This window comes from Castanea sativa, chromosome 6 (assembly GCF_040712315.1).
Source record: "Castanea sativa cultivar Marrone di Chiusa Pesio chromosome 6, ASM4071231v1".
NCBI lineage: Eukaryota > Viridiplantae > Streptophyta > Magnoliopsida > Fagales > Fagaceae > Castanea > Castanea sativa.
The window spans coordinates 47,352,370-47,424,458 of NC_134018.1; the positions used below are offsets into that span (position 1 = coordinate 47,352,370).

Here is a 72,089-nt window from a genome sequence, read left to right on the forward strand (position 1 = left end):
TTCTGATGTTGTGGGTGAGATTCATTCGTGAAAAAGATTCATAAGAAGAATTTCGAAGGTAGTGCAAATGTTGGGTTTATGAGTAGTTTACTTCCTTTTTTTTTTTTTTTTTTTTTGAGGTGGATTTTCTAATGGGATTGGATCTCCCTAATTGATTTTTCCGTTAAAATGGGTTTTTATTGGTTTTTCGCTTCGTTATCAATGTGTGTGCCTATTTATTGCTTTATGATTATTATCAAATTTGGTAGTTGATAACCATGGTTTTTTTTATTATTATTTTTATATATACAAGATAAAATTCTACTCTAGAATAATCTAAGTGTATATGTGTATGAAGTTCTCCACACCCCACAAGCACTTATATTTGTGAAGTGACCATCGCACCAAAGGTCCAAAGGTGTGCAATGGTAGTTGATAACCATGGTTGAAATAATGTTTTGTGCTACTTATTTGAAATATAACATAACTTGATTGATTGACCTAACAATGAAAAGTGCAATAAAACAACGGAGAAAAAGGCAAACAAAAAAAAAAATACTAATAATTGATATTTAATATATTAGTAAATGAGAAAATTTATATTATAATATTATTAGACATTTATTATGATTGTATTTGTATATGAAAGTATGTATTCTGTTATTTTAAGAAAATATGGTTTGGTAAAATTCTAATGTAGGATTTAAATATAGAATAAAATGTAAAATTAAATTAAAATATATTATAGAATAATGGGGTATAAAATTAGGAGATCTCAAAAGTTTATGTGATGAAATATTATATTATTGTGAAGTCAAACAAAAGTTAAACATCTTTGGCCTTATAGTATTTATAGATTATTCTTTTCTATTTAAATTTCTTTTATAATCATTTGTCAAAATATCTTTTATCATTAATTTATATTTTTTGAAAAATCAAGAACCATATTTTTTTTTAATAAAAAAATTATTGCTTGGAATTAAATTGGTAGAGTTAATTTTGGAAATGAAAAAAAGGGAACATCTTTATTTTTTTATTTATATTTTGATAAGGGTACATCAGTATTTTCGAGGAGTTGTGAAGTCTATATTGTTCGTGGCATAAAGCATTTCGAAATTCAATTGGTATAAGAATTTTTTCCAAAAAAAAAAAAAATCAATTGCATTATCTAGAAAGTGGAAACATCAAACACGGAGTCAGTTACTGAAACATATTTGGGTACAAAAGAGAGAGCCTCCATTGCATCATCGTTTTGGTTTACAACAGAAAGCCTCCACCTTCCCCACCCCCCAGAAGGATATTGGACCTTCTTCAACATTTTCATTGCCGAAGTGTAGTCTTATAGTATTCATTCATCTACTTCGTTTTGGTTTACTAAAGTCTTTGAACTTCTTCGTCCTCGGGGGCCAAAAAAAGAAAAGAAAAAAAGAAGAGTCGTTGAAGTTCTGTTCTGAAAAAGAGGTCTTGGAACTTGTTGTAACAATGGTCAACAGGCAAGGAGAGGGCCCAGCGATTGGGATCGATCTGGGTACAACGAATTCATGTGTGGCAGTGTGGCAAACTGAAAGCGTAGAGATAATAGTGAATGATCAGGGTAACAAGACCACTCCCTCCTATGTTGCTTTCACTCCTATGGAGCGCTTGGTAGGTGTTGCCGCCAAGAATTAGGTTGCCAGGAACCCCACCAACTCTGTCTTTGGTAATTTTTTCCTTTCAAATAAAAAAAAAAGGATTAATAAAAAGTTTCATTTTTTTGAAGTTTTTTTAATTTTATTTTTTACTTAAAATCTTAGCTTTCACTTTCCAATATCAATATATGTTATTGCTGGTTGACATATTTTATGGGTATTGTTTTGAAATAAAGATTTATTTGTTTATTTACTTAAAATCTTAATGAATTATACTCTCACATACACCCACACAATTGCTAACAATTTCATAAAATGAGTTTTTTTTTAATAAAAATATATATAATTTAATAGGTATAATTGGAAAGGGAAATTTTGAAGTTTAGATGTTATAAACACATCATAAAATACCAACTAGTTGAATATCTGATCTTATTATTTGCACTAGCGTAGCGTAGAGCGAATGTGAAGACATTGGTATGTTTATTTTATTTTATTTATTATTTTTTTTAGAACCCTGTTGATATGGATTATTGGGTAACAAGTTTTGTGGAAAGCAAAATTTATTTGGATGTATGTCGGGCTGTTTGTAATCATTGTTAAATTTTGTTCCTAATGCTCATCAGTTTAATTCCTTTAAAATTTTTCATAAAGGAAAAAAAATCACATGTATTTTTTAGGGTTTCAACTTAGGTGTTCGTTCATAATAATAGTTCTTTATTATCAAACCAAGATACTAATTGGATTTTTTGTGTAGGTGGGGATTGTACCTCAATCAGACCAATTGAACTAATTATAACCTATATAAAAAAAAAAATCACTTTAAGAATGTTTGATACTAGCATTCACCTATCAAAAATAAATAAATAGTAGCATTCAAATATTCTTACTTTTTTTTTTTTTAAAGCATTTAAATATCATAATGTCATCTATTGAATTCTATTTAGGGTTCAATGTCGGAGAATAAGAATTCACAACTTCAATAATAAAATTCATTTAAAAAACCAAAAGTCTTTTTTCTATTTTCGCATTAATTATGAATCATTTGCTTTAGTAACTGTAATTATCAAGGTATTAATTAAAGTTATGTTTATAAATTTCAAACTTGTTTTTTAAAACAAGTTATCAAAAGCAGCTCCAATCAAATTTAAAATTTTAACGTGAGATCACAATGTTATAAAAAGCAGCTTTTTAAGTACATGTTGCAATAGTTGATATATATCTAAAGTTTGGCGTTATTTTAATTTTGCTCCTGTAAAGTTTCAATATTTTGATTTGCTCTCCTAACTTTAGTTATCATCATTTGGATTTGCTTTCCATCAATGTGTTAGAACACTTGTAGCAATGGAGCTAAAAAGATGCTATATAGCTATTTTAGGTCCACCAAAATACAAAAATAACCATACAACAATGGAGGTAAAGCTATTTTTTTAGCTTTATTGCTACAGTGCACATCTATCTATGGTTGTGCACTGTAGCTTAGAGCTAAAAAGAAAAAAGATTTATGGCCTTCCCAGTTATGTGTGTGGCTGTGATAGTTGTGTGTAGTGGATATATTATTTTATTGTAGTAGATATCTTATTTTATTGTGATATTTATGTTATTTTATTGTGTTGAAAGCTAAAATAGATTCACTGCTGCAACATGTGTATAGGTAAAATAGATATTGTAACTTTTTATGGTGCCAAATAACTAAATTTTTAGTTTCACTGTTGTGGATGCTCTTATGCCTTATAAAAAAACTCCTTCCCCGAGAAGAGGGCTCAAAATGATCTTCGGTTAGCTGTTGAGCACGAAATCAATTAAAATAATTTCAAAGATAGAGGATGTATGACAGTTCCAAACATATAGGGTTGAAACCAATACAAATTCAAACATAGAAGGTGTAAGATACAAACATAGAGGCCAACATTGTGGCGCCAATCTTATACGCTTAAGATAGCTAGGCACAACACAAAGTTGGAAGGGAAAGACTACTCATGATATTTAGGACCGGTTTGGTACGTGTGTTTAAACAACAGTTTTCAATTGTTTTGAAATATGTGTGGGTGAAAAAGTATGTAGAAATAAGTGTAATGTTGTTTAAAATTTGAAAACATATGTTTAAAATGGTGTACCAAATAAGACCTTAATGTTATTGGAGCATATTGAAATTTTGAAACTTTAGGGAGTAAAATCAAAATAACCCCAAACTTGGGTGTAATTTACAATTTAATCTTGATTTTTCCTTTGTTCTCTCTCTTTTATACTATCTTATTAGGATCATGAGCTACTGAATGTTCGCTTCAATTTCTTAAATTCACGAATAAAAAGTATACTCGCAAAATAAAAAAACTCAATATATAATGCTTCTTGTGCATTAAGATTGTATTATTCATCTACTATTTGACAAATCTGTTTCTTAAAAGGGAAATTATTTTGTAGATGCAAAGCGGTTGATTGGTAGAAGATTCAGTGATCCCTTGGTTCAGAGTGATATCAAACTTTGGCCATTCAAGGTCATTGAAGGTGCTAGTGATAAGCCTATGATTGTGGTCAACTATAAAGGCGAAGAGAAGCACTTTTCTGCCGAGGAAATCTCATCTATGGTTCTAATAAAGATGCGTGAAATAGCCGAAGCCTACCTAGGCAAAACTGTGAAGAATTCGGTTGTTACTGTCCCTGCCTACTTCAATGACTCCCAGCGTAGGGCTACAAAGGATGCCGGAAGCATTGCCGGCCTAAATGTCCTGCGTATAATCAATGAACCAACTGCTGCAGCCCTTGCTTACGGTCTAGACAAGATTGCAAATAGCATTGGCAAGAGTAATGTGTTGATTTTTGATTTGGGTGGTGGCACTACAGATGTCTCACTACTTACCATTGAAGAGGGAATCTTTGAAGTGAAGGCTGTTGCTGGAGACACTCACCTCGGAGGTGAGGACTTTGATAATGGAATGGTGAATCACTTTGTTGAAATATTTAAGAGGCAACACAAGGTGTACATTAGTGGGAATTCCAAAGCTCTTAGGAGGTTAAGAACTGCTTGTGAGAAAGCAAAGAGGATTCTTTCTTTTGGAATTGAGACTTGCATTGAAGTCGATTCTTTATATAATGGTATTGATTTTTTTTCAAATATTACCTGTGCCAAATTTGCAGAATTCAATATGGATTTATTCAGGAAGTGCATCAATATTGTGGAGAAGTGTTTGACTGATGCTAAGATGGATAAGAGCTGTGTCCATGATGTTGTTCTTTCAGGTGGTTCTTCCCGAATTCCCAAGGTGCAGCAGTTGTTGCAAGACTTCTTTGATGGGAAAGAACTTTGCAAGAGCATTAATCCTGATGAGGCTGTAGCTTATGGAGCAGCTGTTCAAGCTTCAATCTTAACTGGTATGAGAAAGGAGAAACTTCAAGACATCGTGCTCTTGGATGTCCCCCCTCTCTCCCTTGGTGTATCAGTTCGCGGAACAGAGATGTCTGTTTTGATTCCAAGAAATACTGCTATTCCCACCAGGAAGGAGGGGTTCTTCACCACCACGGTTGACAATCAAACTTCTGTACCTGAGTTTGTTTACGAGGGTGAAAGAGCTAGAGTTGAGAACAACAACTTCTTGGGAGGATTTACCCAGGGGTGTTGCTCGGATAAAAGTTTGTTTTGAAATTGATGCAAATGGCATCTTAAATGTTTCTGCTGAGGAGATGACCACTGGTGTGAGGAGGCAGATGACTATCACCAATGACAAGGCAGGGCTGTCCACTGAAGAGATTGAGAGGATTGTCCAAGACGCAAAGAGATTCAAGGCTGAAGATGATGATCACAGGAAGAAGATTAAGGCTAAGGAAGCTCTAGAGAACTTTGCCTACAACATGAGGAATACTATCAATGATGAGAAGATTGGTTCCAAGCTTGACCCTGCATTTAAGAAAAAGATTGGAGATGCTATTGAAGAGGTGATTCAATGGTTAGATGATCTCCAGCTCGTAGATTCACAATTGTATCATGACAAGCTGAAATGGCTTGAGAGCATTTGCAGTCCCATCAACATTTCTGGAAAGCAATAACAAATTTGTGCCAAACCCTTTCAACAAAATGATGATGGTCAATATAGTCCGCCGTAGCACCTTACCATTTTAATAAGTTCCTTTATTGTATATATTTTTGGATTTTAAAGTTTAAAATTATAAAGCCTTTCTAATATTTCTATAAAAAGAATAAATTAAGTTGGTCTAAACTCAAAAGAGATCCCAAAAATTAGAAATTTAATGAAAAGTAATCATAAATGAACTTTGGGATTTAAAAGAATATTGAATTACATCTTGATGTGTTTAAGTTGAAATGTGCTAAGAACAAAATATCCTATCATATCATATCTATTTATATTTTGTCAACAATGGATAGACGCTAATTTTACTTTTCAAATATCAAGTATTAATTCTTAAACAATGATTTTTTTCTTCTTCACTTCATGATTTGGCCCCCTTAGGATAAACTCTTTGCTCCGTTCCTGCTAAAAAATTTATCCTTCATGGAGGAAGTGTGCGCGAGCTTGGAGATTTGTTTCTATTGCTTTAGCTTGGTTCTATGAAATTCCTCATAGATTGCAATGCCAAGTTGTCCAACCTTTTGCGTATATGATCTCTATGCAAGATTTGGATGTGATTCATAATTCATTGGACTCCTCCAATGCAAAAGAAGGTTTAAGTTAATTGGTGTCTACTGGATAATCACCGTTTGCTATTCTCAGGGTAAAGGAAGCATATCAAGGACTCTATAGATACTGTGCGTCTATGCCTTTATATATAGCGCACGATGTATAAAGCTTTATATCTTTTAATTATTACTAGTAAGTTACCCGTGCGATGCACGGATAATGTTGTAATATTTTATATAAGATGGTTTTAGAAAATGTTGTATAATTATTATAGTATAATTATTATAGCATAATTGTTATAGAAATTTATTAATAATGAGTTCATCATTAAAAACAACAATTATAAATTGCATACACATATCTATTATAATAATTCAATTATAATTATTCAATTGAAGTAATGAGGAAAAAAAAAACTTTGGAGGAATATGATAGAATAAAATTTGATATAAAATGTGTCTTTCTCTTTCTCATTAATTCTAAAACAAAATACACATCTTAAATACCCACAGTTAATCACATCATTTACAAAACTCGCAAATCCACAACATCCGACATTAACATAAAAATCATAATTGTCGTTGTTACTCAATATAAAATGCAAGTCCCTCTTCCTTGGTTGTAGCCAACTTATACGGGTTAGGATTAGATGAGACACAATGTTAGAGCTAGGTAGGTGTAGTTGAAAGATTGAAGGAAAATGACATTGTTTTTTGTCTATGTGTATTTGACGTAGGATGTCATGAAGGGTTATAGTAGGTATATATAAAGGGGTAGAAGTGCAAGAGGTAAAAATAATGAATTAAAATGCAAATTAAAGAGTGTTGTGTGTATGTGTAAGGAATGAAAAGTCTTGAAACATTGAACCAAATGATACAAAGAATATTTATTTTTTAATTAGAAAACTCTTGAAACATTGAATCAAATAAAAATAAAAAAATCAATATTTATGGTCTGTTTGGATGGAGGGAGGAAGGAGGGAGAGTGGAGGAGAGTAAAGTAGATTTGGCTAAAAATAAGCTAATTTTGTGCTAAATCTACTCTATTCTACTCTACTTCCCCTCCATTTCCCTCAATTCAAACGGACCATTAATTTATTCTTATCTTGGATGTGGCACAATTGAGAAAATATCAATTCTCTTTACATAGAATACACCACTTCGTAGAACTTCATGCTTTCTCATATGAGGTCTCTTTCAAATATTTTAAAAGAAATTATCTTATAACTCATTGGATTCATCAATAATATTATTCTTAGTTACAATAGTCATAGTTTATGTACGAAATTTGCCAGTATAAGTGTAAAATAATAGACAAACCAAATCTATTTATCATTATAAACCAAATCTACTAAGTTTTCCACTAAAAGTGTAAAAATCTATGGACTTTGTAGAGATTTAAAAATCCCAAACACCCATTCTCATCACAAGTAAACCAAATCCTAACCAACCAGCAAAAGGATATTAGTCACAAACTATCGATATTGACATATGATAGTTGATGAAGAACATAAAAATGAAAGATATAAAAGAAAAGCTTGACTTCAAAGGGAAAATTCAATTGTGATGATACTTAGGCAATTTTGGTGAAGAAGTAAGAGAGAATAATTGGACTTGGATATGCTTGAACTCCTCGCTATTGCCCTTGTTATGGGATTTCATAAGTTACTTCCTTATATATATATATGCCTATTCTTTTGACTGTAATTCAACAAAACACCCAACACGGCTAAATTATAAACTATATATTAGATTTAGGGTATGGACAATGGGATTTACGAAAATTCTAATGCAAAATTTTATTGAAAGCAGTTACTTTTTTCTTTTCTTATAATTTTAAAAAAAATTATATCATAAACCAAAGCCCTTAAGGCATCCGTTAACCTTTCTCTTACATTAATATCAACACAACAAAACCCTAACCATGTGTTGTTTTTTTTTTCTTCAATGACCAATTCCTTGTTGGTTTTATATAGATAGATTTTATATCATAAATAAATTTAGTTCATATTTGATAAACTATTGTATTTGGGTTTCCTCTTACTTACCCAAGAATGCAACGCGTTTTCCGAAAAGGGAAAAAAGAACAATATTTTAAACCCTTGCCATGTTTGAATTTAGTCACATTTAGAGCACTATCTAGCCTACACAAGCAAAATGTTAAGTTATAAAATTGTGAGTAATAAAAACAATGTTTTTGAATCACCACTATATCATACTTGTGATTAATCATGCAAAGCTAGCAATGGCATTGACAAACTAAAAATTTTAGAAAGGAAAAAAAAATAAATATAAAAAGGAGAAACTTAAAAAGAAGATAGAAGTGATGGTAAAAGGGCATTCTATTACTACGAATTAGTCCTTACAGATGAGAATTAGACTTTAACAATATTAGCAATACAATCAAGCACATCCTAAAACCAAATGGAAGGACTATCCAGAAACAATGCAACATTGTTTGCCATTCGGTGTGCAGCCTTGTTAACTTCACACCTGACGTGCTTAGACTTCCATGCTAGTAAATATGATGCGGCATGCTTTGCATCATCATTGAGACTTCTGAGAGCATTTTATAACCGTGGAAGTGGAAGAGTTGAGAGAACTAAAAAAACGTTTTAGAATTTTGAATAGCCTATGGAATTAATGGGGAAGTGGAAGAGTTGAGAGAAACGTAGAGTAGCAGTGTTAAATGATGAGATGGAAGTAGAAAAAATAAAAATAAAAAACTAAATGGCTAAATCAAAGAAGGGTGCCACTTGGCAGAACCTCATGCTCTCTCAGTTGAGGTTTCTGCTTTTATATATATATATATTGATTATTATTCAAAAAAAAATGTCTCATACTACTAATTCATCTACTTCAAAAGTCCCTGATTTGTTCCAAAAAATGAAGTCTTTGAATTTGTTCCGCAAAAGAATGTCAAACCAAGGAAAGGGTCTGGCGATAGGGATCGATCTGGGAACGACGTACTCGTGTGTGGCAGTGTGGCAAAATGAAAGAGTAGAGATAATAGTGAATGATCAAGGTAACAGGACTACTCCTTCCTATGTTGCTTTCACTCCTGCCCAAAGCTTGGTTGGTGATGCCGCCATGAACCAGTTTGCCCCCCACCAACTCTGTTTTCGGTAATCTTCAAATAACTTTTTCCTTTTTTTTTTTTTTTTTTTTTTTTTTTTTTTTTTTAAATTCTAAAAAACTTGGTTTTTTACTTACCAAAATCAATGTATATTCTTGGTAGTCATATTATATATTGCGTTTGTCTAAGCCTGTCTTCTTGGCTCTTGCTTTTACATGGATTATTATTTTGGCAACTGTTAGAACTTAGAACTACTTATTTCGGACTGTATTTAATCACAGATAAAGTTTTATGTTCTAAATTCTCATTCACCAAAAATACAATTGATTGCTCATGTATGATATGATATAATCCTTAAAAGAAAAGGGGAAAAAAATTTATTTTCAAGAATTTTCTAGTTTCTCTTCTTTTGTTTTCGTTTTTTCTTTTTCAAATTATTGTTCACTCACATATTAGCCATAAAGATGTTCCTCCCTACAACAGTTCAGCAGAAAATAAAAATTTCTCCATTTAAATCACTTTAATAATGTTAATAGCATTCACAATTTCAATAGTAAAAATCATTTAAAGAACTCATAACTTTTTCCGTTATATGCATAAATTATGAATTCTTAGTGACTGTAATTATCAATTCTCCGTTTAAAATTTTCAAACTTTGAATCCATGTAGCATCAGCTCTAATCAAATTTAAGATTTTAACGTGAAATAACAATGTTATCAAGAGCAGCTTCATAAGCCAATAGTTGATTGCTTTTCTCCCTTTTAAAAATATTTTATTAGTTTTATTATATGAGCTACGAAATGTCATCTTTCATTCCTTTAATTCACAAATAAAATATTATTGTCAACAAAAAAAAAAAAAAGGAAAAATTACATTTTCCCCACCTGTGCTTTAAAAATTGGCACTTTAACCCAACGTTACCCACCTCTGCGCCTGCCGTTACTCTAACACCATTCCACTCAAAAAAAAAACAAAAAAACAAAACAAAACAAAAGCAATTGAATCAAAACACTTTCCTGTGAAAAAGAAAACCTCCTTTACCCATATATCCTCTGTTCAAGATTGTGGTCCTCTCCATCAAGATCAACTCGTGAAATTCTCAGCATCAAGAGAAGATGGCAGTCTGATCAAAACCCATGTGAAGGATATTGAAGATTTTAACTCTTCATTTAAACAACAAGTGCGATTTTGATAGTTAGGGTTCTTGATTTCTTTTTTAAAAATTGCTAATAGATTTTTTTTTTAATTTTTAAATTGCTAGTAGCTTACTTGATTGATTGCTGGTAGATTACTTGATTTCTTGGTTCCTAGTGCACCACGTAAACCAAACATTCATAAGCTCCTTCATATATGTCTTGGTCAATTCTATGGGAAAGCTTTCCCAATTTCTGTGACCAGATAACAAAGTTGGGTTTTAGAATTACAAAACACATGCTGTGCTTTCCCAATTTCTCTATATTCCTCTTATTGTAAATTTTGGTTTCTGTTTGTTAGTGATACATTGTAGCTACCTTTAACCATGGTTTTGAAACCCAGACCAGACCATGCGGTTCGACCGGATTAATCGGAAACCGCTCCTTGGGATGGTTCTTTAACTTCCAAAACCCGTTCTACACAAAAAATCCAGTGGACCGTGCGAACCTCGGTCGAACCGTCCGGGTTTGAGAACTGTGAACGGGTCTCACGATTCAGGCCTAAGCTCTTATAAAAGAAAGAAAAGAAGAAGAAGAAGAAGAAGAAGAGAAGATGAAGAACAGAAGAAGAGGAAGAAGATGAAAGATGACAACGAGAACAAGGGTAAAAAGAAAGGACCCAGCCGTTTTGCTGCAGAGTAGACCCTTTGCTGGCTTTTGATGGCTACCATTGACTGGCAAAAGCTGAAAGGCTACCGTGCTGATGGCTACCATTGCTGGCAAAAACTGAAAAACTGAGATTTGAACTAGCCTAACTTTGGGTGTTTCACGAGAGAAAAGAAGGATTTGAGAAGAGGATGTTAACAAGAGAAGAGATAAAAGTGAGATTTGAAAGGTCTGGGTACCAGACAGTGGACTTGTGGTTCTGAAGTTTTGGGATTTTTTTTTTTTTACTTAAAGCTTGAGATTTGAAAGCTCTAGGTACACAGTGGACTTGTGGTTCTGAATTTTTGGGATTTTGTTTTTTTTTTTTTTACTTAAAGTTTGCACGCCACACGAGATTGAAAAAGAAGTTTTGGACTTTTTTTTTAATTTTTTATGGGAAGGTTCTGGACCTTTGTTGACTTGTTTCTTAGTTAATTTATTTAGTGATTAGTCTAATTCTTAATTCTACAAAGTACAAACCCACCAATTCTTACATTAATTTATTAAATTTATTTATTGCTTTACACTATAAGATTGTCCAATAAATGTAAGATTTACATTATAAGATTAAACAAATGCACAAAATATTTTATACATTTACAACAAAAAAGATATATAACATTATACATGCTAATGTCCCCCACTATTCAAGTTACTGCTCTTTAAAAAAAAAAATTAATTTCATGGGAAAATGTTTATTAAATTTTTTATTGGGTTTCATAAATTAATTTAACTAGTAAGTTGCCCGTGCGATGCATGGATAATTTTTTGATATTTTATGTACGACGGTTTTGAATAATATTGTACATATATTATAAATAAAAAGTAAATTAAATTAGAGTAAAGAAACATATATATTTTAAGATATTAAAATTAGTTTAGTAGTTTCACTGTATATTTATAGCCTTCTCAAGGTAATTATTTTATTAAATCATGAAATTAACCAAAGATAAATGCAAAAGAGTAACACGACCATGAAAATCAATTAATTTGTGTTGTGTTCTCATATTTCATACCATAAAATGAAAGTATGCCCAACTCTCTCACTATCTTCTACTCATCGATAGTGTGACATTAAGATATGATGTGGGCAAATGTGTATGCATGTATCTTATAGATGATTTAAAATTAAACCATGGTAAAACATGGCTTTACATTGCACACCAAATATTCTCTCTACTTAAATACCCAAAACAAAAACTATCCAACTCAATTACCGAAACCTAAATCATATTTAAGTCCCTAATTTTAAAAGGAAAAAAGAAAAGAAAAAACCCGTAGGGGTTTCGGCATCTTGATGGTAGTGGGAGGCCTATATAACAGAGGTGGTGACATCTCAAATTCCTCTTTCTCTCTTTCAAATGCTTTGACAGTCACAAGTCTTTTGGTAATATATAGTGAAACAATATGTTTTATTTAATAATCCACAACATTTTTGTCTCTCTATCTCTCTTCAGAACCTTATCTGGTTAGTTATTACTATTAGTCTTTAATTATTGTTATTTTTTTGCTTTTTTTAAAATACTAAAATGGTGGGTATGCTAAAAGACATGAAAAATAGAGAAAAATGTGGTTAAAGCTTAGTCAATTAATGAGACATTAATGAGATAACAGTAAAATATGTTAATGTGAACTTTTGCATAACATTAAAAAAAAAAAAAAAAAAACATAATGGAGGTTCAAAAAAGCTAAATGCAAAATTAGAGGAAAAATTATGTAGAATGTTTAACATATTTTAAAGTAATAACATAAAGTAACACATTTTTTCCAATTTCAAAATATATTTATAGTTAGTTTTCAATTAGAATTGTTTAGTATACCAGTAACATTAGATAATTAGTTACATTGTATGAGAAGATCACCAGGTGTTGGTGATGTAGAGAGATAGAGCCAAGAGAGGGTGTGTTAGACTTATCCCAAACTCAAATGATATGTATAGGTTCCTCGTATTATTATGAACTTTTTTTTTTTAGAATCACAAAAATTAAAAGTTATTCACAATTTGAGATAGATTAAGAAGAGAATCAAGCACAAAAGCACAATCCCTCGTGTGTGATGTGTGTGTTTGATTCAAAATAAAAATAAAAAGATTATTTTTCCACATTACTTGAGAGAGTGTATTGTGGTATGCTTTTGTGTTAGACTCATTCCCTCTCCTTTACTTCTATGTGTGATTGTTTCTCAAGAAACAAAGGACAAAAAATCAAAATTATAGAATGATAGCATACTGGGGAAACAAATATAATTGTCAACAAAAGAATTGTGGAACGTTTATGAACAAAGAAGGGGAAAAAAAATTGATTTTGCATCTCCTTTTTTTTTTCCCCCTAATATCAATATTCATGTCAAAAAGAAATTAAAAAAAAAATTGAAGTTTATATGATGTGCCAAAACATTAGTATTTTACTAATCCAGCCAATTCTTGCGCCAAAGAGAAGATGGAACAAAATACACCTAGGTTTATGATTTGCAGAATATGACGCTTGCGCTAGATGGAAGCATAAATGCATTGTGCTCATTTTTCCTGAAACCAAACCGTTAAAGTTGGGAGATTTTTTTTTTTTTTTCAATTATCTTTTGGTCACAACTTAATTTAAAACACAGAAAAACAACCACCAACCTATTAAAATTTGAACCTTGAAAACTCATTCAGCCACAAAGTCTCTGTAAAATTTTGGACTAATAATGTGAATTAGAAAAACTTACCCCCACACTAAGCAATATAGAAATAACACAAAACATGGTTAGTCTTGCTTAGTCATTTAAGCTCTATATATGGGAAATTAATATTAGGAAAGTAAGATAAAAGGGCCTCTTCATTTTCATTGATATAATGGGTATGATATGAGAGAACAAAATTGTAATAAAAAAGTAACTTAAGAAAAAGAGGAAAAAAAAAAAAAGATTTAGCAAGGATTTGGGAGGACATGTGGGCTTCAATTGTTTGGTTCCACTCGCCACAGCCATGCCTCCAAATCACCCAAATTAGATCAAAGCAAATAGTTCTTTTGGGGCTTTAATTGTGGAGAGAAAGATTTAAGGCTATAAACTTTTAAGATGGTGCAAAAGAAATATGAGTTACGTTTGGTTGGTTAGTCCATTTAGAAAAAATCAAAATCAAAAATCAAACGCATAGCAAATCATCAAATATTGTTGAAAGCAGCCAAAGGCACCCACCCAAACAACATATCAATATATCAAAAGAAATAGAAGACAGATAAAAAGATAGAATAAAGGTTACTTACAGTTGTTGCCTGAAAAACAGTCAATGAATGAGAGAGATCTTGGTGATTTGGTTCCAAGCCAACCTTGCCATAGGTAAACAAATGTCACAAAATTGAACAAAGAATTAGAATTGGTTTTTAATTTTTAGGTAAATACAGAATATTTTTGTTTCCAGCAATACAGAGATGAGTTTCTTATTCGCAAGGAAACCAAAACACCAGTAATAGGGACTACCCATGATAATAATTGAGGGACCTCAACCATCAGAAATTGGCAAAAAAGCTCCCCATTCTTCTAGATCATAATTTGTGTAAAATAAATGAAATGTTGAATTGGCACCTTAACTTTCTCATTGCAATCGAAAACTTCATAATAGACTAATTCAAATGTTTACAATTAATCATTAAATAGATAGATAAGTACCTGATAGAACCACAATTGAATGAAAGAAATCTCACCAATCTTCGTTTCTCCTATGAGCAACATGTGAAATAACTATTTTTCATTCACCAACAATCATGTAGTCTAAATCCCAAAACTTCATAGCAATTTGAATCAACAACTGTGGAAAAAGATAGCTAACATAATCAAAAGAGACAAAAGAGAAAGTACCTTTAATATAAAGGCTTTGAAAGCCTTTCCAGAATTTGGGGTCACAATAGCTAATAGAACAAAACCCAGGATCACCTGATTAAAGCCAAAAGTGATGGGATTTTTAATAAAAATTAATGTCATAAAATACCAAATGATTAAACATTGAACTGGAATTGTGAATCCAAAAAGAACAAAGTTGTCAAACAAAGCGGCTAGCACAGGGAAAACCAATTACACATGGATAGATACGTCTAAAGCAAATTAGCCACAAATCCATTGAAAAAAAAAACATGGGAGGAAAAGAGGAAGAACTCACCTTGAGTCACTACTGGTAAAACAATCAGAGAGAAAAGAGACATTGGAAATCTTAAAGAAATTTAATACCAGGTGGCAACTGAAGCATTTGAAGAATTCAAAGAGTCAGGAGGTGAAAAGGGATGTCATATTATTTATTATCATTAACTAATCCTTATCATTTACATCAGCTATTAAAGATGGGCTTGGGTTATTTACGATAAATGGTGTTTGAGTAGTAGAGAAGAATGACATGAAGAAGTTAATGTGAAAGACTAAACGTAACATTAGATCGCCACATGGCAGGACCTCATGCTTTCTCGCATGAGGTCTCTGCTTTTATATATATATTGATGTGAAATTTCTATTAGATCTCTATATTTATTTGGATTTTTTATGTAATTTTTCAATTTTTACTAATTTAATATATATATTTATATTTTAAATAATTATTAAATAAATTATGACGTCATCATGGTTCGACCTCGGTCCAACCTCAAAAACCTTGAACCTTACCCTTTTACGGTTCATTGAATGGTCCGGGTTTCAAAACCATGCCTTTAACTCTATCACAAGGGATGACAAAGTGCATGTATCTATAAAGAAAATAGAGGAATATTACAATGAGTTGTGAAACAGAGGCTTGAGTGTGCAACATGTCTATTTCTTTTCTGGGTAAGATGCTTAACATGCTCTAATTCAACCATATTTGCATTTGGGAATACACTTTACAAAGAGGACCCCACGAAGACATTGCAGACAAAGTTTCAATAATTATGTTCCTTTCACCATGATTATTCATTGGCACAATTTAGCAGTATTACTTTTCTATTTTTTTGAAAATAACTTAGCAGTATTTTCTAAGGTTAGGCAGAGGAGGAACATTTATTGTACTCAAGGACCTTGTACTAGGTACTATGCTTTGTTGTACATAGCCATATTTGTCAGTCATTAGAGGCTGGTCTTGTTAGATTTGAGATTGTTTTTAGAGTCAAGTTTGGAATTCAATACCAACACAAAGAAGACCAAGTTTATCACTTATCATTGCATTTTTAAGCCCAAAAAGGAATTAAAGCCTAAACTTTGATTTATATCCAATGGTAAAGCAGATAACAACATAGTTTCTATCAATAACTCATTTGTGCTGGATTTGTGTTTCTAATAGGTTCTTTTTTTTTTTTTTTTTGGTAGTAGTTTCAGTGAAGGTTTCTTGAGCAACTTATGCAATGTCTTCATCAAGTGGCACTTATTCTACAACAACTCCTTTTTACCAATGCTTCTAAGGGAAAAGTCAGCTAGGGAAATGGAAGAAAAAACTACTAAGAGGGAAATAAAAACTCATGAACAACATGTAGAAGCTAGGGAGAAAGCAATGAAGGCAAGAGATAATGAGAGATTGTGCAAGCTTAAACTAGTGGTGTCATGGGGATTTTTTGTGTGTTTGTAATGTTGGTTTTTTGTTTTGCTTTACGTCAACAAAACAGAATTTAAGAGATTTAGGCCTAGCATGATGGTTATGTGTTTGTTTTGTTGAGGTTGGCTGGATCATTGAGTTTAGTTCAGTGTGTAAGTTGTATCGTTTTGTAGGTTGAATGCTCAAATGGTCATTTTGTAAGCTGTATTGTTGTAATATAACAACTTTGGTAATAGAATCACTTGATTTGATTGTTGGTAATAAATTGATGGTATTTGTAAATTGATGGCACTCAACTATCATAACCAAACATTTTGGAATGTACATAACAGTACAATATTGGCACTCTTCCATATCAGCTAACAACACAGCCACTCTGTCACTACTTAGCACATTGCCAAAACTTGATAAGTGCAATATATGACCAAAATATAAGTAATTCTTCCATATCAGCTAACAACACAGCCAATCTGTTATTACCTGGCACATTGCCAAAAGCTAATAAATTACCAAAATATTAATCATTCTATCATAAATGGCACGTCCCAAAAAATAGCACAACGATATATTGCCAAAATATTAAAACCTTTGTACCTTAATAACAAGATTACAACCAAAAGTAAAATCATTGTTGACAAAAAAACAGAAACATATCTACTAACCAATTATACTAGGTATGTGGACCACAAAAAAACAAAACATCTCATCTAGCTTCCTTCTAGTTTGTTGGTCATCATGTACTGCCCTTCCCACCAACCGGTTGAAACTTTGATGGTCTTGATGTTCCGCCCTTACCACCTACTGCCTTGGATTTTGTAACACTTGATATATTGCCCTTTCCTTTAGTACCCATAGTAGTACATCCACCATTTATTTGTCTAGCTACACTAGCAACAGCAGACGCACCAATCACACTAGCTACACCAGCAACACCACTTCTTGGCTACAAAATCATAATCACAGATAAGTTAATTGATGGTAAGGTAAAATGAAAATTATATAAATAAAGCTACAATACCTGGGATGATGATGGTCTAGAATCTCATGTTTCTCTGGGCACATGAAAGTTTGGTTGACTGGATGAAGAGTACCAAAAGGCCCTAGAGGCAGCTTGTGGAGTTGAAGCTCTGTTAGTTGGTTGTGAGGATGAAGGCTGAGATTAGAGGTGTCAGCAAAAGGTTGATATGCAAGTTGGGATGCAGGTTGAGTTGTGGTTTGAGGTCTTGCCTCAGTAATATTCTTTTTGGTCCTACTTGCAGAATTAACTCCCTGTGCAAATATCACAGCACCACAAGTTACAAACATATGATAGCAATAATGACAACTTACAAACATATGAAGCAAGAAACGAAGTGACTAGGGTTGAACTCTAAATATACTTACAACTTTATCCTTTTGAAGCCTCTATCTCCCCTGCCATGTAGTCTCACCAATAATGATAGCTTCGCAACCTCTTGAATTGTGCCATTCTCTATGACACTTCCCACATTTGATAGTCTTGTTCATTCTAGATACCCTATATAGGTTTCTTGGTTCCTCAGGGGCTTTTTTCCTTAGCTTAGAAGGCCTACTAGGTGGCTTGTAAACATGAGGAGCAACAGGAGCAGCATGTCCAGTTTGAACTCATTCTGATTGGCCAGGCATTGGTTGAATAATCTCCTGGTACGTTTGAAGATATGTTTCCCTTAGGTAGCAAGGATGCACATAATCTTCCACCTGCTGCATTACTACTCTGTGGGGCCTCAATAGCTACTGCATTACTCCTCTGTGGGGCCTCAATAGCTGTTGCATTACTCCTTTGTGGGGTTACAGTCTCCCCAAATATATTGTCATTAAAATATGGCCCTTCTAGCCCTTCCTCCAACCAATCAAAGTCCACATTGTCATTCTGCTAAGTTTCTAGTACTTCATGTCCTTCACCGTCCACATTCACTTCTTCATTTACATCACTCACATCACCATTATCTTCATACTCTACATTACCACCTTCTACCACCTCCCCCTCCATACCATCAACATTCTGACCAGGTACTTCAATAGCAAGTGGCTACTCACCACCTTCCACATATAATACCAACCTATATGTAGGCCATGCTATGTGAATTTCACACATATACAGCACCTCAGCATCCCTAGTTATCATTCTTTAGCCCTCCTCCAAATTACCTCCAGGAATTAGGTAATGATATGTACTTGTACGGGGTGCACCATACTTCTCACACAGTCCTTGTATTTCGAAAAAACTTAGACAATCATGGTCAACATCTTCATATGCTATGTTGCCACCTATATATTTTAGGTTTGGGTTCCACGCAAACTTGCCACCATAATTAATCTCAACAGTCAACTTCAAATCTGCCATCTGCATAAAAATAAATGCTTAAATAAAAATGTTTTTTGACAAAAGAATAAAACACAAACATAGCAGAAATAGACAAAAGTGTTTGTTCTGTTTTTGGGAGACAACCACATGAGAATGGACCACAAAGTCCACATTTACACATTTTTTTCTCAATACAAAAAGATTCTTAGGGTCCACACAGAACACAACACAACAAAGGACCAAACCACTAGCAACTTTTAACTCATTAAACAATATATAAAATTCAGCAGTTGAAAATTTCTACAGGCTCCTAACGGAATATGCATATTAAAAAAAATCTACAAGAAAATTTCACTTTAAAGCGGTTAATAGATCATTTTTCTTTATTCATTGTTCTATTCCTAGTGAAAAAAAATACTTGTCTCTGCTTTTATGTTTTACATTTTTACGGGTTTTTCTATTTCACTGTAAAGCGGTTATCAAAGCAGAAACTCTCAGTATTTTTCTATCAAGTAACCTACCAGTAATGAATAAAAAAGAATCTACGAGCAATTTTTGAAAAAGAAATCAAGAACCCTAACTATCAAAATTGCATCTGTTGTTTAAATGAAGAGAGAAAATCTTCAATATCCTTCACATAGGTTTTGATCGGACTACCATCTTCTCTTGATGCTGAGAATTTCACAAGTTGATCTTGATAGAGAGGACCACAATCTTGAACAAGGGTATACGAGTAAAGGGGGATTTTTTTCCCCAAAGGAAAGTGTTTTGATCCAATTGCTATTTTTTTTTCTAGTGGAATAGTGTTAGAGTAACGGCAGGGACAGAGGTGGGTAACGTTGGGTTAACATATTAGACCACAAGTAGGTAAAATGCCAATTTTAAACCACAAGTAGGTAAAGTGTTTTTTGAGCAAACAACAGGTAGGTAAAGTGTAATTTTCCTAAAAAATTAATATCTAATTTCTGCTTCCTGGGCTTTATTGTTGTCTAATAATTTTTTTCATTTTCTATTTGAACTATTTCTAAAAAGGTATTATATTGCAGATGCAAGGCGGTTGATTGGTAGGAGATTCTCTGATCCCTTGGTTCAGAGTGATATCAACCTTTGGCCATTTAAGGTTATTGAAGGTCCTAGTGATAAGCCTATAATCGTGGTCAACTATAAGGGCAAAGAGAAGCATTTTTCTGCTGAGGAAATCTCATCTATGGTCCTTAGGAAGATGCGTGAGATGGCCGAAGCCTACCTGGACACAACTGTGAAGAATGTGGTTGTTACTGTCCCTGCTTACTTCAATGATTTCCAGCGTAAGGCCACAATGGATGCTGGATGCACTGCAGGCTTGAATGTCCTGCGTATAATCAATGAACCAACTACCGCAGCCATTGCATATGGTCTTGAGAAGTCTGGCTGCGTTGGCAAGAAAAATGTGTTGATTTTTGATTTGGGTGGTGGTACTGCAGATGTCTCACTGCTTACTATTGAGTATGGTGTCTTTGAAGTGAAGGCAGTTGCTAGAGACACTCACCTTGGAGGTGAGGACTTTGATAACAGAATGGTAAAACACTTTGTTGCGACAATTAAGAGGAAACACATGGTGGACGTTAGTGATAACCCCAAAGCTCTTAGGAGGCTAAGAACTGCTTTTGAGAAATCAAAGCGGATTCTTTCTTCTGCAATTGAGACTGACATTGAAGTCGATTCTTTGTATAAAGGTGTGGATTTCTCTTCAACTATTACCCGTGCCAAATTTGAGGAACTCAACATGGATTTGTTCAAGAAGTGTATTGATATTATGAAGAAGTGCTTGACCGACTCTAAGATGGACAAGAATTGTGTCCATGATGTTGTTGTTTGGGGGTGTTTCTTCCAGAATTCCTAAGGTGCAGCAGTTGTTGCAGGACTTCTTCAAAGGGAAGGAGATTTGTAAGGGCATTAATCCTGATGAGGCTGTGGCTTATGGAGCCGCTGTTCAAGCTGCTATCTTGACTGGTAAAGATACTGAGAAACTTCAAGATATCGTGCTCTTAGATGTCACCCCTTTGTCTCTTGGCATATTAACTGATCCTACGAAAGATATCTGTTTTGCTTCCAAGGAATTCTGCCATTCCTGCCAAAAAGGAGGGAAACTTCACCACCTTACGTGACAACCAAACTTCTAGCACCATCTCAGTTTACAAGGGTGAGAGAGCAAGAGTTATGGATAACAACTTCTTTGGGAGATTTGAGCTTTGTGGTATTCCTCCAGCACCCAGGGGTGTAGCTAAGGTAAGAGTTTGCTTTGATATTGATGCTAATGGTATCTTGAATGTTTCTACTAAGGAGATTACCACTGGTTCGATGAGTAAGATCACCATCACTAAAGATAAGTTAAGTCTGTCTAGTGAAGAAATTGAGAGGATGGTGAAGGATGCAAAGACGTACAAGGCTAAAGATGATGAACACAGAAAGAAGTCTAATGCTAGGAAAGCTTTGGTGGACTATGCTTGCAAGGTGAGGAATACTATCAATGATGAGAAGATTGGTGCCAAGCTTGACCATGAATGTAATAAAAAGATTAAAGATGCTATTGAACAGGTATTTTAGTGGTTAGATGACCATGAGCTCGTGAATTTAGGACCATATGAAGACAAGCTAAAATGGCTCCAGAGCGTTTGCGATCCCAGCAGTATTTGAGGCAACGCACCCCCCCCCCCCCCCCCCCCCCAAAAAAGTTGATATTCTAGTGTTTTACTACATTTGTGTTCGTTCTATTGTTTTCTTGTTAGTTATTTGGTCTTTGTTAGGCAATTGCTGGGAATTTTGAAGACATTTCCACTGATAAGGATTTAGCTGCAACCCGTAGCTTGGTGTCGTTAAATTCTGTTTCAATATACATATCTAATTTAATTATTATTATTATTATTATTATTGTTTAAAAAATAAACCTAATTTTATAAGGATTTATTTGGTATTGGGTTGCTTTATAGATAAAAAAAAAATGTGTGGGCTTCAATTAATTTAAACAAACATAGTTTATCATCGTAAGGTCACAATTTGCATCCAAACTCAAAAGTAAGAATGGAATAGGTCCCAAAAGTTTAATACAATAAAATTTGTAGAGAGTAGATTTGAAATTTAGGTTTTAGTGATGTTAAATAACAAAAATGATGAGCTAGATTGCAACATCATACGCATAGGATTGTTGACGTAACAGAAATTGTCCTCGGACACAAGCTGAGGATGATGGATCTTATCTTTCATTCTTTCAAAGATAGATTACAATTATAGATGCTAATGTGTACAGTGTTTTCTCCCTTTTTTCCCCGATTCCCCTTCCTGAATGTCTTCCTTTACTTTTTATATTATCTCCCTTCTCCTCTCCATCTTTCACGTATGGATCAGATTTCTGATTTAAATGCTTGTCTCATCCACCTATCCTTGAAGTCTTTTGAGACAACTGTAAGGCTGAACCTTAATACTCAGGCATCACTTCCCCATTAATGCGGCCAGAGATTTAACTACAGAGCATTCAATGCGGTGGTAACAACTTTTTCTTAGATATTTCATAGCCTTCCTTCTTATCTTGTATATCCACCATGCCTACCCTTACTTATAGGATTTCCTAGAATATCGCCTTTGAACGCCAGACAACCCTCTCCTACCTCAGCTTTACATAGCCGATGACATATTCTTCCTCGGACCACCTTCTTGGACAACCTTGATCGGACCTCGCTTCTTTATCCATCAGTACTGCCTCTTGGTTTGATATTCCCACATCCTTGGACCTTTCAATGTCCTCGGATTGGGCCTCTAGCCCAACATGTATTCTTGAGCCCATTGACCCCACAATCACTATTTGTTACTTTGAAAATCAAATTGAAAAAATATATTTGACTAGTCATGTAAAACACTGAATTTTTGATAACTTGTATGGTAACTTTATAAAAAAAAAGATCAACTAAAAGTTAAAAAGATTTCATTTTATATTATGTATCCGTTTGGATACAAATTATAATTGTTGCGTTTTGCAATCTTGCATTTTCTCCTCTTTTTTTTTTTTTCATTTTTGTTGCAAGGGACAAAACGCGCAGTGCGCACTGTGCACGTACTGTGCGCGCACTATTCACAGACTTTTTCAGCAATTTTTTATTAAAAATGGATCCCGCAGTACTATTCACATATTTAAAAATTATTTTGCTACAGTATTTTCAGTTTTCAGCAATAAGTTCTATCCAAACAGACCCTATATAAACATTAATGTATAAATAGATATAAATATAAATATAAATATAGATAAGAAATGTAAATGTTTTTTTTTTTACCAATTTTTAGTGGCCTTGTTCCCTTGAAATCCAAAAAGTTTTTTTTTTCTCCGAAAGCAAAATTTCCTGTCTTCTAAACGGAAAGGAAAACAAGCTGAAATGGTGTTGAAGCTCAATCTCAAGAAAGCTTATAATCATGTCTAGTGTTAAAACAGTAATATAAGTGTTTAACACATACAAAAATAATATTATTAGTGTTTTAAACTGGATTTATAATATATTACATAATTAGAGTACAATTACAGAAGAGCCTAACCTTTGTAGTTACCTTTATAGTTGTAGACTGGAGTTATACATTTCGATCTCTCTTTTTGGCTTCAAATTCAACGAGGTAAAAACTTAAAAATGATTTTGGCACCACCTTCGGGTTTTTTATTTATTTATTTTTTAAATAAAATAAAATGAACCAGCTTCGGCTTTAACTCCTTTACAGGTTCAGCCTATGAAGACTTAGGAGGCTCGGTAGACATCTCAGCGTTGGGCCTATGGTCGAAGATGGTCACATTGTTAGGCCTAATTGGAGGTCCGAAATGTTATATGTTTGGGATTTTGAGATTGAAAGTGATAATCACCGACCAAGAGAAAAATGGTACAAACTAAATTATGGGCTTTTGCAAATCCATAAATATAGGGATACAATTTTTTTTTTTCCATTGCGAATATTATATAATTGGTGCATAAAAAAAAGGAAATCAAGGTAAATTTATATGTAAGTGATGATATTCTTATCACAACTTATTACTTTTAATATATTGTCAAAAATATTATGAAAAAAAAGTTATCCTTAGTACTGCTAGAAATAACATAATGTAAATCATTAACCAGTACAAAATGTACAATACATGAAAAAGTTGGACGAAATAATTTATATATGATATTGATCTATAAAAGCCAAGTTAGAGAATTTATAGAAAATAATATATCTAATTTAATTATAATTTAAAAAAATAAACCAGATTTATTTGGTATTGGGTTGCTTTACTAAAAAAAAAAAATGTGTGGATTTTAATTAGTTTAAACAAACATGATTTAGCACTTTTGTAATTCTAAAATTCATATTAAATGTATATTTGACTAATGATGTGAAAAAAAGGATTTTAAAAACTTATATGGTAACTTAAAATTATTTAACAAAAGTAAAAAGATTTAACATTACATACTTACATTATATAAAAATAAATAAATAAATTCCTCCAAAAAAAAAAACATTATATAGAAATTTATGTAGGTGTAGTCGTATAGATATAAACATAGATTAGAAAAATAAATGCTTGTTTTCCTTTTTTTTTTTTTTTGGTGGTCTTGTTGGTTGTCGCCTTGAAATTTCGCCCCTTCGATTTAGCAAAATTACATGTTAGCCCTTTGTGCTAATAAAAATAAGACAAAATTTCAATACTTATTAGAGCATTCGCATATGGTATTGCAAATGCTATATATAAGAGAATTTTAGGATTAATGCACTAAACAAGCCCAGCATCTAAACTTGTAAAAACCAACTATTGCAAAAACATTTGCAATAGTGCTACAGTGCAATTCTAAAAAAAGAAACTAATATTTTATTCATTTTATCGATTCCTCTCTCTCTCTCTCTCTCTCTCTCTCTCTAGGTTTTGGGTTTTTGTTTTTATTTGAGTTTTGGAATATATTATTTTATTGTGTAGAAATATTATTTTAATGTGTTGTATTATAAAATAAAAGTTGGGATGCTGAGAATATTGTAAAATGGTATGGTATAATTGATAAAGTAGCTTTTTGAGATGATAAAATAGGATGGAATAGAATTTTGGGATGTGAATGCTTTAATTATATCAAGTGCAACTTCTTAAAAGCCATTATGCACAAATTGAGATTTGATGCCTAGTTTGGAATGCCTCTCATCTCTCAAGTACTTTGTACTCTATAGTGTCTATCCTCCTCTATGATGCTTATTCCATTCTTCTAGGGGTGGGGGTATTGGACAAGGAGATTCCACTTGGATGCATTCTCAAGGGACTTATATCCAGTAAAAGAGAATCTTTTCTTTTTTTGTTGAAAATAAATTCCTCTTCTATTATTTATTTTTTTATAATATATCATATTTCAAATTTAAATATTATTGATATATGAATTTAAAAGGAAATTACAAACACATAACAAAGACCATTACAACTTAAATTAATTATGCATTATTAGAGCATTCACAATGGTAAATGTAAAATTTTTACTTTTTAACATCTTAAAAACTTATTCTATCTATTTTATCACTCCATTTTGTGACTCTCACTACATCAATTCTCTTATTTTTCACATCTAAGCCAAACATTGTTTATTTATTTATTAATTTCTTTCTCACTTCCTCCCTCTTCCTCTTTGCCACAAAAACCCAACAAACCTACCCACACAACTGGCCACAAAACCCAGCAAACCCACACAATTAGCCATAAAAACATAACAGCACCAGCCACTGCCACCACTACTACTAGGCTCAAAATGACATTAAACCCAACAACCCACAACCGGCCACAAAACCCATTATCACTACAAAAGAGAGAGCGAAGAGAGAGAAAAAAATTGAGTCTGAGGAAAAGAGAGAAAACAAAATGATAGAAGAAAGAGAGGGAACAGCTGGAGAGCTAAACAGAGAAAGAAATAGAAGAAGAGAGAGAATTGGAATTAAATTTTTTTTATAACTTTCTAGCTATAGTAAGCTATCATTTTTTATAGTTTACTATAGTTTGGATGCTAAAGTAATGTAGCATGCATTTTGTTGTTTATGGTGCTAAAAATAGCTTTTTAGCAGATTAAGAGTATCACTATGAACTATATTATATTAGCAATTTTTATTATTCTTCAAATTTTTACGTTTAAATGTAAATTAAATTGTTTGTTGTGTGAGTGTTTTTCTTAACAGCAATGTTTGTTGTGTAATCATCATAGAAATTAAAGAAATTAAGAAGAAAAAGAATTAAAATTAACACATCACCCATATGTAAATGTACACATTTTAAATGTAGGACCTATTTATATTTAAGACCTCCTTTTTTCTTTCTTTTTCTTTTTCTTTTTCTTTTTCCATCTTAAGTGGAAAGGAGGAAACTTCGAGGGTAAGGGATATAGCTTGTGAAGAAAAAAAAGATGTAAAGGAGATTGTACCATCTTTAACCTTTCATTGTCAAAAGTGTCCCATAAAAACTGCTTTCTTCTGTTTCTTTTTACTTTTTCTAAAAGCATCTGCCTATATGCATGTTAATTGTTAACTATTTAGGTCCTTCAACCTTTCAGTTCTGAAGTGCGTCATAGTCTATTTTCATCTACCTTAGTTTCGATTAACAAAAGTCTTTTGGGCTTCTATTCTTGACGACAATGTCCGACCATGGAAAGGGTCCGGCGATAGGGATCGATCTGGGAACGACGTACTCGTGCGTGGCAGTGTGGCAACATGATCATATAGTGATAATAGTAAATGATCAGGGAATGAGGACGACGCCATCTTATGTTGCTTTCACTCACATCGAGCGCTTGGTTGGTGATGCGGCGAAGAATCAGGCCGCCAGGAACCCTGCCAACTCCATCTTTGGTAATCTTCAATTTTTTTTTTTTTTTTTTTTTAAGTGTTATACTCCCCCATTAATAATAATAAGGTTATTCGTGAAAAAAACTTTGATCACATATATTGTAAGCTCATCGCATGAAAATAATAATTCCACATATGACATTTAAAAAAAAATCCACATTATCTTATTTTATTTGTTAAATTGTGATTGGATCAAAATTGAAATAAATAGTCTTTCGGACCTTTTTTCGAGAAAGAAAAATTGTCTATGTCAAATTGACAACTATATTACATTACATAATAATTCATAATTTGTCATAAAGGGCCCTCCTAACCTAGTGACATTTGTCACAAAGGACTAAGGGAGTGAATTTGTACTGCAAAATTTTGGAATTATTGCTTGGTGGTTGTTGTCACATTTAGTAGCAAAGCCATAATTTCAGTTTAAGGGGGAGAAGATTAAAAGTCAATATTAAAAACAAAGTTAATCTAAAAAATATCAATTGTATAAAAAAAAATATATCAATCAATATGAATAGTAAATAATTAAACAATTGTGTATATATTTCATATCATTAAAATAAAGAAATAAAAATAACTAATTCATAGTTACTAATAATCAAAGTAAAAGATTTATTAGATATAAAAAATAAAAAAGGTAAGAGATTTATCTAAATATACAAAATTTGGACATCTAATTTGATCCCTTAAAATAAATTGTGAGAACAAATCAATCTAAAAGTTTTAAGAGTATAATTGCATTTTTTTTTGTATTATTGTTAGTAAGAGATTTATCAAGGCTCAAATTAAAAAAAATAAGTAAGAGATTTATCTAAATATACAAAACTCAAACATCTAATTTGACCTGTTAGAATAAATTGAGAAAACAATTTTTATTTTATTTTTCAAAGTGTTTAAAATTTGGGTTTATAACTAAAGTTTAAAACATTGAAGAGAGAGAGAGAGAGAGAGAGAGAGAGAGAGAGAGAGAGGATGCTTTAGCCTTTAGGGATTTAGTCCAGGACTATAAGAGCATTAAGTTTTTAAAAATATATTAATTTATGTAATTATGGGCCCAATAATTGAATTTCTACGAGAAAAGACAAAAACAAAATGTTAAATTACTACAAATTTTGCTACAAAATGCTAATAATTTGATACGGTAAGAATGTGGTTTGTGCTACTTGAAAAAGTAATAAATAATTTATAAATTGATTTTTTTTTTTTTGTGACGGTGATATATCATCTTATACGACTAATGTCGTAAAATTTGCAATATACGTAAATTACTCAGCAAGAAAAGAGATAAAATAGTGAAATGAATGAAAAAGAAAAGAATAAATTAGTAAAATGGCTGAAAACCTAGACAAAATAAAAGATACTTTAAAAGAATAGTGAAGTAGATGAAAATGTTATATACTTTGCTATACTTTACTATACCAACGTTATGTTGGTATCAATGTCTGTTTCTCTAGAGTGGGAGTCGTTTATTTTCTACTTTTCACCATATTAGGGATGCAAACTACTTAAGGACAGAAGAAACTAAAGGAGAGGCAATTGGCCCCTCTCACCCCTGGTCTCATTCTAATATATTAATTTATTTTTTATAGTTAGAAATAATATCAAACTATATTAGTTTAAATTAATTAAAATTTACCATCGTTTTTTATAAGTAAACAAATGGTACAACAATTTTTGATTAAATTAGGTTTGATCTTTTTTTATAAATTATCTAATTAAATTTTATTTATTAGTACTTATTGAATTAATATGTATCATATATAAATAAACTTTCCCCTGAAGCATAGAGATAACTAGGACCCTAATACTAAACAAATTCTAATTTTAGGTTTAATAATTTCTAATTAAATTAGGAAAGATTCTTTTCACAAATTCTCTAATTTAACTTGTTAGTTATTAAAAGTACTTATTTAATTTATTTTCAAGAATGTAGTACTTATTAATTGAATGTCTCATATATAACTATCAAACTTCTCTGTGCATTAATTGATCAGATTAGTGAATAATTTAAAGCAAAAATGGAACTTATTTTCCGGTCGTTTCTAGTTATTCCTTTTACAAAATTAGTTTGCACTAAAATATTAGCCAAAAGATGCAGGGTTATTTGACTTAATCATTGTAATATGTTTGGATGAGCATATTATTATTTGCCTTTTATTTTATTTGAAATTAAATAACATAAAAATATATCTATAATTCTGTTTTTTAATAAAAATATAACTTTACTTTTTCTTCGAATGATAAATATATTACTATGCTTTACCTTATTCAATAAGTCAAAAAGACCCAGGAGAAAAACGAACTTACCCGAATATCACAACGTTTTATAGCATTCATATTCACCATTTTATAGGCGACAGTCTCATCCAAATTCTACCACACAGCACACAGTGTTAAAAGCTATCAATTACGGACAGTTTTGGCTTTATTAATTGTAGTTAATATGATCTTAGTCAAAGTTCTCTGTTATAAATTTCAGGCATATAGTATCGATTTAAATTAAATAATTTTCAAGGTCATCAGCAAGAGCTTAAATTGAAAACTGTTTGCTGAAAGTACTGTAGATAAAAGTAAAAGCTACTTGAAATAGTACAATAAGATCTATGAATAGTACCAAAAAGTGCAGTGGGGGCTATAAATAGTAACAAAAATAAACTGAATAGTAAAATAAGCTGACTTTTTAATTTGGAGCCAAACGCATACTAAACTGTCAATTTTGGATGTTTTCTAATTCTACTTAAATATATATACCTATAGACAAGAAATGAATAATTTATCTCTGCTCCTTATGCTTTATTGTTATCAAATCATTTTTTAATTCCTTAAAATGGTATTGTCATGTAGATGCCAAGCGATTGATTGGTAGGAGATTCAGCGATCCCCTGGTTCAAAGTGATATCAATCTTTGGCCATTCAAGATTATTGAAGGTCCTGGTGATAAGCCTATGATAATTGTCGATTATAAGGGCGAAGAGAAGCACTTTTCTGCTGAGGAAATCTCATCTATGGTCCTTAGAATGATGCGTGAGATTGCCGAAGCCTACCTGGGCACAACTGTGAAGAATGCAGTTGTTACTGTCCCTGCCTACTTCAATGACTCACAACGTAAGGCAACAAGGGATGCTGGACGCATTGCAGGCTTGAATGTCCTGCGTATAATTAATGAACCAACTGCTGCTGCCATTGCTTACGGTCTTGATAGGATGGTAAGTAGCATTGGCAAAAGAAATGTATTGATTTTTGATTTGGGTGGTGGCACTACAGATGTCTCACTAATTACCATTGAGAAGGGTGTCTTTGAAGTAAAGGCTGTTGCTGGAGACACTCACCTTGGAGGTGAGGACTTTGATAACAGAATGGTAAAGCACTTCGTTAATATATTTGAGAGGCAGCACAAGGTGGATATTAGTGTAAACTCCAAAGCTCTCAGGAGGTTAAGAACCGCTTGTGAGAAAGCAAAAATAATTCTTTCTTCTGCAATGGAGACTACTATTGAAGTTGATTATTTACATAATGGTATTGATTTCTCTTCAACTATTACCCGTGCAAAGTTTGCCGAACTTAATATGGATTTGTTCACTAAGTGTATCCATATCGTGGAGAAGTGTTTGAATGATGCTAAGATGGACAAGAGCTGTGTCCATGACGTTGTTATTACAGGTGGTTCTTCCAGAATTCCCAAGGTGCAGCAGTTGTTGCGGGAATTCTTCAATGGGAAGGAGCTTTGTAAGAGCATTAATCCAGATGAGGCTGTGGCTTATGGAGCTGCTGTTCAAGCTGCAATCTTGACCGGAAAGGGTAATGAGAAACTTCAAGACATCATGCTCTTAGATGTCACTCCTCTGTCCCTCGGTATAGAGGTTCATGGATCAGATATGTCTGTTGTGATTCCAAGGAATACCACCATTCCCACCAAGAAGAAGGTGATATACCGCAACGATAGGGACAACCAAACTTCTATGTTGTTCTCTGTTTACGAGGGTGAGAGAGCTAGAACTTGTGACAACAACTTATTGGGACAATTTCGGCTCTCTGGCATTCCTCCAGCACCTAGGGGTGTTACTATGGCAAAAGCTTGTTTTGATATTGACACTAATGGTATCTTGAATGTTTCTGCTAAGGAGATGACCACTGGTGTGATGAATAAGATCACTATCACTAATGATAAGGCAAGACTGTCCAGTGAAGAGATTGACAGAATGGTCCAGGATGCAGAGATATACAAGGCTGAAGATGATGAACACAGGAAGAAGGTTGATGCTAAGGTAGCTTTGGAGAACTATGCCTACGATATGAGAAACACTATCAATGATAAGAAGATTGGTGCCAAGCTTGGCCTTGTACGTAAGAAAAAGATTAATGATGCGATTGAACAGGTGATTCAGTGATTAGATGGCCTCCAGCTCGTGGATTCAGAAGAGTATGAGGACAAGCTGGAAACGCTTGAGAGCACCTGCAACCCCATCATTCAGAGGATTTGAGGACAAAATCAAAAACTTTGAGCATCACCTCTCAAAAGTACAACACATGTAATGGTGCAAACCATTTCACCAGTGTGACTCTTTAGAATTTATTTTTCCAACCCTTTTTAAGTCTTTTATTTTCTTGCTAGTAATTTGTCCTTGTTTGGAAATTTATGACTCTAAATTTATGGGGTAGTCATTTTATGCCAACTGATAAGGTTTAGCTTCAACCTGTCTAGATCGGAAGTTGATTTATCCTGGCAAAAGCCACAGTTTGTTTGCATTTTAGAGTCTTAGATTAGATTAGTAAGCAATATGAATTGATAAAGGGTTAAGCCTGGACTCTGTTCATGGAGGATAAATTGCCCTGTTTCGTAACCTTTCTGAAATGTAACCTGACCCCTGAATTTATATAAAGAGAAAAAAATATATATATATATCCAGATTCAAGGTTAAGAGAATTTTTATTTTTTGGTTGTGAGAGAAATAGTGGACAGCAAAGAAATGAAAGATCCTGAATCAATCCAGATACCAACACTGGAATTTGTATATTCTACTGGAAAGTCGAAGTGAGGATTTTAAGCTTGTCTTGCCATAAAAGATAAAGCAGGTAACCTTAAAATTAATTTCCCATCCCCACGTTTTCCTTTACAACTCCACTTGAATATTCAGTAGTAATTGATTTAAGTTGATAAAAGCAGCCTGTGCCTACAATGACAGTTCGTCACGTACCATTTTGTGAAAATAAAAGATGCAACTTATTACTTTTAACATATTGCGAGAAAGGTTATTGAAATAGTTATCCTTACTATTAGAAACAATAGACCTAGTCAGTAACCCGTGTAACACATGATAAAGTTAGACAAAAAAAGTATATATAAAATATTTTAATTAATAAGTACATAAGTAAATGGTGAAATTAGAGAATATATAGAAAAGGACATATCTAATTGAATTATTATTTTAAAAAAATGAATTAAAAAGGATATATTTTGTTTTGACCTGCTTAATTTATTTAAAAATGTGTGGTTTTAATTAATTTAAAGAAGCATAGTATAGCATTATATATTCATAACTATTAAAAATATATGTTTGACTCATCATGTGAAAAGCTTATAACTGTTGATTTTCAAAAACTTATATGGTAACTTTAAAAAATATCCACAAAAATAAAAAAGATTTCATATTATATTATATATAAATATTGATATTATTATAGATATACGCTCTGTTTGTTTTGCTGGAAAACTTTCTGTAAAGATAGTTTTCCACATTTTCCAGTATTTGGTAGGACAAAAAAAAACTGGTCAACGAAAAACTATCTTTAGTCAATGGAAAATCCTAATAAAAATAAGGCTTGTTTTTTATAGCTTGTTTTCCAAAAAAAAATTTTGGAAAACAATCTCTCTCTCACTCTCACTCTCACTCTTTTCTCTTTTTTTTTTCTTTCTTCACACCCTCATTGTCACTCACTCTGGTCTCTCATCTTCCATAGATCTCTCTCCCTCACTCTCTCTCCATATTTCTCTTCCCCTTTATAACACAGTTCTTTGAGTAGATTTTTTTTCCCTCATTGCTCAATAATTATTTCATTCCTCTCTACCAACTTGAAAGAGAATATATTTGCAGCGGTAATTATTCATTCCTCTCTACCAAAATCTCAATTCTTTATTTTGAATTACAAACTTGATTTTATTCTTTTCTCTAAGAAACGTTTGGTTTGATGGATTCCATGTATAAGTTTTTTTTTCACATAAAAGTGCTAGAAAAATAAAATAAAAAATAAAAAAGAAGAAAGATGGAATGAATGAAGTAAAAGATGAAAATTTTAAACATAATGCCTATATGGCTCTAAATTACTTTTACATAAGATAATCTTTTTTGTTGATAGATACATTATGTAGATTTCATGTAGTAATGATATATTATGTAGATACATTATATAAAAACATAATTTTGAGTAATATTAAAAACTTTTGGTTGACCATAGTAGACAATTAGTGTACCAGCAAAAAGAGTAGACAATGAAAAGTTATTGTTATTTTGTACTTATTAAAGATGTATTCCCGTCAATTTTATGTATATAGACAAATAATTTATATATATATATATATATATGTGTGTGTGTGTGTGTGTGTATGTGGACGTTTCTGTCCATATATATGAGCAAGATGAGTGGTAGAGATCATGAAAATTTGACAACTAATTTTTATTATATCTATTGTCAAAATTTTAGTATGAAAACTAAATTCATTCTTGGTTTTTTTTTTTTTTTTTAATATTGATTACATTAGTTAGTTTACATAATACGCATGTTTTAAATTACACAAGAAATATAAAAAATTAAAATTAAAATTTGCATACCAAACACCAAAAAACATTCTCAAGCTCATTTTTAAGGTCGTTACCAAACACTGGAAAATGATATAGTTTTCTAGAAAATACTCTTTGAAAAATGAACCATTTTCCAAATAACGTTGATACTGAAACAAACAGAGCGATAGATTAGAAAGTAAATGTTTTGATTTTTTTAAATTATCTTTTGGTGGTCTTGTCAACTTGAAATCCTATAAAGTTTATTTTTTATTTTTTATTTCCTTCCACAAGCAAAATTACTTTTTTTTTTTAAAATTTTGTTCCATATTATTTGAGAAGGTGTATTTTGTGTAGTATAATTTGTCATATCCTCCTCTAAAATTACATGTCTTCTAAATAGAAAGGAAAACAAAGTGAAATGATGTTGAAGCTGAATCTAAATTAGTAAGGCTTATAATGACGTCAAGTTTGACCTGATAAACCTGATTTTAGAGTATATCCTAATTGCTTTCTTCTTTATCCTCCTCAATGTATAGATTGCTAGTAAGCCTCATTCGTTCCTCTAGGGGAATTCGATAAAGGGGGTACCCAAAACCAATGGAGGAGGTCCAAATCTTAATCATATTTTTTTTTGGTTGATAATAAAATCTTCTTCTACTATTTATTTTTTACTATACATACTGTGGGGAGTAAAAAAACCCTGATGGGAATATGGGCCTCTGGGCTATGCTAAGGAAGGCCGACCTACTCTTGGGTTTAGAACTTGTTAGTACTACGGGTCGGCCCATACGCCGAGGATCCGAGGATCTAGCCGAGGGTGAATTTCCCTTCGGACGGACACCGGAGAACCCGGGACTTCATGGTAAAGGTGAGGGAATGACACGGTCAAGACCAATGGTTAAAGATAGGGAACCTTTGAATGTCCTAGAAGCACCGATGTCAGAGAAATACCAAAGATAAAGGCTGCCACCTCCACATTAAAGACCCTGCACCTACCACCCTGGCCGCATTAATGGGGAAGTGACACCTGAACAGTGGAAGGGAAACTTCTGGTTACTATTCAAAGGCACTGAGAAAAGAAATATCTAGGCTAAAGGGGAGTTGGGGCAACACGTGTACAAAGTATCAAAAGAGGAGTATTTAAGGAGCAACCTAGAACAGGAATAGGGGCCTTCTGGGGGGATCTAGAAAGAAAAAGAAAAAAGATAAAGAGATAATATAAGAATAGCTCTCGGCTTACGTCCGAGGAGGTTGATTTACAATATTCTTTGTCGTTTTCAAGTGTTTGCAATCTTTTACTTGTCATTTTATCCTTAGACACTTCTAACCTGGGTTTAAAGCTCACACTCTACAAATTCATATTGTTTAAGGCTCATTGGGCCTGAGCCCGTAACTGTTATTGGGGCCAGGTGCAATTGTGCACCTACAATTGGCACCGTCTATGGGAAATCTAGTCTAGAAGAGGTAAGGATATTATGGCAGGCTTAGGCTCTCACCATGTAGAGTCACAAGGATCACAACCAGAGGACCATTTCGAGCATCTTTAACATCAAAGGGATCGTGAGGGAAGCGTCCACACAGAGTACCTAGGCGCTAGCCATACTCATGGTGGGGGTAGCGTTACTCACGATGAGGGTTCTAAATCCATGCAGAAGGAAATTAATCATTTGAAGAGGAAGTTACGCCGTTCTAAACGCAGGTTTTCACCGTCCTCGTCTAATCCTTCCTCTGAGGAGGATAGGGGAGATGGCTACAGCTCGAGGTCGCGCTCCCCTACCAGTACAACGTCCTCCGGTGAGGAGGACGACCAGCCAACTCGCAGACGTAAGAAGCTTCATTCTAGGGGCTTAGGCAACGATGCTATGAGTAGGGCGTTGCACCAACTCTCCAAGTCTCCATTCACACAGAGGATTGAAAAAGGAAGGCTTCCCAGGAGGTTTACTCAGCCCACCTTTACCATCTACAATGGCCGGACTGATCCGGTAGAGCACGTGAGTCACTTCAACCAGAGGATGGCAGTGCACTCTCACAACGAGACTCTGATGTGTAAAGTTTTCCCCTCCAGCTTGGGACCTGTGGCTATGAGATGGTTTAACGGTCTCAAATCGGGGTCTGTAGGCTCATTCGGGGAGCTAACTAGGGCATTCGCTTCACTGTTTATTACGTGTAGCAGAGTCCCTCGACCATTGGACTCGCTGCTATCCATGGCCATGAAGGAAGGGGAGACGTTGAAAGCATACTCCGACCAGTACTGGGAAATGTTTAATGAGATAGATGGTGATTTTGATGAGGTGGCGCTTAATACCTTTAAGGTAGGTCTTCCTACTGACCACGATCTAAGAAAGTCTTTGATGAAAAAGCCCGTCCGCAGCGTACGCCGCCTTATGGATCGTATTGATGAGTACAAAAGGGTAAAGGAAGACCAGCAGCAGGGCAAGGGAAAGGAGAAGGTTATCCCGCAGGAGAGAAGGGATCTCAGGTGGGACAGATATCACAACAACAAGCCGAGGAGGGATTACTTCGGGCAATCTGGCTCGGCAGTACCTCAGGCTGTAAATACTGTGTTCCGGGAACCAGTGCATCAGTTACTAGAGAAAGTTCGTAAAGAGCCCTTCTTCAGATGGCCCAGCAAGATGGCAGGGGACCCTGCGAAAAGAAATCAAAATCTCTTTTGTCAGTACCATCAGGATGTGGGCCACACTACCGAGAACTGCCGGACCCTGTGGAACCATCTGGAGCAGGTCGTCAGTGAGGGAAAGTTGAAGCAGCACTTGTGTCAGCCCGCTGGGCAGGTCAGTCAAGCTGGCTCAAATAACCAGAGGAACAATTCATCTCGGCCAGCATTGGGAACAATTAATGGTATCTTCGCTGCACCTGGTAGGACCGGCTCAGGTCCCACTAGGGTGATGGCGGTTTCTTATCCTCAGGCCGAGGATGTGGGTAGCAGGCCGAAGAGGTCGAAGGGCACTTTGCCCGTCTTAGGTTTCTCCGAGGAGGATAAGGTAGGGACTATCCAGCCCCATGACGATGCTCTTGTGGTCACCCTCAGGATAGAGAACTATGATGTGAGAAGGGTGATGATAGACCAGGGCAGCAATGCAGATATCATGTACCCTGATCTATTCAAGGGGTTAAGGTTGAAGTTGGAAGATCTTACTCCTTATGATTCGCCGCTTATAAGTTTTGAAGGGAGAGCCGTTGTGCCGAAGGGACAGATTCGTTTGCCCGTTCAATCCGGCTCAGAAACGGTTGAGGTGGACTTCATTGTGGTTGACGCGTACTCTCCATATACAGCCATACTTGCCAGGCCATGGCTGCACGCTCTTGGAGCTGTCTCATCTACCTTGCATGTTAAGGTTAAATTTCCCTCAGGGGAATGTGTTGAAGAGGTCCTCGACAGCCAATCGGTAGCCAGGCAATGCATATCAGCTGCTGTCCTGCATCAGACGGAAGCCGAATCTTCGGCTATGATCACCAAAGGCTTATAGCAATTAACTGCTCCCGGTTCATCTGGGATGGCGACAAGAGAGAAGACACATTGTGAGGAGTTAGAGAAGTTTCCAGTAGCCGATGACCCAGAGAGATTCTTCCAAGTCAGTGTACTTTTGCCACACCAAGAGAAGATGGAATTGTTAAAATTCTTGAAGGACAATGTTGATGTTTTTGCGTGGGATCCTTATGAAGCTCCAGGCGTTGATCCGAGCTTCATTTGTCATCACTTAAATGTCAACCCAGCTATCTTTCGGAGAAGGCAGCCACCTCGGCGATCTTCCAGAGAACATTCCGAGGCTGTGAAGGAAGAGGTTCTTAAACTCAAAAGGGCGGGGGCTATCAAAGAAGTTTTCTACCCTGAATGGTTGGCTCATACTGTTGTTGTTAAAAAGAAAAATGGAACGTGGAGGGTATGTGTGGACTTCACTGATCTGAACAAGGCCTGTCCTAAAGATTCGTTCCCAATGCCACGTATTGATTAACTGGTGGATGCCACTGTCGGACATCCTCGGATGAGCTTTTTGGATGCCTTCCAGGGTTACCACCAAATTCCCTTGGCGTTAGAGGATCAGGAGAAGACTGCCTTCATTACACCGACGGAGAATTATCATTATAAGGTCATGCCATTCGGCTTGAAGAATGCTGGGGCTATCTATCAAAGGATGATGACCAGAATGTTCGAACAGCAAATGGGGAAAACCATTGAAGTATATGTTGACGATATGGTGGTGAAAAACAAAACAATACCCTCACACGTGAAAGATTTGGCCGATACTTTTCAGATAGTGAGAAAGTACAGGTTGCGCCTCAACGCCTCAAAGTGCTCTTTCGGCGTGGGGTCTGGAAAGTTCTTGGGATACATGATTACTTATAGAGGCATAGAGGTAAACCCTGCACAGGTGAAGGCTATTCAGGACTTGCAGCCTCCTCGTAACCCAAAAGAAATCTAGAAATTAACCGGGATGATTGCCGCATTGAATAGGTTTATCTCTCGGTCAGCTGACCGGTGCCGTCCTTTCTTCCAATTGTTGAATAGGTGGAAAGGGTTTCAATGGACCGAGGACTGCGTGTTAGCTTTCCAGCAGCTTAAACAATATCTTTCTCGGCCACCCATTTTGTCTCGCCCCGAGGCGGACAAGGTCTTGTTTGCCTATCTGGCAGTGGCCGTACACGCGGTCAGCCTAGTCCTCATCAGGAGTGAGAGTGGGGCGCAAAGACCGGTCTACTACGTCAGTAAGTCTTTGAATGAGGCCGAGGTGCACTACTTGCTCTTGGAGAAAGCACTTCTGGCTATAGTTCATGCTATGCGGAAGCTTCCTCATTACTTTCAATCCCATACTATGGTGGTTCTAACCCAATTGCCCCTCAAGGCAGTGCTACGTAGTGCCGATTACTCAGGCAGAATAGCAAAGTGGGGGACCATCCTGGGGGCTTTTGACGTTAAGTACAAGCCTCGCACCTCGGTGAAGGGTCAGGTCCTCGCTGACTTGGTGGCAGAGTTTACTGAACCATTGCTAGAAGAAACTCTAAAAGAAGCACACATGGATGGAAAATCAGTTGGAGTGATCACGGCCGCAGTGCCCTCGGCTTGGAAAGTGTATGTAGATGGGGCAGCTAATCAGAGAGGGTTTGGTATTGGACTTGTTCTAATGTCCCCTGAAGGAATTGTCTTTGAAAAATCTTTAAGATTGACCTTCTTGGCTACTAACAATGAAGCCGAGTACGAAGCAGTCTTGGTAGGCATGCAGATGGTACGTAAGATGGGTGGAAAGGAAGTCCATGTCTTCTCGGACTCTCAACTGGTGGTCGGCCAGGTCATGGGGACCATGGAGGCTAGAGACCCCAGAATGCAGGAATATTTGGCCCAGATCAAGCTCCAGCAATCTGAATTTGACTCCTTCGCCTTGACTCATATCTCTCGGAGCGGAAACACCCATGCAGACTCCTTAGCCACGCTGGCAACGACCTCGGCTCAAGGTTTACCTAGGGTTATCCTCGTTGAGGATTTACTAGAACCCTCTGTTGTCATTGCCAATGCGCCTCGCATCCATCTAATAAGGCCTGGACCTAGTTGGATTGACCCGGTCATATCTTTTCTTAGGAATGATGTCCTTCCTGAGGACAAATCTGAAGCAGATAAGATACGCCGAAAGGCGCCGCGTTTTTGGTTGTCCGAGGACCAGAAACTGTACAAACGATCCTTTTCAGGACCGTACTTGTTGTGTATACACCCTGACTCAACGGAAGGGCTTCTGGAAGAACTGCATGAAGGGATTTGTGGCAGCCACACTGGGGGAAGATCCTTAGCCCACAGAGCTCTGACTCAGGGTTATTGGTGGCCCAATATGCAAAGGGAGGCTCAAGACTATGCCAGAAAATGTGATCAATGTCAGAGGTTCGCCCCTAATATTCATCAACCTGGAGGAGTTCTTAACCCCCTTTCCAGTCCTTGGCCCTTCGCACAGTGGGGACTAGACATAGTTGGGCCATTTTCGAGGGCGCCAGGTAACAAAAGATGGCTTCTCGTGGGAACAGACTATTTCACTAAATGGGTTGAGGCCGAGCCCTTAGCAAATATTAGAGATGTTGACTCCAAGAAGTTTTTCTGGAAAAAAATCGTCACTAGATTCAGAATTCCACACACACTCATCTCAGAAAATGGTGTTCAGTTCGATAGTAAGGCTTTTAGGAAGTATTGTGGTGACATGGGTATCATAAATAGATATTCCACCCCAGTTTATCCTCAAGGAAATGGACAAGCCGAGGCCGTTAACAAGGTCATTGTCAGTGGGCTGAAGAAAAGGTTCGACGATGTGAAAGGCAGATGGGTAGAAGAGCCCCCTCACGTTCTGTGGACGTATCGGACCACACCGCGCAGGTCCACTGGAGAAACGCCATTCTCTATGACTTATGGAGCCGAGGCGGTGATACCTCTGGAATATGGTTTTCCTACCCTAAAGACAAGTTCTTTTAGCCCGGAGAACAACGATGGACTCTTGGAGAAAGGTCTTGATGTACTTGAGGAACGACGCGAGACAGCTATGGTTCAAATGGCTTACTATCAACAGAAGCTAAAACGAGGATATGATGCCCACATGAAGCTAAGACCACTTGCACCTGGTGATCTTGTGCTAAGAAAAGTTGTTGGCACCTCTAAAAACCCAGCTTGGGGTAAGCTAGGACCCAACTGGGAGGGCCCCTATCGCATTGTTTCAGTAGCAGGCATAGGGTCATATCGGCTAGTTGACCTAGACGAAAGAATTGTACCACGCCCATGGAATGTAAATAATCTTAGAAGGTATTATTATTAATAAAATGTGCTTTTGTCAATTAACATTTGAAGTTACAATCATTAAGAATCAAACAGAAACTTGGTTAAGTGTAGTCCTCGGACCACAAACCTTGTGGAAATTGATATCTTCTCATTTGTTAAACAGAACCTTAGTTATGCCGGGTCCTCAGACCTCCTACTTTGGGAAATTTAACATTTGAAATTACTGTTCTAAAGAATCAAACAGAAACTTGGTTAAGTGTAGTCCTCGGACCACAAACCTTGTGGAAATTGATATCTTCTCATTTGTTAAACAGAACCTTAGTTATGCCGGGTCCTCAGACCTCCTACTTTGGGAAAATTAACATTTGAAATTACTGTTCTAAAGAATCAAACAGAAACTTGGTTAAGTGTAGTCCTCGGACCACAAACCTTGTGGAAATTGATATCTTCTCATTTGTTAAACAGAACCTTAGTTATGCCGGGTCCTCAGACCTCCTACTTTGGGAAAATTAACATTTGAAATTACTGTTCTAAAGTATTAAACTGAAACTTGGTTAAGTGTAGTCCTCAGACCACAAACCTTGTGAAAATTGATATCTTCTCATTTGTTAAACAGAACCTTAGTTATGCCGGGTCCTCAAACCTCCTACTTTGAGAAAATTAACATTTGAAATTACTGTTCTAAAGAATCAAACAGAAACTTGGTTAAGTGTAGTCCTCGGACCACAAACCTTGTGGAAATTGATATCTTTTCATTTGTTAAACAGAACCTTAGTTATGCCAGGTCCTTAGACCTCCTACTTTGGGAAAATTAACATTTGAAATTACTGATCTAAATAATTAAACAGCAACTTGGTTAAGTCTTGTTCTCGGATCGCAAACTTGATTAAAGTTAATTCTTCATTGCGCCTGGAAATTAGTACCTTACTGTTTGTTAGATCGGATTTTAATGTTCTATATCTCTAAGTGTTAAGCAAATTTATGTAAGGAATGGTCCTCTGATCTTACATCCTACTAAAAACAATGCTACATATTATAAGGTTTTAATCGTTATATGAGGTCTCTCTTTTTTAACCAAGGCATTGTTTAAACATATTAGCCATATCACTTTTTATTAAGTTTTTAATAACACGCGAATGATTGCGTGGAGGTTATGATTGGGTAATATTTGAAGTTAGACTTGTTTGTTCTGTCCCTTTTTAACCATGTGCTAATGGCAATCTTTACGATCAATATAACAAGAATAAAGTAGAATGGATGCGACATAAATGAGAATCAAACGAAATAGTCCTTCATTAATCACTTAAATGTACATTACATATTTAATCCAGATGTAGAAAAAGAAAAGTCCTAAGCTTTTGAAGGGGGCTCTTGCTGAGAGGTACTGGTGGCCTCGATCTGCCTCAACTCCAGCTCAAAGGGAGTCAGGACTTGCTTTCCTTTGTCTGCTGTCTTAGTTGGAAGGACGTTGGGTTCCACTTTTTGGCTCAAGTCCTTCTCGGCATCCCCGCCTCATTCCTTCTCTTTGTTGGAACCTGAAGGTTCTGCAGGATCTGGAATTAGCTGTGGGACCATTGGAGGCAGGGCAAGGAGAGTTGACTCAGGGGTAGGAGTAGCAGCAGGAGCCTCCTCAATCTCCTGTATCTCTAGGGGAAGCCAAATGTTCTCGGATTTCCTCAGATCCGAGGATAGAGGAACTCCAGCCACGTTTAGGGCTTCCCCCCAAACTTTCTGACAGTACTCCCGGCACAATGCCGCGAAGGCCTCTGTCAGCTGCTCCTCGGTGGTTGCTACCCGTTCCTCGTAGCTCGTCTGCTTGGCAGCCTGTAAAGAGCGTTGGAATGAGCTGGCTTCTTCCTTCATCAGCGCAAGTTCCTTTTCCAAATCCGAGCGTTCCCTTTGTGCTCGGGAGAGCTCATCATCTTTTTCGCGAAGGAGCTTGCGCTGCCCTTCTATCTGGGTCTTCATGGTCTTCAGATTGGCCTCGACCCCATTCTTCTCTCTCTTTAGATCGGCCACCTCTGAGGTAAGCTTCTCGTTCTCAGCAAAGGCTGTGCCCAAGGATTTTTCAGTCTCCATTCTAATCTCCAGCTCAATTCTGGCCTTCTTCCGAGTTTCTTCTATGAATTTCTCGGCTACGAAGACTTCTTGAATGGCCTGCAGTAAAGTGCGAGGAAGTCAGATATAGCAAGGCACTTATGAATAATTTGATATTGTTAAAAATTAGAATCTTCCTAAAGGGGTTAAACTTACCAGCGCTAAGTCTCTTTTTAAAGAGAGAAATAGTTGTGGCTGACTCATTTTCTCCAAGGTTTCCATGTCCTTGGGCAATAGAAGGGGGCGGTCCAACACTTCGGCCAAGTGGTAGACATGACTTTGTTGAACCGCCCTTATACTGGATTGGCAGGAGATGGGTGCACCGTCCAGCCTTAAGTCAGGGGACCAGGTGGTCGGTGCTCGGCGCACTTCGGCCTCGTCCCTGATCTCCCCGCTTTCAACTGAGTGGGCCCTACCCTTGCTTTTATCCAGCTTCTGCTGCTGAACCGGCGGAGGTTGTTTTCGTGGTTTCTTGGGGTCCTTGCTGATCGTCCCCTCGGCCTCCCCCTTTCTCTTCTTTCTGGGATCCTCGGCTAGAAGTTTTGGCTCGGCTGGAGGAGGGGGAGGTGACAAAGATGGAAGAGCTTGGGACGCCCCCGGCTTTTTCTCGGCGCCCTTCGTAGCTCTGTTAGTTAGGAGACCTTTCATCCTGTCGATATCCTCCTTAGATTCGACCTCTGGTTAGGCAACAACTAACCCTGCAATTCCTGAAGCCTCTGTGGCTTCTTCTTCCTCATCAAAGAGTACAACGAACTGGCTCCCTCGAGGTCTTTTGGTGTCCTTAAGTTGGAACTGTTCTATCTTCTCGTCTAGCGTGTTTGAAGAAGACACCTGCTATTCTGGAACAACAGTTGCCTAAGAGTGCACGGCGAGGGGAATTGCCGTTATGGGCTGGTTGTACAAAACGGTTTCAGAGGCGTCAGGGAGATCGTGGTCGTCCAAAAAGTGGGGCCGGGCTACGTTTATTCTCCTTCGTCTTCGGTCACCCTCGATTATGGCATTTTCTATCTCCTGGAAGTCCGAAGAGATGGGAGTGTACCCCAGAATCAGATGAGCAGCTCTGAGTTGTAAGTCCTCGCTGACAAACACCTCGGAGCGAAGCACTCGGTTTAGATCGGCAACGCTGCAGTGGCTTAAGCGTGGACACACGTGTTGCTTATCTGTAAAGAAAGACGTGAAAGTAAACAACATGGTCAGATTCACATAGCAAGTGATAAAGTTAAACAAATGTAAATACATGTTGGTGTGCATGTTTGTGAGTATTAAGGGAAGTTGTGAGTTGGGGAGGTTAATCCTAAGGTGTCGCACCTGGATTTCCCCACTCAACTGGGCAGTGGAGGCCGTCGTGCCAGTTCCCAGAGACGATTAGGTAGTCATCCTTCATGCCTTCGTTGGATTTGGGCAGACAGGAGATTAGCCTAACGACGCTGGAGCGGGATTTAATGTAGTAACCTACGTTGGAGAGTTTATGGGATTCGTACAGAAAGACGACATCGTGCCAGGTGAGGTTCAGACCCATTTGCTCGTTTAAAGCATTGACGCTACCCAAAACTCTAAAAACGTTCGGGAGGCACTGGTCGGGACACAACCGGTGGTTACGAAGGTACTCCCTAGTTACAGGTTTCATTGGGAGGGTCATCCCACCCTCTATAAAGGCTATCATCGGGATGATAACCTCTCCCTCTTTTCTAGAACCGGCCACGGCTTCTGCCGGGCAATACTTTAAACCTACATTGCTGGGAATGTGATACTTGGCTCTGAAGCCTTCCATTCCAGCGGCGGTATCAACTAGACACTTAGACCTACCCATCAGAAAGGAACGAAAGGCTAAACTCTAAAGGAGGGAATATCTACGAGGACAGCCGAGGACTCTATCCGAGGAGAAAAGGTTAAGAATAGAGAGAGCAAGAACTTACAAAGTTGAAGGTATGCAAATTTCCACGGTTTTCTGTAGGCAAAGTATGATTGCTGATGTTTTGATGGGATTAGCCCTTGGGGAATTAAATGAAGGCGCAGGTTCCCGAAGCGTCACAATGTACGGAAAAACGGCCTCGAAATTACATTCGTCCCGCCCAAATTTTCGTGGAATGATAAGGACCGTTGGATGCTCATCTCATCGTTGAACGTGTGGGACAAGGTATAACTTACGGTAATAAATGCGCGCGTTTTGAAAATAAAACCGCCAAGTGGCATCTTCTGGGACGCGAAACGATTTCCACACGTGCAATTATTCACAAAGTGTGTGGAGTAAGTTCTCGTCGGATCAAAACCCTATTTTTCTCCTCGGACGTTGAAAATTAGAGTTTTGAGGGGCTATTGTGGGGAGTAAAAAAACCCCGATGGGAATATGGGCCTCTGGGCCATGCTAAGGAAGGCCGACCTACTCTTGGGTTTAGAACTTGTTAGTACTATGGGTCGGCCCATACGCCGAGGATCCGAGGATCTAGCCGAGGGTGAATTTCCCTTCGGACAGACACCAGAGAACCCGGGACTTCATGGTAAAGGTGAGAGAATGACACGGTCAAGACCAATGGTTAAAGATAGGGAACCCTTGAATGTCCTAGAAGCACCGATGTCAGAGAAATACCAAAGATAAAGGCTGCCACCTCCACATTAAAGACCCTGCACCTACCACCCTGGCCGCATTAATGGGGAAGTGACACCTGAACAGTGGAAGGGAAACTTCTGGTTACTATTCAAAGGCACTGAGAAAAGAAATATCTAGGCTAAAGGGGAGTTGGGGCAACACGTGTACAAAGTATCAAAAGAGGAGTGTTTAAGGAGCAACCTAGAACAGGAATAGGGGCCTTTTTTTTTGGGATCTAAAAAGAAAAAGAAAAAAGATAAAGAGATAATATAAGAACAGCTCTCGGCTTACGTCCGAGGAGGTTGATTTACAATATTCCTTGTCGTTTTCAAGTGTTTGCAATCTTTTACTTGTCATTTTATCCTTAGACACTTCTAACCTGGGTTTAAAGCCCACACTCTACAAATTCATATTGTTTAAGGCTCATTGGGCCTGAGCCCGTAACTGTTATTGGGGCCAGGTGCAATTGTGCACCTACACATACAATTTCAAATTAAAATCTTATTAATATATAAATTTAAAATGACATTACAAATACGTAACAAAAACCATTATAGCTTAAACAAATTATGCATTAAAATGTTAGAAATTTATATTATTCTTCAAATTTTTATGTTAAATTAAATTAAAATTAAAAAAATTAAAAATTAAAATGTTTATTGTGTGTGAATTTTTTCAACAACGACATAAAAATTATTAAGAAAAAAAAATAATAGAAAAACATAGGGTAAATTGCACTTATAGTTATTACACTCAGTTTTCCTCTATTACCGAATAAGAAACTCATCTCCCTAAAATACAAATTATTTACATAGATCTCCCTTGAATGATTGAAAAAATAAAAATATAAAAAACCTTTCAAAAATCTTGAATTTTCTATATTATCATCCACTTAGAGTACTAGCATCAAGTATGCTAAATGCTAAATTTTTAGCATTTAGCACACCAAACACAAAAAAACCCACCTAAATCTTGCAAGTGCTAAAAAATTTGGTATTGATCTACAATACCGCTCTAGTAATAGAATGCTACGGAAAAAATTGTAATTAAAAATCATTATTTTATTATACCTCTCTCTCTCTCTCTCTCTCTCTCTCTCTGTGGTGGTTGTGGCGGTTTTTTTTTTTTTTTTTTGAGTTGTTGTAGTGGGTTGCAGTGGTTGTGGGCTGATTTTGGTGGTTGTGTTTACAACGACTGACAATGGTTCGGTAGATTTTGGGTGGTGGTGGGTTTGCTGTAGTGGTGGGTTGTGGTGGGGGTAGGCTAGGAGGTGTTATATGAGTTTTGTATTTATTTAAAAAATATATTATATGAGTTTTTTAAATTAATATATTGTATATATTGTTTTATTGTGTTGAAGGGAAGAATAAAAGATCTAATGTATAGTGTAATGTTCAAATGCCATGTTAAATAAAATAAAGCCTATTTTTTTGTAATTTTTTAAAATATCTTTCCATCATCTAGAAAATATTAGTGTAAATAATTTATATTTTAAAAAACATGAGTATCTCATTTCAAACTAAAAAAAAAAAAAAAAAAAGAAGAGAGAGAAATTAAAGTCAATGCAATTAACACATTATTTGTATATACTAGCATCATCACACCCGCTTTGCGCATGTGATACATGATTTTTTTTTAAGTATCATAATTTTTCATTTATTTCAATTTAAAGTTTACATGTTTTTTTCATTAATATTGCGTGTAAGGGCTCAAGTTGGGTCCTAAGCCCAAGAGATAATAGGATTCGGGCCCAAAAAGTCCAACATAATGAATTTGCAGAGAATGGGCTAAAATCTAGGCATCAATGAATTAAACAATGCTCACAAGGGACAAAAGGTGATAAGAAAACAAAGAAAAATAAGTTTTATGCAATTTCGGTGCTTGTTGCTACAATGTTTTTTCTACAGATTCTCAAATAGTTCCCTTATCAAGGAGCCATTTCCTCCTTATATTCTGTTGTCTTTTTTCATTTTTACCCTCCATATGTAGGTCAAGTTGCTAGCTTTGATTCTTGTCCCATCAGCATTTTCCTGAAATCTTTGGGAGTAGCTGTAAGGCTGAATATCACTGTTCAGGTATCACATCCATATTAATGCGGCCAGAGGGTTAGCTACAAAATTTTTAATGTGGTGGTAGCAGCTTTCTCTTAGATATTTCTTGACTTCACTTTATCCTATTCTCTCCTAAGGTTTATCCTTATCAGTAGAATCCTCCAAAGTGTTGCTCTTTTTGACAGATCAAACCTTTTGACCTCTGCTTTGCTTAGCTGAGGAGGCATTCCTCCTCGAACTACCTTCCCAAACCTTTATGGTCATAATTCGTTCGTGACACTTTGACTCATACTTCTTCCCTAACATCTACTTGTCCTCGGACAAGACCCACAGCCCAATATACATTTCTAGGTCTTGCAGCCCTACGTTACATATTCAGAATTTATAAGTGGATAAAATAATTTAAAAATCTATAGGAGAGTGACTGTATCTTTTAGGAAATAATTTAGTGAAAGTTAGAGTTGTATTTTTATCGAATGATCCTTTAGTTTTGCCTTTACTTAAATATAGGTGTAGGGGTATTGGGCCCAGTAATTTATAATGGACGGCCCAACAAGGTCTTTTGGGCTAGAAACCCAAATCCGAAAACATCAAAATGATCGTGGAGTATTTAAGTGTCCCATACCGTCCGAGGAGTAGATTTGTCCTCGGAATGTTAAGCCGAGGATACACAGTATACGTGGAGGACAGTAGAAAGAGCGGTGGAATGTCTAAAGTAAAGCTGCTACCACCGCCCATATATTAAAGACCCTGTAATTGATACGCTGACAGTATAGATGGAAGGATGGGACCTGAGCATAGAGCTTGGAACTTGGTCCCATATCCCAGCGGGCTTTAGGGAAGAATGGATGGGACAAGTATCCAAAAATGAGGGTCGCGACCATAAAGTGGAAGATGATGAAGAGAAGAGGAGGAGTATAAATAGGAGGGAAGGCATACGAAGAAAGGGAGGCTTTTTGAGAAAGAAAAAGTGTATGATAATCAATATTTGTATCCACACTTGAGAAATACTATTAGAAACTATCCTCGGAAACAGTCCGAGGAGGAATTCTCAATCTTACTCTTTGCAAACGATTCTTTGTTTTGTTCCATTGGGCCCAAAGCCCGTTCTTTTTGTGATTGTCTAAAGCCATCCTTGAAATCTAAATTACAAACTCATCATCTACAAATTCATTGTGAAGAAAGGCCTTTCAAGCCCATTTTCCTCCTAGTCGTGGTTTGGGAATTTGAATTGTGTCCTTACAATAGGAATGTAGGAGTATTTTTAAACAAAAAAATAGGATTGAGATAAAATTGATATGGATGCTTGAGATTTAAAGTTGTTTTTTGCAACTTTAAATCTCAACCATTAAATATAAAAAATGATGAAAAGTAAAAAGGTGAAAAAAAAAAAAAATTGTGAGGGACTTAGGTGAATTGCATGTTACACTGAATCCCAATCCAAAAAAATAAGAATCCCAAATAAGAGAATCACTTGAGCAGTATAGATATTGATGCACACCTTAATTGTAGGACCCATTTCATTGTAGACATCCTTTTTCCCCCGTGGGTGGAAATGAAATAAACTTCGAGGCTAAGGCATATATAAATTTTTTTTTTTAAAAAAAAGAAAAAAAAGGCATATATATATATATATAGTACCATCTTTAATCTTTCATTGCCAAAGTGGCTCATACACTCAGAGTCTACTTTCTTGAGTTCTTCTACTTATAAGTTTCGGTTTACAAAAGTCTTTGAGCTTTCGAGTCCCGACGACAATGGCCAACCATAGAGAGGGCCTGGCGATTGGGATTGATCTTGGTACAACGTATTCGTGCGTGGCAGTGTGGCAAAATGAAAGAGTAGAGATAATAGTGAATGATCAAGGTAACAGGACCACTCCCTCCTTTGTTGCTTTCACTCCGGCGGAGCGCTTGGTCGGTGATGCAGCCAAGAACCAGGTTGCCAGGAACGCCACCAACTCTGTCTTTGGTAATCTCTTTACTCTTTACAATGAACTCCCCCCTCTCCCCCTTTTTATAAAATAGATGAATGAAAAGATTTTCTTTTTATATATGAAGAAAGAAAAAAAAAAGCATTTTTATAATTCTTAAAAACATGTTTTTCACTTACCAATATCAAACTATGTTCTTGAAAGCCTCTAAGTCTGACTGTAGGCTAGTTTTATTTTATCTTATTCTAAATTTGTACCTGTGTTGCCTGTAAAATGATGTGGAGATCGTATTTCTCTTTTCATGTTGTTATTAGTTATTGCCTTATTGGGTATATGTGGGATGTTTGTTATGAAAATGCTATAAGGGAAAACAATTCTGCTCTTATTATTTGGACTCGCGTAGTGCAAGTGTGAAAAGATGCTGGTATGGATTATTGGGTAACGAATTTTGTGGAAAGAAAAAGATATGCAGTTTGTGTTCACTGCTAAATTTTGTTCTTAATTCTCACCACTTGAATTTTGTTACTCAAAAAAAAAAAAAAAAAATCACTTTAAGAATTTTTATTAAAAAAAATTACTTTAAGAAAGCTTAATAGCATTCATATATCATAATGTCATTTATTCAAGGTTCGTAGTCAGAGGATAAGAATTCACAACTTCAATAATAGAGAAATCATTAAAGAACTAAGAAACTTTTCTCTATCTCGGCATCAATTATGAACTTATTGATTTAGTATTTGTAATTCTGTTTATAAATTTCGAACTTGTATTATCAGCTCTAATCAAATTTAAGATTTTAACATGAGATCACAATGTTATCAAAAGCAACTTCATGTGCCAATGGTTGGTTTCTGACTAAATTGTAGATTACATTCCTATAGGGTAATTTTAATTTTGCCTTCTAAAAAGTTTCAATATATTGATAAGCTCTACTAACCTTAGGTAACGCTTGGATTTACTCTCTTCTGTTAATGTGTCATGCTTAGTGGTAAGTTATTAACTACCAAATTAATTAAATTAGCTCCAATTATAGAGGATGCAATAACAATACAATTTCAAAACATAGAGTGTTTTTGGGGTGCCAATCTAATACCTAAGGGACAGTTGGGCAGGCTGCATTGACAGAAGTGAACAAATACCAATATACTTAACATTAGGGGAGCATATAAAAAATATAAAATTTTGAAGGCAAAATCAAATTACCCCAAATTTTACGGGTGTAATTTGCAATTTAATCTTGAATATTTTTTCTCTCTTTTATACTATCTTATTTGTTGAGATTTGTCATTGCAGAAACTTTGTCAAAATATATTTGACACTAAAAAAGAAAGTATATCATCAAATACTTTGTGATAAATCTCATCACACTCAATTAGACTACACAAAGAAGTTTTATTGATGCTTATAACAGTAATTACACACACATTCCTATACACACCACTTATTTTCTATCTCAGTACTTATTCTTTGACACCTTGATACTATCCGTAGCTAGTCTTATATATAGATTACAAAGGAGCAAGAAAACAAAGCATTAAATGCTACCACCTAAAAGCAAATGAAAAAAAAAACAAAAAACAAAAACTCCACTAGTTCTATATTCACACGTTGAAGCCAAATCGGTTTGATAGTCAAACCTTTCAATTCACCTACTAAAGACAGAAAAGTTTCCTTGTCACCTAAAGACATGAAACACTTTACAGCCGGCCTAATGCTCAAGAGACAAGAGTAAGTGATGACTCTACATTATTAGGCTAATGAGCTACAAAAATGTCCGCTTCCATTACTAGAATTCACAAAAAAAATATATACTTGTAAAAAAAAATTCAATACATATCTTATTGCTTCTTGTGCTGCATTATTGTCTAATAGTTTTCCCATCTACTATTTGAGGTATCTATTTCTTAAAGGGTTAATTATTTGCAGATGCAAAGCGATTGATTGGTAGGAGATTCAGTGATCCTTTGGTTCAGAGCGATATCAACCTCTGGTCATTCAAGGTTATTGAAGGCCCTAGTGATAAGCCTATGATTGTGGTCAATTATAAGGGCGAAGAGAAGCACTTTTCTGCCGAGGAAATCTCATCAATGGTCCTAAAAAAGATGCGTGAGATAGCTGAAGCCTACCTGGGCACAACTGTGAAGAATGTGGTTGTTACTGTCCCCGCCTACTTCAATGACTCCCAGCGTAAGGCTACAAAGGATGCTGGAGGCATTGCAGGCCTGAATGTTCTGCGTATAATTAATGAACCAACTGCTGCAGCCATTGCTTACGGTCTGGACAAGATTGCAGATAGCATTGGCAAGAGAAATGTGTTGATTTTTGATTTGGGTGGTGGCACTGCAGATGTCTCGCTACTTAGCATTGAGAAAGGTGTCTTTGAAGTAAAGGCCGTCGCTGGAGACACTCACCTTGGCGGTGAGGACTTTGATAACAGAATGGTAAAGCACTTTGTTGAAATATTTAGGAGGAAACACAAGGTGGACATTAGTGTAAACTCCAGAGCTCTTAGGAGGTTAAGAACTGCTTGTGAGAAAGCAAAGAGGATTCTTTCTTCTGCAATTGAGACTATCATTGAAGTCGATTCTTTATATGATGGTATAGATTTCTTTTCAACTATTACTCGTGCCAAATTTGCGGAACTCAATATGGATTTGTTCAGGAAGTCTATTGATATTGTGGAGAAGTGCTTGACTGATGCTAACATGAATAAGAGTTGTGTCCATGATGTCGTTGTTACGGGTGGTTCTTCCAGAATTCCAAAGGTACAGCAGTTGTTGCAGGACTTCTTCGATGGGAAGGAGCTTTGTAAGAGCATTAATCCAGATGAGGCTGTGGCCTATGGAGCCGCTGTTCAAGCTGCTATCTTGACTGGTATAGGTAATGGGAAACTTAAAGATATCGTGCTCTTAGATGTCACCCCTTTGTCTCTTGGCATATCGATTAATTATACAGATGATATGTCTGTTTTGATTCCAAGGAATTCTGCCATTCCTGCCAAAAAGGAGAGCAACTACACAACTATATGTGACAACCAAACTTCTATGACCATCTCTGTGTACGAGGGTGAGAGAGCAAGAAATACGGATAACAACTTCTTGGGGGGATTTACGCTTTATGGTATTCCTCCAGCACCCAGGTGTGTTGCGAAGGTAAAAGTTTGCTTTGATATTGATGCCAATGGTATCTTGAATGTGTCTGCTGAGGAGCTTTCTACTGGTGTGATGATGAATATCACTATCACTAATGATAAGGCAAGACTATCCAGTGAAGAGATTGACAGGATGGTCCAGGATGCAGAGACGTTCAAGGCTGAAGATGATGAACACAGGAAGAAGGTCAAGGCTAAGGAGGCTTTGGAGAACTATGCCTACGACATGAGGAGTACTATCAATAATGAGAAGATTGGTTCCAAGCTTGCCCCTGCAGCTAAGAAGAATATTCAAGATGCTATTGAAGAAGCAATTGAATGGTTAGATGGACTCCAGCTCGTGGATTCAGAACTGTATCATGACAAGCTAAAATGGCTCGAGAACATTTGCAATCCCATCACGATTTATGGAAAGCAATAATAATTTTGATGATGGTTATAGAGTCCGTTGTTGCAACGTACCATTTCAATGGGTGTAATGGTTCAAACTTCAAACTATGTTACCACTTTCCAGTGTTAATATTTTGAGCCTGACCACAAATTTTGTTTTTTTTTTGGTTCTATTGTTTTCTCGTTAGTTATTTAGCCTTATTAGGCAACGGTTGGAAATTTTGAAGACTTGTCCACTGATAAGGATTTAGCTTCAAGCCTTCAACACATAGCTTGGTCGTTGAATTCAGTTTCAGTACAGTCACGCCATCTAATCTGTAAGGTGTGAAGTGTAAACAGGTAAAAATAAAATGAAAGCGGGAAAAGTGGAGAAGTAATCCCTAGAAAAGCCCAATTGAAATCAAAACACCAACAATTTTTGGGCCCTGTTTAAGAAAAATCAAGGCATAACAAAACCCAAACAGAGTAGGTAAAATCCTCCTGAATCTTGCGGAGCTAACAAAAGAAAATTCTGTGGATTTCATGTAACACCAATTTCCACGAGGCAAGCTTTTTAAACTGATTTGGACACTAGCTTTGGGTTTTAATTGCTTTTCTGGCTCAACCTCTGGAGGCTTGGCTAGGAGGTTCAGTGAGCATCTCAGCTTTCCACCTGTGGTCAAATATGGTCACGTCGTCAGGCCCAATTGGGTGTCCCTAATATATATTTTTTTTTGCGAGTGAAAGTGAAAATCTCCAAGCCAGAGAGTAATCGTCCAACTGCAAAATACTTTTTTGGGCTTTTTATTTTTTATTTTTTTATTTTATGAAAAGACGATAACATTAAAACTAAGCACCAATACAAGGTTCAAGACATATTCTATCAAAATACATCCCATTGAGGTCTCCCTCAAAAACATCTAAAATGTCTACAGGCGGACTATCAAAAATACAAAAATCATCATTCATCCTACAGCTCATCCTAGCTAAACCATCAGCACATTGATTGGCTTGTCGAAAGCAATGCTTAATATGGACTTGATGGAAGCAGTTAAGTAGCTGCCTGCAATCATCTAATATAGGAGATATAAAATTATTAGCATAATCTGCATTCCTTAACACATCAACAATGGCCTTAGCATCCATCTCAATTTCAAGACAATGAATATTTAAGTTGCAGCACAGCTTAAGGCCCTCACGCAGCCCCCACAGTTCAGCGGCAAAGCTACTAGTGACCCCAATCCACTTGCTGAACCTAACTACCCATTGCCCATCATCATTCCTTACCACTCCCCCACAACCAGCCAAGTCGTGAAGCTCACTGCATGACCCATCTGTGTTCAATTTCTTCCACCCTTGCTCAGGACGCTCCCACCGAATACTCCTTAAGACTCTACGACCTTGCAGCCTTGGAGCAGCCACACAGTGAAGATACTCCATAGGTTGATGCACAATCTCCAAAGCCAACTTAGAACTCCTACCCTTCCTATTGAAAACGACTTCATTTTTACTCTTCCAAATGCTCCAAAGAGAAAAAGAAAACACAATTTTCCAAGGGGTACCTGTGACATGCAATTTATCATTTGTTCTAATATTTAGGGACATCCAATCCAACAAATTAGCATGCCAAAAATCATAGTTAGAAGCCGTGACTCCTAGTTGATTCCAAACATGTTTCAGGTGAGAGCAATCTCTCAAGGCATGTAAGATAGTTTCAACACCATTGCAGTAAAGAGGGCATACATCATCTTGAACCACTCCTCTTTTCCCTAAACACACCTTGACACCGATACTATTGTGCGCACACAACCAAAGAAACATTTTAATCTTTGGAAGCAAGTCTACCTTCCAAATCCAACTAGCTGGAAAAGTAAAAGCATTTGAAGACTCCATAACAATCCCATAATTGCTTTTGACATCAAAGGACCCATTGGATGATCCGGCCCAAGCCAATTTGTCCGAGCCACCTCCTAATGTCGACATGGAAATAGCACAAATCAAACCCTTGACTTCATCAGGAAGTTCAAAAGTTAGCTTCTCCCAATCCCATCCCACATCAAGTATAATATCCTTAATTTCCAAGCGCTTAGCTTCTTGAGAAATAGGCCCTTGAATAAACTTTCTAAGGGGTCCCCCATTTGTCCAATTGTTATGCCAAATATTCAAAGTACTATTTTTTGTCACCAACCATCTACAACCCTTGTTAAAAGTGTCCATCCCTTTCTTCATAGCTGCCCATGTTGAGGAGCAAGGGAGGTTATTTGCATTAATAGACGCTTTCCTTCAGTGGTTGCAATATTTCTTCTTCAACACATTAACTCATGGTGCCTCCCCCTCTGTATGAAATCTCCAATTAAGTTTGGATAAGAGTGCCACATTTCTTCCCTTAGCTGTTTGCAGCCCCAGCCCCCTTTCGTCCTTGGATTTTGTCACCTTTTCCCAACCAACCCAATGAATCTTCTTGGTTGATTCTGTAGACCCCCATAGGAAGTTCCTATTCACTCTATCTAGCCCATCCAAAACCCTTCCCGGAAGGTAAGAGCACTGCATAATGTATGAGGGGATGGCAGCCAATGATGATTGAATGAGTACTCTACGGCCAGTCAAGGATAAAAGATTTGCCTTCCACCCGGAAAGTTTTTGCTTCACTCTATCCAAGATAAAATTATAATCATTAGAAGAAGAACCCGGATATTTTAGCAGAAATCCAAGGTACTTACCCAGATATGGTGTTGACGCAAACCCCAAAATATCACACAGGGACTCCCTAGTATCCTTATCTACATTTGGAGAAAAGTATACCCTTGACTTAGCTTCACTCACCGTTTGGCCAGAAATGCTACAAAAAGTATCTAAAACATCTCTAATGGCTGCACAATTTACCCAATTAGCTTTGGCAAAGAGAATCAAATCATCTGCAAAGAGCAAATGGGAAAAAGCTGGAACACTCTGAGAAGCCTTTACTGGCTGCCACACCTTTCCACTACATTTCTCTTCAATAAGCTGCCCAAGATAGTCCATACATAGGATAAACAAATATGGAGATAATGGATCTCCCTGCCTTATACCTCTAGAGGGATAGATTGGATCAAGGGTTTCACCATTGAATAAAATAGAAGTATTAACTGTAGACACACAACTCATTATGACCTCTATAATATCCATTGGGATATTTACCTGAATAAGCATATCTCTGATGAAATTCCATTCAAGCTTATCATAAGCTTTCTCCAAATTTATCTTAAGCACCATATAACCAGCCCTTACCTTCTTCCTCCTAAGGGAATGAATTATCTCCTAGGCAATAGTAACATTATCAATCCCTTTACGACCCGGCACAAAAGCCGTTTGCATAGGAGAGATGAGTTTGTCCAAGTAAGGCCGTAACCTTACCACAATAATCTTAGTAGCCACCTTATACACCGTATTACACAAACTAATTGGTCTATAGTTACCCAAGGTTTCTGGTCCTTAAATTTTTGGAATCAGAGAAATGTGGGTACTATTCAAAACCTCTGGCACTCTTCTATCTACAAAAATCTTTTGAACTTCCTTAATCAAAAAATTACCCACAATATGCCAGAACCTTTGGAAAAACCCCGCATGAAGCCCATCTAGACCAGGGGCTTTGAAAGGCTTCAAAGACCAAAGGGCAGCCTTTATCGCTTCTTCAGAAGCCCCCCTACTAAAACTTTCCTTCTCCAATTCCGAGAGCCTAGGCTGCCATTGAGAAACAGCAGGGTTCATCCTAGGCACACAAGAGAGAGAAGACAAAAAAACCTGATCAAAGCCACACCTAATGAAATTTTTTATCTCCCCCTCCTCATGAATCCAATCCCCTACTGCATTTTTGATAGCCATGATTTGATTCCTCTTTTGTCTAACCAAAGTTGAAACATGATAAAAATTTGTATTACGATCACCTTGAATCATCCAATTCACCCTTGATTTCAAAGCCCACAACTCCTCCTCCTACCTAAGCACCAGTTCCAGCTCCCTAAGAAGCTCATCTTCCAACTTCACAAGAAAATCCGAAGGTCTTAAAGCTAGAGCTCTTTGAATACCATTTAGTCTTGACATCAAATTTCTTTTTCTAGTGAAAATATTCCCAAATTGGATTTTATTCCACTCCTTAGCTTTCTGAGTAAAGCAATTAATAGCATCAACCAGCCTATTATTACTTTCCCACGCCTGATGCACTATTGAAGAAAAAGAAGGATCCAAAAACCACCCCGTTTGAAAATGAAAAAGCCTACTCCTCCCATTTTGGGTTCCCGACTGCACCTCCAACAGGACTGGACAATGGTTCGAGTGGCATTGGGTCAAATGAGTTATTTTAGCATCAGGATACATCACACACTAGCTTGGGTTCACAAAAAAATCTATCAATTACCTCTTGGATCAAAGCTTGCACCTCCCTTCTATTAGTCCAAGTGAAACGAGGTCCTGTGAACCCAATATCTAACATATTAGATTTATCCAGACACTCCTTGAACAGTAAAGACCTATTAACACTCACCGACCTACCACCAAACTTATCCTCACTAAGGAGGGGCTCATTAAAGTCACCCGCTATAACCCAGGGCATATTGTGTAAATCAGCAACACTCATTAAATTCTTCCACAGAATTTGCCTTTCGGCATTCCTAGGACTAGCATACACAGCAAAAAGTAACCAGCTAACGTTTGTGAACCGTACCTTTACCTCTGCATGAATTTCCTGCTCAATACTTTAGAGCAAAGTTATATCAACCCTGTCAGCATTCCACAGAACCCACAGCCCTCCTGCATAGCCAATGACGTCAGTATGGATTGCTTCATCAAACGGCAACAGGTTTGTGATCTCCCTAGCTCTAACTCCCCCAACACGGGTTTCCATAACAACCAATATAGCTGGGTTATGATTCTGCACCAATTCCCTAACACGCTTATTAAAGGAGGGCTTTGAAGCACCTTTGCAATTCCATATAATAACATTCATCATAAAACTTGTACGAAGGGATGGGACAATCAAACCTGAGGCTCCTTAATTCCGCCTCCTCCTTCAAGTTCCATTCTTTTCACTTCAACACCTCCCTTGCCTGGCCTACTCCTGGAAACAAAGGACCGATGTGCGGCAAAACCCCCATCTCCATCTCCTTCTATAGCTTTACACTGCATAGCACAGGGGCTTCCCAAGTTGAAACTGAGAATGGCAGCCTCTCCCTTTTCACACTTATCTTCGTTAATGGTCATATACCCCTCGGTGCTTTCTTGCATTTGGAGCTAAACCACCTCACGAATCGAATCAAACTTGCCCGAATCTCGGCCTTGATTGCTCATCTGAGTCACCTTATGGGTTAAATCGGACTTGCCCGAAGATCGGCCTTGAATGTCCACCGGTGAAACCGTGGCAGCCATAAATTGAAAGCCATCAGCTCTCATACTTACCTCCGTTTTGCTACACTGTCCATCCTTCCCCATCGGCTCGACAATCACCTTAGGCTGACTGAACATTGCACTAGGTGATTTTTGACCCCCAACGGCACTGCTATGTTCTCCCATGGAAAACCCACTGCGAGTTTCCCCTTTCTATCCTTTCACCGATGAAAGCCTCTGTGTTTTGTGGTCAAACTTGGGCTGAGTTGAGGTATAATTAGCATCCCCACTTTTGAACTCCAAGTTTGGGCTGGATTGGGCTTGCTTCGGGCCTTCACTCCTTATGCTCTGGACCACAGCGGTAATTTGGGCCCTATCTAATAATTTCGGAGGAGACAGCTTCCTCTTCACATCCCTTGAAGGTCTATGAAGCACAACAGCCCAATCCAAGCTCTCCTTCCCCACATTACCGTTATCTCTGAAGCTGAACCCACTGTTCTGCCTAGGTGAGGTCCCACCACTCTTCAACGGTTTTGTCCCATTCTTCCTACGAGCCACCACGATCCATGACCCGTACATACCATCATGCACGTCGACCTGTCCTGAGTACTTCTCTGAACCAGCCACTACCTCGCTGGTGTCAGTAGCATAAGGAACGCGTGAGCTTAAAACCGTTTCACCAGTTTTCTGCCCCTATGTCCGAGGTTGCCGATTCTTGCTGAATAATGTATAGGCACTACTCCTTCCTATGCCCTAATCGTCCACAACCAAAACACAGTTTATGAATTCCTTCGTAACATATTTGCTATTCAAGTCTCCCTATTATGATCGCAGTAGCCAGAGGCTTTTCCACATCCACTTGGACACAGATCCTAGCAAACCTCCCTCTAGTTTCAGACGCCGTGAAAGTGTCGACTCTAAGAACATTACTGATAGCTTTCCTAATAAGTTGCAGTGCCTCCGCATTGTAGTACTCAATGGGCAACTCATTTAGTCTAACCCATACTGCAATGGATGATACACTTGCTAAAGCAGGCTTAAAATCCGGTTCCCATGGTCTAATAGAGAGAAAATGTTCTCTGATGAACCACAGTCCTTTTCTCAAAACATTTTCATAGTCTTCTCCTAAAGATAGCCTCGTGAGGATGAAACCATGACCCAAGTCCACACAGTCTAATCTACCTGCAGGTTTCCATAAAGCAAGAAGTTTCGCTTGAATGGAATTAAGCCCCACATTTCGTCCATAGACTTTCACGATAAAAGCTCTTGCCCATGGCTTACAGATTTTTTGTTTAAACTCCCTAGAGAGTTTGACCGATAACAGCCCTTGCCGAAGCGTTTCCACCTCCCCATCTGACTCAGCATCATCATCCATAACATCCTCGAAGCGAAAAGCTTGTGAGAAAGCCCCTGGAATTTCTCCCACCACCTTATCTCTAAACGAAACATTCGGTTTCCACGACCCCTCATCGTGGCTTGGTGAGGCAAGACCCGAGCACTGGTCTTCGCAGAAACCAGCATGGCTCACATCCTTTACTTTCTTCTTGCTCCTCGCAAGTTCATCTTTTTCTTCACGAGAGAGAGAGAGAGTGTTCCATCACGAGAGAGAGAGCGTTTAAAAACAAATTTTTAGGACTAGCTCAAAAAAATGGGTGGGTCCCAAAGTTCGTTAACGATTTGGGCTTTTGAAAATCGAATAAGTATTTTAACGCAAGATTTTTAACAATTACAGTTATTATAATTGGTGCATAATAAAAATGAAATATATAGTAATTTTATGCGAAAGTGATGTTACTCTAATTACAAATATTTTTATTTATATATATATATATATATATATATATATATTTTGTAGTATATTAGTAGAAATTTCAATCATGACCCCCCCGGGGGCCTGGCTTCCGAATTTTTTATATATGTTGTATATGCAATAAAGTGGTTTTCTATAGTATATTAGTAGAAATTTAAACCATTGGTCCATTGCCCTTGGGGCTCCCAATTTTTTTAAAAATAGTATTTATATTGAGTTCTTCTATGGTCTATGGTCTATGGTCTCTCCCCAAAAACAAAAGAAGATTTTTTTTTTTGTTGAAGTTAACAAATTCCTAAACTCTGGTGTTGCTACCATGTTCAAGCGTGAATCACCTTAAGAAGTGCAGCCAATTTGTCCAAAGGCCACTAGTTCGTCAAGGTCCTCAATGCTACTTGTGATACTAGCTAGAGCAAGGGCTGTTGCCCCCTTTTCTCCACTCACTTTTGACCTAATTTTGTAAAAGAAGAAAGTTTTTTGATTGATATTATTTGCTATTCTGTTTTCTTGACTAGAAAAAATGCTTGAATTTTGGAATTGGAAATTATATACATTATTTCCCTTTTCTTTATTTGTCTTAGTTAATTACTAATTTCATTGATAAAAACAAGAGTACAAAAAATATTTAAAAAAATGGAGTCAAATAATATGTTTGTATGTTTGGTAAAATAAAACATAATGCTGAGCAATTTCAATAGAGTTGAATTAAAAGTGTTATTTTCATGTCAAACTATTTTGTTTTTGCGTTTTTCCAAAGTATATTTTTATTCTCTCACCATCATAGTCATCAATTCATTGTTATTATTATTTTTGTTCGCAGAATTATTTTTCCTGTTTTTTTTTTCTTATAACATATATTTATTATTACTTTTTTTTGGTTCAGAAGTAGGTGGTAAATAGGATATGACAACAAAATTTTGTTTGTATAAGATAATTTAGCGTATCCCATACCTTTAAATTGAGAGAAATTTCCAAAAGAATATCATGAATGAATTTTTGGATTTAAAAGAATATTGAGCTACATCTTGATGTGATTTACTTGAAATGTTTTAAGAACAGAGTATCGTATCATATCTTTTATTTTATTTATATATTGTTAACAATGGATATATAAACGCTAATTTTAATGTTCATGTATGTATTCAGCCAAAAAAAAAAAAAAACCTTCATTTATTAATTCAGTCTTGAATTTTTGTTTCTTCTAAAAAAAAGAGTCTTGAATTTTTGTATAATTCTAATTCTTAAACAGTGATTTTTTTATTATTAGTATTTTTTTTTTCATGATTTGGCTTCCTTAGGATAAACTCTTGGCTTTTTCCTAAAAAAAGAAGAAGATAAACTCTTGGCTTTTTCATGATTTGGCCGCCTTAGGATAAACTCTTGGCTTTTTCCGCAAAAAAAAAAAACAAAGATAAACTCTTGGCTCCGTTCCTGCAACGAAAATTTATCCTTCAAGAAGGAAGTTTGAGTGAAGTAGAGGATCTTGTTTCTATTGCTTTAGCTTGGTCCTCTGAATTTTAGATTGCAATGCCAAGTTGTCCAACCTGTTGCGTATATGATCTCTTTGCAAGCTTTGGATGTGATTTATTGGAATCCTCCAATGTAAAAGAAGTTTTGAGTTAATTGGTGTCTTCTGGATAATCACGGTTTGCTATTTTTGATAGCAAAAGAAGCAAATTTGGTTGAAACAACTATAGCTAATTAATATCGCAACAAATGTGATTGACAAGTTTCAACTATCTTATAAATGAATATTTAACCTACCTCTTTTATAATTAGCGATATCAATCACTCCCAACGTCACAGTACTCATTCTCTACTTCAACAGTCTCTGAAATTCTGAACCAAAAAATGGAGTCTTTGAACTCATGTTTCCGCAAGATAATGTCAAAGTCGAACCAAGGAGAGGGTCCGGCGATAGGGATCGATCTGGGAACGACGTACTCGTGTGTGGCAGTGTGGCAAAATGAAAGAGTAGAGATAATAGTGAATGATCAGGGAAACAGAACTACTCCCTCCTATGTTGCTTTCACTCCTACCCAACGTTTGGTTGGTGATGCCGCCATGAACCAGGTTGCTTGTAACCCCACCAACTCTGTCTACGGTAATCTTCAAACAACATTTTTTTTTGATAGATGAATATAAAGATTTTTTCCCCTCAAAAACTTGATTTTACTCACCAAGATCAATGTATATTTTGGAGGTCATATTATATTTTTCTTTTTCTTTTTCTTTTTTTGCTGAATATTATATATAGCTTTTGTCTAAGCCTGTCTTCTTGGCTCTTTCTTTGACATGGATTATTATTTTGGTTGCGGTTAGAAAGAGTATAGTGGTTGTTGTTTTGCTGCTTATTTCGGACTGTATGTGATCACATATAAAGTTTTATGTTCTAAATTCTCACTCACCAAACACGCAATCCATCTACTTCGATTTTTATTGCTCGTGTATGATATATTCCTTTAAAGAAAAATATATAATTAAATTTAAATATGGTTTTTCCCAATAGTTCACGCAATTTTTTTTTATACAAGATAAAATTCTACTCTAACTTAATCTAAATGTATATGGGTGTAAGTCTCTCTTTTGGAGACTTGAACTCGGCCCTTGCCCCCCACACCCCACAAGCACTTATACTTGTGGAGTGACTGTAGAGTGACTATTGCAACTTTGTAATATCGGCTCTAATCAAATTTAACGATTTTAACGTGAAATCACAATTTTATCAAGATAGAGCATCTTCATGTGCCAATTATTGATTTTTTTCTCCCTTTTTATACTATTTAATTAGTTTTATGATATCAGCTACACAATTTCCTATTTCATTTCTCTAATTCACGAATTAAATATACTTGTCAACAAAAAATATTCAATTTCTGCCTCTTGTTGTCCCCCCCTTTTTTTTATCATTTCTATTTGAAGTAATTCTTTAGAGGGCACTGTATTGCAGATGCAAAGAGGTTGATTGGTAGAAGATTCTCTGATCCCTTGGTTCAGAACGATATCAACCTTTGGCCATTTAAGGTCATTAAAGGTCCTGGTGATAAGCCTATGATTGTGGTCAACTATAAGGGCAAAGAGAAGCGTTTTGCTGCTAAGGAAATCTCATCTATGATCTTGAAAAAGATGAAAGAGATGGCCGAAGCCTACCTAGGTACAACTGTGAAGAATGCGGTTGTTACTGTCCCTGCTTACTTCAACGACTCCCAGTATAAGGCTACAAAGGATGCTGGAGGCATTGCAGGCCTCAATTTCCTGCGTATAATCAATGAACCAACTGCCGCAGCCATTGCATATGGTATAGAAAAGATGGCAGGCAACATTGGCAAAAGAAATGTGTTGATTTTTGATTTGGGTGGTGGTACTACTGATGTCTCATTGCTTACTATTGAGAATGGTGTCTTCAAAGTGAAGGCTGTCGCTGGAGACACTCACCTTGGAGGTGAGGACTTTGCTAACAGAATGGTAAAGTACTTTATTGAAATATTTAAGAGGCAACACAAGGTGAACATTAGTGATAACTCCAAAGCTATTAGGAGGCTAAGAACTGCTTGTGAGAAAGCAAAGTGGCTTCTTTCTTCTGCAATTGAGACAAACATTGAAGTCGATTCTTTGTATAAAGATATTGATTTCTTTTCAACCATCACCCGTGCCAAATTTGAGGAACTCAACATGGATTTGTTCAAGAAGTGTATCGATATTGTGGAGAAGTGCCTGACTGACGCTAAGATGGACAAGAGTTGTGTCCATGATGTTGTTGTTTCGGGTGGTTCTTCCAGAATTCCCAAGGTGCAGCAGTTGTTGCAGGACTTCTTCAATGGGAAGGAGCTTTGTAAGAGCATTAATCCAGATGAGGCTGTGGCTTATGGAGCTGCTGTTCAAGCTGCTATCTTGACTGGTACAGGTAATGAGAAACTTCAAGATATCGTGCTCTTAGATGTCACCCCTTTATCTCTTGGCATATCAGTTCGTCATACAAGTGATATGTTTGTTTTGATTCCAAGGAATTCTTCCTTTCCTGCCAAAAAGGAGAGAAACGTCACCACTATATGTGACAACCAAACTTCTATGAGAATCTTAGTTTACGAGGGTGAGAGAGCAAGAAATAGGGATAACATCTTCTTGGGGGAATTTGTGCTTCATGGTATTCCTCCAGCACCGAGGGGTGTAGCTAATGCAAACGTTTGCTTTGATATTGATGCTAATGGTATCTTGAGTGTTTCTGCCAAGGAGACTACCACTGGTTCGATGAGGAAGATCACTATCACTAAATATAAGTCAAGACTGTCCAGTGAGATGATTAACAGGAGGGTCAAGGATGCAGAGATGTACAAGGCTAAGGATGATAAACACAGAAAGAAGGTTAACGCTAAGGCAGCATTGGAGAACTATGCGTACAAGATGAGGAATATCATCAATGATGAGAAGATTGGTGCCAAGCTTGACCCTGCAAGTAAGAAAAAGATTAAAGATGCTATTAAACTGGTGATTCAGTGGTCAGGTAGCTTCCTGCACCAGCTCCAGGATTCAGAACTGTATGAAGACAAGCTGAAATGGCTCCAGAGCATTTGCAAACCCATCAGTAGTTGAGGCCGCACCAAAAAAGAAGATATTCATTAGAGTCCGTAGCAGTACCGTCGTATCTTTTTTTACTACGTTTGTGTTACGTTTTCTTGTTAGTTATTTCACTTATTTGGTCTTTGTTAGGAAATTGTTGAGAATTTTGAAGACATGTCCAAGGATTCAGCTTCAGGCCTTCGGCCCGTAGCTTTGGTGTCGTTGAATTCTGTTTCAGTATATTATTGCTTAAAAAATAATACTATTTTAGTATTGGGCTGCTTTATTTTTTTTATTATTATTATTTTTTAAATGTGGGCTTTAATTAGTTTTTTTTTTTTTTTTTTTTTTTTGTTGAGAAGGGGCTTTAATTAGTTTAAACAAACGTAGTTTAGCACTATTTGAAACTTTAAAAATCAAATTGAAAATATATATCAGACTAGTCATGTGAAAAACTATGGATTTTTGAAAACTTATATGGTAACTTAAAAAAAATATAAGTAAGAAAAAATTTATTTTCTATCATACACAAATATTGAAGTAGATATAGATATAGATTAGAAAATTACATGTCTTCTAAACGGAAAGGCAAACAGGCGAAATGGTGTTGAAGTTGGATAACCTGATTTTTGAATATGTCTCAACTACTTTGTGCTCTATCCACAAAATCTTCTAGGACTTGTAGCCAGTTGAGGAGTCCTCGTCTTAATAAATTTTTTTTCTTGATAATAAAATCCTCTTCTAATATTTTTATCTATTTATATAATATCTCAAATTCAAATCTTATTAATATATGAATTTAAAGTGAAATCACAAATACCTAACAAAAACCATTGCAACTTAAATCAATTATGTATTGTTACATTAGAAATTTATATTATTCTTCAAATTTTTATGTTTAAACATAAATTAAAATTTTTTTTGTCTATACATTTTTTAACACAGTGTTATTTGCTATGTTCTAGCACCAGTATTAGGTGCGCTAAATTCTAAATTTTTAGCATTTAGCATACCAGACACAAAAAATCACCTTCATAAGAGCATTACTATCAAGTGTGTCAAATGCCAAATATTTGGCATTTGACACACTAAACACCAATATTCATACCTTATGAGATATTCCAAATCTCAAATTTTTTTACAACATGCTACAGTGCACATTCATTTATGAAATCGCATTGTAACATGTTGCAAAATACTTTATCATTTTTTTATTTCTTCTCTCTCTCTCTCGCTGTCACTCTCAGACTCTATCTCATTTCTTCTTTCTCTCTCTCTCTCTCTCTCTCTCTCTCTCTCTCTCTACTTATCATTTGTTTTGAGTTAATATATCATTTAATATGTTGTATATATTATTTTAATATTTAGAATCAAAGAATAGAACATGTGATGAATGGTGTATTATAAAATGATGTGGTAAAATAATAAAGTAGGTTTTTCTATGTGTTAAAATGACATAATTTTAATACGTCTAATGGGAATGCTCTAAGATATGTTAAATGCCAAATTTATTTGGTATTTGCTACAGTAACATTCTAATAATAGCATTGTACGGATAAATACTATATAAATATTTAGTTACTTTTTTATTCAAAAATTTTCCTCTCTTGATGACGGCTGGGAATTTGGGGATTAATTAATAATATTCAAACATTCTCTATCCTCAATCTAAACTTTGGGGGGAAAAAAAAAAACCTAAAAAAGTATAAATAAAGAATATTTAAATAAAATGATAAAAGAATGAATATGTGATGCAGAATTAATATGTCAAAATAGTATTTATTTAGAATGACGTCTAACACTTCTTCTTTTTTTATACAAGATAGAATTTCTACTCTAGCCTAATCTAAGTGTAAATGTGTGTGAAGCTCCCTCCTAGAGACTTAAACCCCGGCCCTTACCCCCCACACTCCACAAGCATTTATATCTGTGGAGTGACCATCGCACCAAAGGTATGCGGTGGTAGAATGTCTAACACTTAAATGTACTAATCTTCATAAAAACTAGTATGTAACCCCGTGCATATGCACGGATATATTTAAAAACAATCATAATTATATATATAATTGAGAAACCATTAGATATTTTAGAAATTCATGGCTTAAAAAATGTGTAAGTTGTAATTCTTATGATAATGTGCCCTTAATGTAATGCACATTATAATAATGTGACATTAAAGTTTTTTGTTTTGTTTTTTTTTTTAACATTATCATAATCTAAAATTACAAAATATAATACATCATCTTAATCTCATCACCTTCCTAAACAATGTAATGTTATATTATTGTATTAACATTACATTAATGAAATATTACAATAATGTAATATTACAATACAATGTAACATCACGATGAATGAAATGCCCCTTAATTGGATCTAGACTCTTCGGTTATTATACATAATAATTCACTTGCCATAAAAAGTAAAAAATTAGGTAGAACACATAGCGCAAAATTAAACTTCAATTAAAATTCAGTTTAAAATCTAATTGAATTAAGATTTTGATTTTTGCACCTAATAATTTACTTGACACACAAATTTAAAAATTAGGTGAGACATGTAGCGCAAAATTAGACTTCAATTTAGAATTTAATTAGATTTTTTCTCAATTTTGACTGTGTGTGTGTGTGTGTGTGTGTGTGTGTGTGTGTGTATTAAAGTTGCATTTGGTATTAGTTGAAAAGTTTTTTCTATTTAGCTAATTTTTACTTCTATTTAATTTCATTGCACTTTTTGATATTATTCATGAATCCTACTGTATTATTTCAGTTAACTTTCAACTTTATCTACAGTAATTTCAATAAAAGATTTTTAGTTTATCTAAAGAAACTCTTTCCAATCTGACTCCAAAATAAAAAGTATAGAATAAACATGTCACTGGGATATGTATATTATAAGTGTATTAGGACCCATTACTTTTCCTCCCTGTAAGGAAACTTCAAGGTTAAGTTTTATTGCATGTCAAAAAAATAAAAAGGCAAAACTGACCCTCTAACTTTCAGTTTTTTTCATTTTAGTCCTTTAACTTTCATTTTTGTTATTTCAGTCCTTAAACTTTCAATTGTTGTCAATCAGTACTCCGTTAAACTTCAGTTATGTCTTGCCGTTAACTGAACCAAAACAACGTTGTTTTGGCTTTTTCTTTTTAATAAATTTTGGAATTAAAAAAAAAACATTTAGGGGAGCGCCCACACACTCGTCCACGTGCCACCACTGTCTTGGTGTTCGGCAAACCCGTGAGGCCCTTCACCTCCACACCCACTCTTTGTGATTCATGCACTGTTCAAGGTGCCATTAGCTTGTAAATCGGAGAGTAGTTGTTGGGTTTGAGAGTGGAGGAGTCTTGATGAGACCTTGGTTTGGGTTTAGAAGAGAGCTAGGTTTCAGTCGTGATTTTAGAGTGGGATGACATGTAAGGAGATTGAGAAGCACCCTCATGGTGTTTGTTGTTTGTCACGGTGGAGCAAGGAAGCTCCACCTGGGTTTAGATCGGAGAGGGAGATGAGAACTTTGAGAGTGCTTCGAAGAGGGAGAGCTTAGTGAGGGTTCTTGATGAGAAGCAATCCGCCGCCAGTGGTGGCAGCGTTGATCTGTGATGACGAGCTCAAGCCATGAAGGTCTGATGGAGGCTTGGCTTGAGAGAGTTTCAGAGATTAGAGAGAAAGCTTTGGTTTAGGGTGAGAGATAGGGAGCCCGAGGAGAGTTTTTGGTAAGTTTGTAGTGCTCTCGCTTGGTCTGAGCTTGGGTTTACGCCTAAATGTTTTTTTTTTTTCTAATATTAGTTTTTTTTTTCTTTTAATTTCGAAATTTATATTAAAAAAAAAAACCAAAAACCAAAAACCAAAACGACATCGTTTTGGCTTAATTAACGGCAAAACGTAACTTGAGTTTAACAGAGTACCGAATTGATAACAATTGAAAGTTAGAGGACTGAAATGACAAAACTGAAAGTTAGAAGACTGAAATGAAAAAAGCTAAAAGTTAAAATGTGAGTTTTGCATTTTTGCTTAAAAGATACTTCTTTCCTTTGTTTCGTTTTGCTTTACTAAAGGTATACTTTCAGCTCCGAAGTGCCTCATAGTCTACTACTTTTATCTACTTTAGTTTCAGTTTACAAAAGTGTTTGGTCTTCTCGTTCCCGACGACTACGTCGAACCAAGGAGAGGGTTCGGCTATAGGGATTGATCTGGGTACAACGTATTCATGTGTGGCAATGTGGCAAAATGAAAGAGTAGATATAATAGTGAATGATCAAGGTTACAGGACCACTCCCTCTTATGTTGCTTTCACTCCTCTAAAGCGTTTAGTAGGTGATGCCACCAAGAACCAGGTCGCCAGGAACCCTACAAACTCTATCATTGGTAATCTTCAATTTTTTTTTTTTGGTTAATGTTATTCTTAAGCACTTATTGTTCTACTCCCATTAATGGCCTTGAATAATAATTCTAAATATAATAATTTTTATTTTTATTAAATTGTGATTGGGTCAAAAGAAAAAGATAGTCTTTCTAACCTTTACTTTTAATAACAACTTTTTTTTTTTTTAAATACACGAAGATTTTTTTTTAAAACCTCAAATCAATTGTAGATTCTATTCCATCCAGAGAGAATCCATTAAGAAAGGGGATTTGAACTCTTACATGCTTCAGTTATAAACACCAGGCCGTTTGGTATAGCATTTTAAGTAACACTTTTCAATTTTTAAATAATATTATACGTATTTTCATATATTTTTTTTACTCACAAATGATCTTACCAAACCGCCCTAGAAGTCAGTTGAGTTACTGCTGGTCAATTGGACCTATTAATCACTGTTTAATTTTGATCTTAAATTCTTAATACTCACCTTTTAAATTACTTTAAGAATGTTTAATAGCATTCATATTTCATATATCATAACGTCATCTAGTCAGGGTTCTACATTGGAGGATAAGAATTCACAACTTACAGTAAATTAAAAACTAATTACTTATTGCCATTTCGGAATCAATTACGGATTCTTTGCTTTAGTAATTGTAATTTTCAAGATTTAAATTAAAGTTCTGTATATAAATTTCAAACTTGTATTATCAGCTCTAATTAATATTAATATTTTTACTTGAGATTACAATGTTGTCATCAGATGCTTAAAGTGCCATATTTTGATTTCCCCCCCCCCCCCCCCCTCCCCCCCTCTTTCAATACCGTCTTATTAGGCTCATGAATAAAAAATATATTTGTAAGAAAAAAAAAAAGTCAATATCACAATATGTAATCTTGCTGCTTCTTGTGCTCCATTGTGGTGACAGTTTCTCTCTGCTATTAGAGGTATCCATTTCATAATAGGGTATTACATTGCAGATGCAAAGCGGTTGATTGATCGGTGATTCTCTGATCCCTTGGTTCAGAGCGATATCAAACTTTGTCCATTCAAGGTCATTGAAAGTTCTGGTGATAAACCTATGATCGTGGTCAACTATAAGGGCGAAGAGAAGCACTTTGGTGCGGAGGAAATCTCATCTATGGTCCTAAAAAAGATGCGTGAGACAGCCAAAGCATACCTCGGTACAACTGTGATGCAGTTGTTACTGTCCCCGCCTACTTCAATGACTCCCAGCGTAAGGCTACAAAGGATGCTGGAGGCATTGCAGGCATGAATGTCCTGCGTATAATCAATGAACCAACTGCTGCAGCCATTGCTTATGGTCTAGACAAGATTGCAGAAAGTATTGGCAAGAGAAATGTGTTCATTTATGATTTGGGTGGTGGTACTGCAGATGTCTCACTACTTACCATTGAGAAAGGTGTCTTTGAAGTGAAGGCCGTAGCTGGAGACACTCACCTTGGAGGCGAGGACTTCCGATAACAGAATGGTAAATCACTTTGTTGAAATATTTAAGAGGCAGCACAAAGTTGACATTGGTGTGAACTCCAGAGCTCTATGGAGGATAAGAACAGCTTGTGAGAAAGCAAAGAGGATCCTTTCTTGTGCAAATGACACTAACATTGAAGTCGATTCTTTATATAATGGTATTGATTTCTTTTCACCTATTACCCGTGCCAAACTTGTGGAACTCAACATGGGTTTGTTCAAGAAGTGTATCGATATTGTGGAGAAGTGCTTGAGTGATGCTAAGATGGATAAGAGTTGCGTCGATGTTGTTGTTCTTTCTGGTGATTCTTCCTGAATTCCCAAGGTGCAGCAGTTGTTGCAAGACTTCTTTGATGGGAAGGAGCTTTTCAAGAGCATTAATCCAAATGAGGATGTAGCTTATGGAGTAGTTGTTCAAGCTGCAATCTTGACTGGTATGAAAAATGAGAAACTTCAAGACATTGTACTCTTAGATGTCACCCCTCTGTCCCTTGGTGTAGAGGTTCTTGGAAAGGAGATGTCTATTATAATTCCAAGGAATACAGCCACTCCCACCGAGAAGGTGAGGAACTACACCACTGTTGATGACAACCAAACTTCCATAATGTTCTATGTTTACGAGGGAGAAAGAGCAAGAACTTGTCATAATAACTTGTTGGGACTACTTACGCTTCCTGGTATTCCTCCAGCACCCAGGGGTGTTGCTAGCATAAACGTTTGTTTTAATATTGACACTAATAGTATCTTGAATGTTTCTGCTAAGGAGATGACTACTGGTGTGATGAGGAATATCACTATCACAAATGATGGGTCAAGACTGTCCAGTGAAGAGATTGACAGGATGGTCAAGGATGCAGAAACATACAAGGTCGAAGATGATGAATACAGGAAGAAGGTTAAGGCTAAGGCAGGTTTGGAGAACTATGCCTACAACATGAGGAATACTATCAATGATGAGAAGATTGGTGCCAAGCTTGCCCCTGCAGCTAAGAAAAATATTAAAGATGCTGTTGAACAGGCCATTCAATGGTTAGATGACCTCCAGCTCGTGGATTCAGAACTGTATGACGGCAAGCTAAAGTGGCTGTAGAACATTTGCAATCCCATTAGGAGTTATGGAAAATAATAATAAATTTGAGCCAGACCCTTTCAACAAAATGATGACAGCTATCAGAGTCCATCGTAGTACCTTATCATTTCAACTGATGTGGTAGTTCGATCCATGCTACCACTTACCAGTGTTACTATTTTGTCTTTGACTACATATTTTTTTGCGTTCTAGTGTTTTCTTGTTGGTTATTTGTCATTTTCAGGCAACGGTTATAAATTTTGATGACGTGTCCACTGATAAGGATTTAGGTTCAGGCCTTCAACCCATAGTTTGGTGACGTTGAATTCTGTTTCAGTATACAGCTACACAATCGAATTTGAAAGGAGTAAAGTGTGAACAGGTAAAAATAAAATAAAACTGGGTAAAGTAGAGAAGTACTACCTAGAAAAGCTCATCTGAAGCAAAATAAAACACCAACAAATTTTGAGCCTTGTTCAGCGAGTAAAATCAAGGCACAACAAAACACAAAAAGGGTGCAAAATCTACCTAAATCTTGCAGAAACAACAAAAAAAATAAATGTGGATTTCATTAAACACCAATCTCTTTAAACTGATTTTGACGCAAGCTTTGTGTTTATTAATTGCTTTATTGGTTCGGCCTCTTAGAGCACTCATTTCAGTCAATGTATAATAGCATATAAGTTAAATTTTGGACATCCAACTCTAAAGATCACCCAAATCAGTCTACATACACCATTACTATTCACATGCAATTTTTATTAATACTTCTTTACCCATAGACAACTAATGAAAAAATAGCTCGCTGAAAACCATTGTTCACCCTCTCTGTCTCAGTCTCAAATTCGA

The 72,089-nt window shown here is 36.1% G+C and overlaps 3 protein-coding genes and 3 pseudogenes across 3 annotated transcripts; all 6 read left to right on the top strand.

Annotated features, from left to right (window-relative positions):
* The first annotated feature begins 1,461 nt into the window (after positions 1–1,461).
* LOC142640077 (heat shock cognate 70 kDa protein-like) lies at positions 1,462–5,651 on the top strand (annotated as a pseudogene).
* A 3,505-nt stretch (positions 5,652–9,156) lies between these two features.
* LOC142640078 (heat shock cognate 70 kDa protein 2-like) lies at positions 9,157–23,909 on the top strand (annotated as a pseudogene).
* Positions 23,910–26,579: 2,670 nt separating this feature from the next.
* LOC142638923 (heat shock cognate 70 kDa protein-like) lies at positions 26,580–31,727 on the top strand. The gene is made up of 2 exons (XM_075813001.1): positions 26,580–26,865; positions 29,707–31,727. Exons 1-2 carry the CDS (start codon positions 26,652–26,654, stop codon positions 31,248–31,250), a joined length of 1,758 nt encoding a protein of 585 aa, XP_075669116.1. The 5' UTR covers positions 26,580–26,651; the 3' UTR covers positions 31,251–31,727.
* Positions 31,728–48,798: 17,071 nt separating this feature from the next.
* On the top strand, positions 48,799–52,767 carry LOC142637906 (heat shock cognate 70 kDa protein-like). The gene is made up of 2 exons (XM_075811872.1): positions 48,799–49,113; positions 51,002–52,767. The coding sequence occupies exons 1-2, from the start codon at positions 48,900–48,902 to the stop codon at positions 52,645–52,647; spliced, it is 1,860 nt and encodes a 619-aa protein (XP_075667987.1). The 5' UTR covers positions 48,799–48,899; the 3' UTR covers positions 52,648–52,767.
* An 8,447-nt stretch (positions 52,768–61,214) lies between these two features.
* Positions 61,215–64,595, top strand: LOC142638981 (heat shock cognate 70 kDa protein-like). Its single transcript, XM_075813059.1, has 2 exons — positions 61,215–61,867; positions 62,714–64,595. The coding sequence occupies exons 1-2, from the start codon at positions 61,615–61,617 to the stop codon at positions 64,351–64,353; spliced, it is 1,893 nt and encodes a 630-aa protein (XP_075669174.1). The 5' UTR covers positions 61,215–61,614; the 3' UTR covers positions 64,354–64,595.
* A 3,938-nt stretch (positions 64,596–68,533) lies between these two features.
* On the top strand, positions 68,534–71,297 carry LOC142640079 (heat shock cognate 70 kDa protein-like; annotated as a pseudogene).
* The last annotated feature ends 792 nt before the right edge of the window (positions 71,298–72,089 follow it).

What these genes read in the sequence shown, in the direction of transcription:
- LOC142638923 (XM_075813001.1), top strand. Translation starts at nt 26,652, where the DNA reads ATGTCCGACCATGGAAAGGGTCCGGCGATAGGGATCGATCTGGGAACG. An exon ending in CCCTGCCAACTCCATCTTTG is followed by an intron (nt 26,866 to 29,706) that starts GTAATCTTCAAT and finishes ATTGTCATGTAG; the next exon opens with ATGCCAAGCGATTGATTGGT.
- LOC142637906 (XM_075811872.1), top strand. Translation starts at nt 48,900, where the DNA reads ATGGCCAACCATAGAGAGGGCCTGGCGATTGGGATTGATCTTGGTACA. An exon ending in CGCCACCAACTCTGTCTTTG is followed by an intron (nt 49,114 to 51,001) that starts GTAATCTCTTTA and finishes AATTATTTGCAG; the next exon opens with ATGCAAAGCGATTGATTGGT.
- LOC142638981 (XM_075813059.1), top strand. Translation starts at nt 61,615, where the DNA reads ATGGAGTCTTTGAACTCATGTTTCCGCAAGATAATGTCAAAGTCGAAC. An exon ending in CCCCACCAACTCTGTCTACG is followed by an intron (nt 61,868 to 62,713) that starts GTAATCTTCAAA and finishes ACTGTATTGCAG; the next exon opens with ATGCAAAGAGGTTGATTGGT.